Source organism: Oryctolagus cuniculus, chromosome 9 (genome assembly GCF_964237555.1).
Source record: "Oryctolagus cuniculus chromosome 9, mOryCun1.1, whole genome shotgun sequence".
Lineage (NCBI taxonomy): Eukaryota > Metazoa > Chordata > Mammalia > Lagomorpha > Leporidae > Oryctolagus > Oryctolagus cuniculus.
In genome coordinates this window covers 13,853,717-13,922,582 of record NC_091440.1, presented here as the reverse complement: position 1 = coordinate 13,922,582, position 68,866 = coordinate 13,853,717, and the positions used below count along the sequence as shown (strand labels likewise).

At 51.0% G+C, this 68,866-nt stretch overlaps 1 protein-coding gene across 4 annotated transcripts; it reads right to left on the bottom strand.

Moving 5' to 3' along the window:
- Positions 1 to 10,298: 10,298 nt before the first annotated feature.
- SLC15A1 (solute carrier family 15 member 1) lies at positions 10,299 to 51,324 on the bottom strand. 4 transcript variants are annotated; one of them, NM_001082337.1, is given in 23 exon segments: positions 10,299 to 11,070; positions 11,918 to 12,025; positions 13,015 to 13,158; positions 13,716 to 13,824; positions 13,921 to 14,028; positions 19,097 to 19,146; positions 20,848 to 20,991; positions 22,538 to 22,657; positions 24,703 to 24,784; positions 25,258 to 25,346; positions 25,428 to 25,460; positions 25,588 to 25,632; positions 27,557 to 27,646; positions 28,189 to 28,275; positions 30,418 to 30,500; positions 32,532 to 32,615; positions 35,535 to 35,625; positions 35,816 to 35,915; positions 38,510 to 38,629; positions 39,051 to 39,192; positions 39,293 to 39,374; positions 39,704 to 39,720; positions 51,301 to 51,324. In NM_001082337.1, coding segments are annotated over 23 exon segments (2,124 nt in total). In that variant the 5' UTR covers positions 51,305 to 51,324; the 3' UTR covers positions 10,299 to 10,878.
- Between the last annotated feature and the right edge of the window lie 17,542 nt (positions 51,325 to 68,866).

Sequence of the window (68,866 nt, the reverse complement as noted above, 5' to 3'; positions counted from 1 at the left end):
TTTTGGCATCAAAGTGAATTCAGGATTCAAATTCCATTTTCCATGAACTTGTTGGGGTATGTTATGTTTGAAGTATTTATACCTATAAGAATTGGCAAGAAGATCTTCTTGACAATTGTGGGAACTCAAAAGCAGGTAGCTGCGTGGCCAGTAACTGAGTGGACTTCAGAAAGTGGAAGCCAAAGCTAGCAACAGCGAAAGCTGTAAAACAGGAGCTGGCACTGTGGCGCAGCAGGTTAAAGCCCTGGCCTGCAGTGCCAGCATCCCAGATGGGCGCCAGTTTGAGTCCCGGCTGCTCCTCTTCCGATCCAGCTCTCTGCTATGGCCTGGGAAAGCAGTGGAGGATGGCCCAAGTCCTTGGGCCCGGCACCCACGTGGGAGACCTAGAAGAAGCTCCCAGCTCCCCACTTCAGATTGGGGCAGCTACAGCTGTTGTGGCCAACTGGGGAGTGAACCAGTAGATAAAAGACCTCTCTCTCTCTGTCTCTACCTCTCTCTGTAACTCTTTCAAATAAATACAATAAATTTTAAAAAGCTATAAAACAACTCAAACTGCACACTCACACATACACATGTGTGCACACACACACACATGCGTGCACACACGCCAACACACATGCACACAACTCAGGGTCAGCAGCACGGGTTCCTTAGGGGCCAGAGGTGAAGGCAGAGTGAAGAGTAGGAGCCAGAGAGGCCTTCAGGGACAGCTGGCACAATCCGGGCTGGGGCTGGACTGGGGATGGAGCTATGGCACTTCTCCCCGCTGAACACCAAGGCCCGCCCCCTCCCCAACCTGGCTCCCGGGACAGCCCACCCTCAGCTCCAGCGGGGAGCTGCCTTCTGCCATCAATGGCTCATGCAGGTTTCCCTAGGGTGAAGCCCGGGTCAAGTGCACAGAGCTCTACCACGCCCTTTGACCCCTCCCCTAAACCATGAGGGGACAGTCAAGAATCAAAGGTCTTTGGATGAAACCCACCATTTGAAAAACATGTTAAGAAGTAAGCAAATCAGAGAAAAAAAGAAAAAAAGGACCTTGGAGGGAAGAGAGACCAGACTGGGGAGGATCGGGATTGCCTCTATCAACCATCTGCCGGTTCGAAGAGAAGTCGCCGTAACCGCTCCTGCAGGCTGTGCGTGGACAATCCCGGCCACTCAGGGCGCCAAGACAAGCCCTTGGACTCAAAATCTGACAGCAGAAACGGAAGACACACGTGAGACTGGGAACGTAGAAACAGCGCCAAAAGAAAGAGGAGAAGGAAGAAGAAATCAGAGACGGGGCCAAGGAGGACTAACCTATACACAGCAGGAGTGACAGAGGGCGGAAATGGAAGGGGCAAAATCGAACGTGAAAATCCATGGAACGTTCCAGAATCAGAGGATCTGAGTTTCGCATTTGATGAGGCCTCTGAGCAGCCAGCATGATGGAAAACACACCAGGCCAGGACTAACATTCTACTATGTTTTGTTTTTTGAGATTATTTATTTGAAAGAGTTAGAAAGAGAGAGGGAGAGACAGACAGAAAGATCTTCTACCTGCTGGTGCACTCCCTAAACGGCTGGAAGAGTCAGGGCTGGGCCAGGCTGAAGCCAGGAGCCAGGAGTTCCAACCTGGTCTCCATGTGGGTGCAGGGGCCCAAGCACTTGGCCCGTCTCCTGCTGCTTTCCCAGGTGCATTAGCAGGGGGCTGAATGGGAAGTGGAGCAGCTGGGGCTCAAACCATATGGAATGCCTGTGTCACAGGTGGAGGCTTAACCCACTGTGCCACAGTACCACCCACCCCGCACCCCAAGTGATCATTCAATTTCAAAACACACTGAGTATCCCTAGAGCTGAAATCCAAAATGTTCTCAGATCTGGAACTTTGAGAGCTGACCTGACCCCGACAGGTCACGTCAAAACACAGGCACAAAACAAATACTGCATAAAATCACCTTCAGGCTATGTGTGTGCGGCATCTATGCAACCTCAGTAAGTCTCATGTTTAGGCCTGGGCCCCATCCCCACAACATCTCATTGTGTCCGTGTAAATATTTCAAAACCCCACATCCAAAACACTTCTGGTCCCGAGCATTTCAGACCAGGGACATTTAACTGCAAACCAAGGTATGATCCTACAAGCTCCTCGAGAGAAAAACGTTCTTACCCTGAAAAGCAACAATCCGAATGGCTCGAGCTTTTCAGGAGTAACGCTGGAAGCGGACAGTAGCAGAGCGAGGCTTTCAAAATCCCCAGGGAAAACGGTCCCTGGACTCCACAACTGGACATCCACATCCAGCCACCTGCCGGTCAGCTGGAACGGGAGAACGAAAACACTTCAGATGACCCTGGAAACATGTATCTCCCATGCTCCGTTTCTCAGGAAGCCGCCACGGAGAGTGCGCCACTAGGGCAGGCTTGTGCCACCATCCCATTTTGGAGCACCCACAACTCCGCTTCCTACACAGCTCCCTGCTAATGTACGTGTGAAGACAGCAGATGGCCCAAGTACTTGGGCCCCTGCTGCCCATGTGGGAGTCCAGGATGGAGTTCTGGGCTCCTGGCTTCAGCTTGGCCCAGACTCAGCTGTTGTGGGCACTTGGGGAGTGGACCAGTAGATGGAAGATTTCTCCTGATCTGTCTCTGTCTTTCAAAAAATTCAAATAAATAAGTTATTTTAAAAAAAGATGTACTACCAAAGAAGGGCAATAAGTCATAAGAAGAAGATGTGGGCTACAGGATACAGGAGGTGAAAAACAGAAGAGGGGCGTCCCAAGATCTTTGTAGGTAGGTTTCTCTGGAATCCGCTGTACAATAGGCCTCTAGGTTAGAGTTCATCAGAATATTCCGGAAGAGGGGCGGTGCTGTGGTATAGCAGGTTAAAGCGCTGGCTACGAGGCCAGCATCTGGTTGCTGTTCCACTTCCGATCCAGTTTCTTGCTAATGCACCTGAGAGGCTGCAGTTACTAACGCAAGTGCCACCCACGTGGGAGACCAGGATGGAGTTCTTGGCTCTTGAGTTGGGCCTGGCCCAGTCTGCTACAGGCATTTTGGGAGTGAATCAGAACTCCTCTGCCTTCCAAGTAAACAAATACAGGTTTTTCAAAAAAATACGGGCAAAACAATAAATCAGAAAAGACATTAATGCTGATAAGCGTTCGCCCCACTTGATGTCATGACATCCGTCACTCTGCTCTAGCCCCAGCTCTTTCCTTCTCCTTCATTGCACTTGTCAACCCCGGAGCGTACTCTTTCGTGTATCTGAGCCACGCCAGGGCCTGGCCAATGGTGACGCTCGATGCTCCTTGACTATCTGCAGGCACCTATCCATCCTGTGAGTCCTGGCCAGCTGGTAGGGCGAGTTTTCCCCCAACACAGGTCAAGCCAGCTGCTCCCATGAAGCCATCCTGAGGAACAGCGACCCCTGCTGGAGTCTCTACCCGAGTGCAGACAGACCAGAGGTCCACTACAGCCAGCCCAAGATGGAGACTTCTAGAAAAACAAATAGTATTTCATGTGCGCTCATGAAAAATTCCCAAGATGTGTCTGATGTCTGCACAAGCACGTTTCCTCACGATGCACTTGTGTGCCATCTTGTGGCCATCCCGGGGAACTTCCCCACCAACAGTTGGCCGTGACCTCCAAGTTCAGGGGCAGCTGGCTGGCTGGGTCCAGCCAGAGCTACTTGGCAAAACACCAGTGGGCATTCGGCTCCTGGGGCCTCCAATCTTCCCAGGCTCCCATTTTTTTTAAACAGGAAGCCACTGGGGTAACTGCTTGTTTGGTGGCTTCTGCAGGGGGATGACTGAGAGAAGATCCCAGGGCTGCCCCACCCCCTCCAGGGCTCCTCCCGCCCCTGACCCTTGTCCTCCCAGCTCCACGCAGTCCCCACCATTAACACAGTCCCGGCTGGACTCGGAGCCTTGGTGAGTGCCTGCGACCTCACAAGGGCCACCTGTTATCTATGTTGTACTCTAGTATCTCAAACACCATCCCGCACACAGTAGGTGCTTACTAGATGTATGTCGTTGAAGGGAGGACATGGCGAGGGCTGGGAGTTACAGGACAGCGACTGTGTGCCAAGCCCAAGCACATGCATCCTGTCGCTCGGTTAAAGCGACCGGCTCACCCCAGGACCCCAGTCCAGACAGGTGGGAAGGCCGGGCTGTTTGCATTAAATTCTTGCACCACCTCTCTGACGCTGACACGGTCACCACGCACATGTTTGAGGTGAGACGGCTGAGGCTCAGAATTTTGATAACTTGCCCCTTATCACACGGCTCCTACGAGGCACGGTAGGTACTTACGGCCAAATCTCGGATCCTACGACCTGCATTTTGGCAGCTCCTGTGTATCAGCGCCTGGAGTGCAGCACGGCTCATGGCGGGTGGGCTTTGGTGGGCCTGGCGCCTTCTGCTGCCGATGGGGACGTCTCTCTCTCCTGGTCCTCTCTGGTCCCAGTGGACGTGCGAGGGGCGCTGAGAGTCCCCACGTGTTTCCTGCTGGGACGGGTCAGGTAAGTAACAGTCGGTGAAGGTGAGCTGGGTGCAGTGGGGAGCGGGAGCAGTCTACACCTGGCCAGGCCTCCTGTGCTACATAATCCCGGCCCTGACTCCCTTCTGAGGGCTGACTGTCCCAGGGCGTCTCCCCAGGGCTGGCCTGTGGGTGTGCCCTGCAGCAGAGCGTTCTCCAGGGCGCCACCTGTGGGGCTGCATGCCCCACCGCGCCTAGAGTGGCTGCCGGGAGGTGGGGGACACCCCCCCACCTGCAGGCAATACCCACACCCCGCACCCCACGGCCTGCCTGGCACCCTCTCCTTGCTCCCGGACCTCCACTTGCCTGGGGCCCCTTCTGGACTGGGCCAGGAAGCCAGAGCCGCCAGCCTCCGCCAAGTCTACACCGCTCACCACTGAGGCGCAGGATCCTGTACCTACTCAGCCTCAGCGTGTCCATGTGCTCCTCTCTCCACCTGTCCTGCACGGGCTTTGGGGAAGACAGGAGTGTGAACACACACACACACACACACACACACACACACACACGTGTGCCTGCGCACTCCCATGCTCGTCCCGGGACGCCAGCTCACTTGTCTTTGTAGATGGCTATGGGACACAGGTGCATTGCGCCTGTGGCCATTACACATTCTTCCCAAGAAGACTAGTGATTTACTGAAGGGCCTTCCGACCAGAGAATTAACTTCAGGCTGAACAGCCAGGTGCACCTGCGGCAGCCCCACCACCCCCGCCCAACAACACCGCGTGGGGCAGGGGCAGGGGCTCTCATCGCCCCTGGTGCGCACCTGCAAAGCCGGGGCGTATGTGAGCACAAGGCTGGTCTCTTGTCTCTCCTGCAGCTGTGAGCTGATGTCAAACAGGAACAGCTGTGCAGGGGAACGCGTGAAGGGCCAGCGCTAGGGCCAGCGCTCGGGCGGCGCCCGGCACGGAGATGGCCGTCTGTTTGGACACCCCTCCCAACCAGGGAGTGGCTCTGGGCTCCAGGCCCTGGCTAGCTACCTGCTGGATCTGGCTCCAGTTTTAGGATCCTTAAACACACGGGATCAGTGGATGTGGGGGACCAGGCGAGGGGCCGCCTCCTGCCGCTGCCCAGAGGATGCGGTGCTGGGTCCCTGCTGATAAGCGAGCCCTGCAGGCCCGGGGCCTCTCCCTGGGGGCCGCCCCAGGCAGGGTTTGAGACAGTCCTAACACGCTCTCCAGAAAGCCTGTAAGCCCTCGGCCTCAGGAATGGGGGCCATTCTGGTGGTCTCCGGGGTGAGCACACAGTGGGGAGCTGGTGTTTAACGGGCACAGAGTGTCAGTTTTGCCAGACGGATGGCAGTGAGGGTGGCCCAGCACTGTGGATGCCACCAGACCCAACACTGGAAAATGGTAGCCACGGCCGTTTCTATTCTGTGTGTTTTCCCTTGGCGAAATCAATCCATCACTTAGCCTGCATGTCTGTGCTGCCCGGTGCCAGGGGCCCAGGGACGCGGCTGCCTCCACCTCCTCCCAGCAGTGCCTCCAGCCTCTGCTGCTTGTCCAGAAGCTGCCCAGAGCGAGAGACCACCCTGGGGGGTGGGGGTGGGGGGTGAGACCCTGGCCCTCTGCCCTTCACCACAGCCCCATGGAAGGTATGACCTGCATTTGCCAATCAGCCCCCCAGGGGGCGCTGCAGCAGCCTCTCTGAGCCGGTGAAGGCGTTTGGTTGGTTTCTGTTTGCTCCTCCGAGCCTGCACTTTGCAGATTCTCCTGCCTGCGGCGCCTCTTCTCCATCCAGGCAGCGCTGGGGTGGGGGTGGGGGTGGGGGTGGGGTGGGGTCCAGCCTGGGGCTCCAGTGGGCAGTTGCCTCTCTGAGGCCCTCCAACACATCTTTGAGTTTCCTTACTTCTTTTCATCCACTTGAGAGGCAGAATCCATCTGCTGGCCCACTCCATCCACCTCCCCCCACCCCCTCCAATGCCGGCAGCAGCCAGTAATGAGCCAGAACTAAAACCAGGAGCCGGAAACTCCACCCAGGTCTCCCACATGGGTGGCAGGACCGGAAGTGCTTGAGCCGGCACTGTGGCCTCCTAAGAGGGATTAGTGGGGAGCTGGATGGAAGCGGAAGAGCTGCGACTCGCAGGAACTGGCGTGTTGACATGGGGCATGGGCAGCCCTACTGCCCACGCCACGACACCCGTCACCTGCAGCACACTCTTTGCCCTATCCCTGCCCCCATTCTGTGGCCTTGGCGATCACAGGGCTGCTTTCCGGCAGTGAGAAGAGATAGGGGACAGCTGTTTCGCTTTGCTCAGACGGGCTTGGGTTCAGATCCTGGCTCAGCCAGTTGCTGGGTACAGAGCATTGGCAAGTTACTGATGTGGGCTATTCCTCTGTTTCCTTATCTCTCAAATGGGAGTAATAAAAGCTTCCTTGGTGTTGTTACAGGGTTAAGACTGAGTTACTCCAGGGCTGTGTCAGGGCGGGCAGCCCAGGCTCTGGGGCCAGGCTGGGCGTGGCCACAGGCACGTGACTCAGTATCTTTGTGCCTCTTCCCGCTTCTGTGAAATGGGGACAGTGCCTGTCATCTACCCCGCAGGGATGGTGTGCTGGCACACTTAATCCAGGGAAGTTCTTAGCCTGCTGTCTGCACAGAGGCAGTGCTCGATAAATGTCAAGCCATTATAGTCACTTAAAACAATATTCCAGAACACATGCCAAAAATCTATAGCTAAAATAGTGTGCAAAAATCAAGCTCACACACACACAATGGCCAAAGTCACTTTACAAAGTTTAAAAGACACTTCAAAATAAACACTTCTGTGCCCCCAAAAGAAATAAGGCAAATCCGCAAAGTGAGAAAAATTTATGGAGCACGCGGGAACAAAAACCAGTATGGGCCAAGATGAATGAGACTTGTGGGCACATGGCAAGCACTTATGAAAGTACTCCCGCGTCTGGGTAGAAGCTGTGCTCCTACTATGCTCCGTGCACACGCTTCCATTCCAGGGCCTCCCCAGCTCTCCCCAGCGCGTGGTGCATCTCAGTCGGCCACGGTGCAAGGCAGTGTAGTATTCTGGTTACGTTCTGATCAGTGTGCAATTTAGAGAAAGACACAGAATCAACAACACGGGCTGCTAGGAGTGAGCAGAAGAGCCAAGGTCGCCTCCTGCACGTGGCTCCGCCTCCTGCCGACGGCCGCTGTCCAAGGTCTTGCAGTGAGAACCCCGCGTGCTGGCATCTGTCTCTCTGGATTCTCCTTGGCAACAGTGGTTAAAGGCAGCCGACTGACAGCTCAGAGCTGCAGGCAAAGCCCCGGCTCCACTCTGTGCCGCCTCGTGTCCTTCCAAGAAGAAGCAAGTCTGTTGGCAGCCAAAGCAGGTGTCGCTATGAAACATCGGCGTCAGTTCTGGGGTGGCCAGTGGTTTGAAGGTGCTGTGTGCCAGGCAGCCCCAGGCAAAGGAGCTGCAAGGCCCGAGCTCGTCTGGGGCTCCCTCTATTCCGTAGGAGAGGAGGTGAAAGTTCAGAGTCTCCCACAGTTAGGCAGCGGCCATCCGGTGAGTTAGGATTAGAAGGTCTTGCGAGGATTAGGATTAGCTCTCTTCCAGTCATTGTCAGGAGCGAGGCAGTGTAAACGGGGTGCTCCTCAACGTTAACTATTTTTGAGTTTCTCTGGCAAAGGCGGCAAGCTGTAAATCAGAAGCCACTGGAGTGGGAGAATTAACTGTTGGTGAATTAGCCTTGCTCGCATCACGCTTGGATTCAATTCCAACAATTTGGCCAGTTCTCCACTTTTTCCAATTCACCCTTCATTGCTCAACATTTATTTAACACACAGAGGACTACCATGTCCTGGGGAGCCAACGGTGGACCATCACACACGGATGTGGCACACGGAGACAATTGTGGCACACGGAGGCGGAGCAGTGTGTTGTCACGGAGTCCGGGGAGCCCTTGCCTGGGGAGGGTGGCAGGGGTGGGCAGGGGAACTCCTGGGAGAAATGGCCTGCAAATGAGGACTTAGCCAGGCGGAGGGGTTGGAGGGGGCACTCAGAGACTTAGTGTCTCACAATCGGATTCGCCTTTGCCTTTGACTGGGGAATGAGAACTGATGTCTTCCAGCAGTGAGAGGCAGCTCAGCGCTGGTGGGATCAGAGTGTGCGGAGAGCGGGGAAACAGGGCAGAGGAAAGAGAGCCCCACGGGGCTGAGTCAAGGACTTAGGGCTTGATGCTGCAGCTAGACAATGTGTTCAGCAACATTTGCCACACGTGGGCATCGGTCGCCGTGGACTGCAGATCTTCCTTCAGTGCAATGGTGAGCCTAGCACGAAGCATCTAAGAGCTCCAACACGGACCGGCCCTCCTAACGCAGGGACCTCTCTCTCTCTCTCTCTCTTTTTTAAAGATTTATTTTATTTATTTGAAAGGCAGAGTTACAGAGAGAGGTAGAGACAGAGAGAGAGGTCTTCCATCCACTGGTTCACTCCCCAGATGGCTGCAATGGCCGGCCAGAAGCCGATCCAAAGCCAGGAGCCAGGAGCTTCTTCCAGGTCTCCCACGTGAGTGCAGGGGCCCAAGGACTTGGGCCATCTTCTACTGCTTTCCCCGGCCATAGCAGAGAGCTGGATCAGAAGAGGAGCAGCTGGGACTTGAACCAGCATCCATATGGGATGCCGGCGCTTCAGGCCAGGGCTTTAACCCGCTGTGCCACAGCACCGGTCCCGGGACCACTCTCAATCTTCAGAGCTGTGACAAGTCTGAATAAGAACTGTCGCCTTGCTGTATAGGAATGCCAAGGTAGACTCACGCTGCGTCTGACACCTGTGGCAGTTAAATGAGAACTATCTAGAAGTGGTCTTTTGGCATAGTGGTTAAGGCCCCATTCAGATGCCCACGTTGCACGTTAGAACGCCTGAGTTCAAGTCCCAGCTCCACTTCTGATTGCAGCTCCTCACTAACGCACACCCCGAGAGGCAGCACATGATGCCTTACGTACTTGGGTCCCTGCCACCCACATGGGAGACCTGGCTTGAGTTCTCAGCTCCTGACCTCAACCTGGTGCAGCCCCGGCCATTGTGGACATTTGCAGAGTAAGCCAGTAGATGAAGTTCTTTCTGTCTCTGTCTGTCAGATGAAATAATAAATATTTTTATTTAAAAAATTTTTATTTATTTATTTATTTTACAGGCAGAGTTAGACAGTGAGAGAGAGAGACAGAGAGAAAGGTCTTCCTTCTGTTGGTTCACCCCCTCAAATGGCTGCTATGGCAGGCGCACTGTGCCGATCTGAAGCCAGGAGCCAGGTGCTTCTCCTGGTCTCCCATGGGGTGCAGGGCCCAAGCACTTGGGCCGTCCTCCACTGCCTTCCTGGGCCACAGCAGAGAGCTGGCCTGGAAGAGGGGCAACCGGGACAGAATCCGGTGCCCCAACCGGGTCTAGAACCCGAAGTGCTGGCGCCGCAGGTGGAGGATTAGCCTAGTGAGCCACAGCACCGGCCATAATAAATATTTTTAAAAATGATAAATACCTACAGGATGGATTAGGCAGTAAGGGCTTACAAGACTCTTAAGTAGAAAAACACTCATGAGTGTAGAGGAGAAACACATAGACCTGCACATAGACCTGCACATAGAATACAGGAGAAATTTTTTTCTATTTCCCAGGGGAAAAAATAGAACCAAGGAGAACAAACTTTGATGTTTCACATCCTTGGGACGTATCCTGTGTGGGCTTTCCTTTTGTTAATGCTTCTATGAGCTTGTGATGAAAGCTTGGGGAACATCTGTTGATTTTATAAGCAGATAACAATACTTTGTACTCTATGCAAAGACATTCAAACGCTTAGTCTTAGGAACATTATTTTATTTCATCAAAACGGCAAAAAAAATCTTTACTGGCCTTTATCTGAGTGGTCCTTTTGAGTTGTACACAGGTTAAAAAGAGGTAAGGAGTGGAAAAAATAGAACAAAACCTCAAAGTTGAGGTTTTCAGTTAATACTAAGTAATATGTGGTATATACCATTCTGAAACCTACATATTCAACTTTGGCATTGCCTCCTGCCTCTCTTAACATTGCCTTTCCTAAGGATGTTAGAATACAAGCAACATAGAACAGTGTTCAAAATTAAGTTAGTCCAAAATAACAGCATTTGCATTGGTAGAGAAGGAGTTAACATGGGTAGGCTGTCAGTGTTGGAAAAGTGTGTGTGTGTGTGTGTGTGTGTGTGTGTGTTTTAAATAAGACTTTCAACAAGATTTCTTTCAGAGTTTTGGACTCATCACTGGCTGCTCAGAACATAGCTTTCGTGGTCTGGTTCACAGTTCTCAAGTCCTCCCCTTCCGGGGCTGCCCAGGGGTACGTCCTGCGCCCTCGGACAGAGGTCACAGTGCACGCCAGGCGTGGGCCTCCTACACCGCCTCCAGACTCACATCTGTGTCTGTGAGACGGGCGCCAGCGAGGGGTAGAGGTCGTTCTTTTCTGGGTTCTTTTTCTTCTCATCTTCTTCAAACTGAGCCTCGATCTCGGCCGGGTTGACATACGTATAGAATCGAGCCATGATGGCAAATATGACACAGACGACCAGGAGCAGGGCGGCAAAGAGGATGTACTCGGCCCACTTAGCAGCAGGTGGAGTTGGTGCAGGGAGAACGGAGACAAGACAGGTCACATTGGGGTAGATACTGCATGGGTGTTTGCTTGTTATGTCTAAACAGAAAGCGCTTTGAAATTAAACTGCTCTGGCAAGTTGGTGGACAGCCAACTCCGAGACTGAGTGCCCGGCATTTCATGAATGTCCAAACGGATGGATGACCATTTTCTAACAGTACTGGGGTACAGAAGCACAAGGCTTTTTGAAAAATATAATTTCTAAGAAACCCATCTTAGGACGTGTCCCTGGCCCTGGGAGGAAGGGGACCAGGAGACCTCTAAGGAGTACCCTGGAGGCAAAAAGAATGTGCTGAACTTCGCCGAGACAAGACACCCACCCCTGAGCTCATGAGCACGTGGCATTCGCACACCGCCAAGGGTACCTGTTGCAGGAAATAATGCACCCGATGGTGTAACCAGCCACTCCCTAGCACGGGCATCCTCTAGGTTATTGTGTGAAAGATAGCTCCCATTTAATTGTAGGTGGAATCATTATAACCACCTCTAGACTGACTTTAACTTCATGTCTTCTAGAAGTTTCTGGATAACGGGCTTGGTTTGGGGCTGTTCAGCTGCATTCACTGGCATAAACCACAATGGGGTGCCTGCATGTTAACCCAGTCCAGCTCCTTTGGTTGTGAGTTGCCCACTGTATAATACCAACTAGAAATAAGGTCAGTCCGCGCACCCCTCCCTGACTTGTCTGGTGATTTTATCCAGCTATTGGCCCCCGTGACCACGTCAACACAGAGAGCTGGGGTGGGCGGTGTGATGGGCCGTTGACAGCTAAGACACAGGTGCACACCAGCTCCTACCTGCTTGTTGATCTGGCCCGCGCCGGCCACGATGAGCACAATGATGTTGCCCACAGCCACCGTCAGCAGCCACCCGGCCTGCAGCACCGACTTCATGTTGGAAGGAGCCTGCGGAAGCAGAGTGGAGGAGTCCCCATCAGAACTCGCTGCCTTAACGCGCTCCACCCTACAGACACATCAGGTCAGGCCAGTTAAATAGGAAAGGGGCCCGAGACCCCGGAACACTCCCATTGTATGCATAAGACCTGCGTGTGCAGACACGAGTCTCTAGGGCTGTGCCCTCCAGTTACTCTCCTGGCTAAATGGACACATCCACAGGTGAACAGGCTCTGTGTCTGCAGGGGAGGCTCCCAACAGAGCCGCGCACACGGCCTGCCCTTCCCCCAGCTGGAGGCGCCGTCTGGTCTGCACACTGGATCCTCTGCAGCCTCTCTCTGCCTGTCCCGGTAGCCTCTCCCCAGACCCATGTCACATGAATCATGCCATCTCCCTTCCTAGACTGGGAGGCCGCCTCAGAAGGCATCATCCAGCTCCTCTGGGCTATCTTTTCTACCTAAGTGGGGAGCACTTAGCACTGTGGGGGTACAATAAATGTAACCATAGTTTGGGACAAAATCATGCAGCGATTTAACTTGCTTATCAACACAAGCTGCCTCATTGGTCTAATATACTCAAAAGCAATAACACTTCTTAGCTTCTCCTTAAGGTAGGCGTTGGCTGTGTTTTCTGGGAACTATAAGAGACCTCAGCCGAACCTTGAATGTAACAAGGGACAGAGATGTGTAAATGAGCGTGTGTGTGTGTGTGTGTGTGTGTGTGTATGTGGACAGCTGGTGCTGTCTGGTTGTTCGGGAATTAGAATCTGCTGAACACGACGCCCCGGCAGTGGTCACTGACACAGTTTTCCTGCGTAGGACTCAGAATCGCTAGTGCGTGACTGTGGGCTACGGACACAGCTGGGTAAGGCCAAGCATGGTTAACATCTGGGAAGACGGAGTTCTGTGGAAGACGCCAGGGCGCTCTCTGGAATCCTGTACAACTGTGGACATGCAGCTATCCCGTTAGGAAGGCAGGGGGTGGCGGGACGACCGAGACACCTGAGAATAGGAGAACTCCAGGCCCGTGATGGAGAAGACCACCTCGCCAGAGGTGATGAGGAAGTACTGTGGGATTTGCCAAGCCATGTTCATTGTGTTGGGCGGAATATCTTCAAACTCCGTCACTTGGGGGCAGCCAGTAGCCTACACCGACGGGGCAAAAGTGGGGAGAAGAAGTTAGAGTTGAGGCAGCTTCTAGAATAACCACTGTTCAAACAAGCAAATCAAGTTCAACCTTCTAGACGTATACGACGCAGTCTGTCGAGGGAGCCCGCACTTTAACCACACACAAGCAAAGTCAGATATTATAGTTGGGATGGGGTGGCCTTGGTGGGGTTGGACAGCACATCCACCAGTCTTTTCCTCTTACATGGGAGAGGAGATTGGAAGTGGGGTTTGTTGAAAATATCATCATCTTTTAGAAGGTCTTAAAGCCCACATTAGTAGTCTATAAAGAAGCATCAAACGCTGGTCAACACGAACATTGAATCAGACTAAGCCTGTTTAACTTGAAATTCTAACAGTGAACTTGAGTCAATGCTGTTAAAGAATGAGCAAAGAGTCAAATTAACTCCCAGTGCACTTGGAGTACAAGTCCCGACACCGCTCTCGTTAAAGCACGAGTGGGTCGCGAGTGCCGGCAGGTGCAGCGCCCGTGAAGGTGAGATTTCTATCCAGGTGTGAGGGACTGGGCCGCTGACCTGGCTCGTGATCAGGTACGTGTACGCGCTGCCAAACTCCAGGTACGGAGACTCAAAGTCCCGCCTGCACTGCTCCGAGATGCCTGCCGAGCTGACGGTGAAGCCCTTTCTGTTTAGAGAGAGCACAATACGGATGGACAGTCTCGGTATTAAAAAGCCTTGAATGTATTTCTGTAACAACAGGAACTTGAAGGCGGGTACTTACACTCCAGAAGTGAAAAACTGATACTCGCTGGCATTGTAGCTGGCGATGTGTTCGTAAACTTTCCCGCTCATCGTGACGTTGATGGGCTGGCTGTAAGTGTTCACAAACCTGCAACAGAAAACCCTCTGTCTTCGGATGGAGTAACTTGTCCCGGGTCACAGGATGCACCCTTGAGGCTGGGCTGTGCTCTCTCTTGGGGCAATTTGAGAGGCTCACCAAGGATTTTTAGAGTGGAAAGGCAAAGAGTTAGCAACCCCAGGTTTGCCCCTCACTCTCCTCAGAGTGCAGCTAAAACCAGTTTATTCAACATAGCGTGTGTACATGCCAGGTACTGTTCGACACACTTTGCAGATACTACCTAGTTCGATGGTATTTTGGGATATTAAACAGGGACGGATATCGGTGTGATTCCTTCCCCGGCCTCTGTGGTCTTTGCCTCAGAAGATCTGGAGTTAAAGCATTGCAGGAGCAAACCCCAAGTCCTCCAGGACGAAAAGGACAGCCCCAAATGGCCTTCTGGGAGGAGAGGAGGGGCCCATCAGCGCCTTCTCTCGGGGAGGCCGGGCAGGGAAGAGCGGCAAAGATTGCAGAGGAAGAAGTGGGCCAATTCAGAGAGGGGGCCGGTTTCAAGTTACTGTCCTCGAGTGGTAGAGACCTGCGGGACCCTGGAGTGCCAGCAGCACCCTGCTGGAACATAGCGAGGAGCAGAACACCTAGTAAGTCTGGGTCCTAGGTCCCAAGGCTTCCGGTCTTGGCAAAGTCTCTCAGGCCGCAGCCTCCCATGGCCCCAGCTGGCTTGTGGGCCTTCTCAGCCCAGACAGGTGGTGGACAGCATGGACAGATGATTAGAGGACCCTCCCTTTCATGTTCCAGGCCATGGAAGACCTCGAAACTCTATTTCCCTTGGGAAAAGGGGGGTGCTGCCCAAAATAAGACCAGTTGAGTCTTTCCTATCAAATGAGTGAACAAAGGCTTATAGCAGAGAATCCAGTGCAGAGAATAAGAAGTAATAATGCAGACATCTCAGTAGTGTAAAGAATAACTTAACCGTTACATTCAGTATCTGGCCAGTTCTCATCAGCTTTGTGACAACAAGTGACATGGATCAAATTCTAAGTATGGGGAGACTATTTCCATGAATTAAACTCAAGTCCTTAAGTCCTGAAGCATTCTACTTGCTGTGGTTTGATGGGTGATTAATGTAGAAAAGTAACAAAAAGTTGGATCAAGACAACCTAAGTACATACAATTAATACTCATAGTTCCCCAGACTGTAAACGCTGCCTTTATCAAAGATTCGGATCAGCCACTCAAAAGGGACTGAGCATGAGGGAAGGGGCCTGGCTTCTAACCCAGGAGCCGTAGGTTCTGAATCAATCCCACTGGACACTGGGAGACTCTTTTGTCTCAGGGCTGGTGGAGAAGAGAAGAAAGGAGCCCGAGAAACCTGCAGGGTCGCACCCATCTGCTGCGTCTTCACACGGCATAGAAGCAGCTGGAACGAAGCAGCTCCCATGCCCCAAGTCTCCGGACGGTGAGGGGAGTAGGCTCAAGTCCACCGCACTCTCACAGCGTGGACCAGGCACAGGGCCCGCCAGTCTGTCTCCTGTCCCTCCAGACTTGCCTGCTAGTTTATTTCAATGGCAGCAAAAAATACGACCCTCTGTGACTGGCTCTTCTTACTTAGCATATTCTATATAATTAATTTCAAATTGACTTTAATTTTAATTTATTCCAAAGGCAGAGAAAGAGAGAGAGAGAGAGAGCAAGCTTCCATCTGCTGGTTCACTCCCCAAAAGCTGTAACAGCCAGGATCCAGTCAGGATTCAGTCCAGGTCTCCCACAGGGGTGGCAGGAACCCAACTATTTGAGCTATTACCTGCTGCCTCCCAGGCTATACATTAGCAGGAAGCTGGAACCAAAGGTGGAGCCAAGAATTGAACCCAAGCACTCTGTTAGCAGATGTGGGCATCCCAAGCAGCGTCGTAAGTTCCCCCCAGCATAGCGTTCTCAAGGTTTATTCATAGTGTAGCATGTACCTGTTCTTCACTCCTTTTTATGACTGAATAATATTCATTGTATGGATACGCCACATTTTGTTAATTGGTTGCTCAGCATTTTCCCCCATATTTTGTCTTTGTGAATAATGTCATTAGAAACAACCACCTACAAGTTTTATGTGAACATACACTTCCATCGCTTCTGGGCATATACCTAGGAGTGAACTTGCTGAGTCATATGGGTTCACTCTATTCTTCAACATTTTGAAAACTGTCTTTCAAAGCAGCTGCACCATTTCATATGCCCTACAGCAGCGTGCGGTATAAGGGTTCTAATTTATCTGCATCCTCACAATACATGCAGCTGTCTATTTTTTTTTTAAATCAGCATCTAGTAGGTCTGAAGAGGGATTTCATTTTGCTTTTGGTTTGCTTTTCCATTTCCACCAAGACTAACAATATTGAGCGTCTTCCCCTGTGCTTGTGGCCATTTGTATATCGTCTTTGGAGGCTATCCTGGTACCAGCCTGCTTTCCCACTAGCAGTGCATGGGAGTTCCAGTCCCTTTGCAGGCTCACCAACACTTGGCACTGTCAGTTAAAAAGTTTTTACAGTCACCTAGTAGGTGTGTAACAGTAATTCATTGTGGTTTTAATTTATATTACCCTAATGGCCAATCTTTTGGACACCTTTTCATATGATTGCCCTTTTTATATGTTCTCTGGTGACATGTGTGTTTAACCTCTTGGTTTATTTTCTCATTATTGAGTTTTGAGAGTACTTTGTATATTCTTTTTTTTTAAGATTTATTTTATTTATTTGAAAGACAGAGTTACAGGGTAGGTAGAGCCAGAGAGAGAGAGAGAGAGAGAGAGAGAGAGAGAGAGAGAGGTCTTCCATCCACTGGTTCACTCCCTACATGGCTGCAACAGCCAGGGCTGGGCCAAGTCAAAGCCAGGAGCCAGGAGCTTCTTCCAGGTCTCCCACGTGGGTGCAGGGGCCCAAGGACTTGGGCCATCTTCCACTGCTTTCCCAGGCCATAGCAGAGAGCTGGATCAGAAGTGGGGCAGCCGGGTCTCAAACCAGTGCCCATATGGGATGCCGGTGTTGTAGGCCGCGGCTTTAAGCTGCTACGCCACAGCGCTGGCCTCACTTTGTATATTCTTATATGCAAATCTTTGTCAGATATGTGATTTGTAAGTATATTCTCCCAGTTTGTAGCTTATCTTTTCATTTTCTTAAGAATGAGACCAAGGGCTGGCACTGTGGCATAGCTGGTTAAAGCCCTGGCCTGAAGTACCGACATCCCATATGGTGCTGGTTCGAGTACCAGCTGCCCCTCTTCTAATCCAGCTCTCTGCTATGGCCTGGGAAAGCAGTGGAGGATGGCCCAAGTCCTTGGGCCCCTGCACCCGCGTAGGAGACCTGGATGAAGCTCCTGGCTCCTGGCTTCGGATCGTTACAGCTCCAGCCATTGCAGCCTTATGGGGAGTGAACCAATTGATGGAAGACCTCACTCTCACTTTCTCTCAGCCTCTCTCTGTAACTCTGTCTTTCAAATAACTAAAATAAATCTTTTAAAAAAAAGAATGAAACTGGCAGGACAAACGTTTTTCACTTTGATGAAGCCTCTCTGTGTAAGAATTTCATAAAAGAAGTGAAGGTTGGGTCAACCTCATTTTTTAAAATATGAATTTTCAAATGTTTCAACATCATTCCTTGAAAAGGCTTTCCACTGTGCTGTCTTTCATCTCTGACAACATATCAATTGGCTGGACGTGAGTGGCACTGTTTCTGGACTATTCCATTGATCCATGGGTCTCTTCCTTTGTCAACACCATTTGGTTTTAACTACCATAGCTTTATAGTTAAGTCTTAAAACTGGTAGCAGTATGAGTCTTTCAACTTGATTCTTTTTTAAAATTCTCTTGAGGGCCAGCGCCTTGGCTCACTAGGCTAATCCTCCACCTGTGGCACCGGCACACCGGGTTCTAGTCCCAGGTGGGGTGCCAGATTCTGTCCTGGTTGCTCCTCTTCCAGTCCAGCTCTCTGCTGTGGCCAGGGAGTGCAGTGGAGGATGGCCCAAGTGCTTGGGCCCTGCACCCCATAGGAGACCAGGATAGGCACCTGGCTCCTGCCTTTGGATCAGCGCAGTGCACTGGCCGTAGCAGCCATTTGGGGGGTGAACCAACGGCAAAAGGAAGACCTTTCTCTCTGTCTCTCTCTCACTGTCTGACTCTGCCTGTCAAAAAAAAAAAAAAAATTCTCTTGGCTATTGTAGTTCCTCTGACTTTCCAGAAAAATTTATAAAACCAGTTGGTCTATATCTATAACAATGGTGCTGTGATTCTGATAGGGATCAATCTGGGGAGAACTGGTGTCTGACTACATGATGTCACCCAACAAACACACACCGTTACTTTGTTCTTCACCGGCTTCTTGCCTAAACATTCTATAGTTTTCAGCAGCCAGATCCTGCACTTATTTTGTGAGATATATACCTACATATTTCACATTTTGGAGGGAGATGTCCAAACAACAAAATACTTTAACGATGCAGTCTCCAGCTGTCCACTAGAGACACGATGGACTGCTGTGGCCCTGGTATTCTGTGACCTCGACAAACTCACTTATCGGTTCTGTGAGCTGTTTTGGCACAGTTCTGGGGACCTTCTACATAGACAATTATCTGAGAGCAGGGGTAGTTTTAGCTCTTTCCAATCTAGGTGCTTTTATGGCTTTTCCTCGTCCCCTTGCTATGCTGCCCAGAGGGGTGCTCCGGTGAGTGGGGCGGGAGGGTGCGCACCTGACCTTGCTCCTGGTTTTCGGGGTGAGCATTCAGACTCCCACCATGAAGCGTGGGGTTAGCTTGGGGTTTCTGTATGCGTCCCTTGTTCAGCGTAAGGAACAATTTGTTCAGAATTTGAAAATCATGAATTGATGAATTTTTCTCAAATATTTCTCCTGCACCCATTTGATAAGATGATGTGGATTTTTCTCTTTAGTTTACCAAGAGGATGGATTATATTGGTTTTTCTTTTACACTGTGAGTTGGCCTCATGCTTCTGGGACAAACCCAGTTTCTCACTTCACACCCATGTTGGCGCTGGGCTTTCCCAGGACTGCTGCCTCCATCAGAAGCTGCTATGAGTTAAGTTTTCCAGAAATACACCTACCTGATTCCATTTTCTCCTTTGTCTGACTTCTGGGTCAGGCCGTCATTGACCTGAGAGAGAAAACAGTTTCATAAAACCTTTCCAACACTGATCTCTTAGGACGAGTTCCAACATTGCTGCCTTCGAGGGGAGCGACGCTGAAGCCACGTCTTCAACCCCAGTGCTCCTTAAGGGCAACAGGAGCCTGTGTGATTGCTGCCCTTCACTTGCCCGTGGGGCCGCCAAACAGCGCTCTCCAAGAATCGAGAAAGCACGCGACCAGCAGCAGTTCTGCAGCCCTTCGCTTCAACTCACTTTACTGAATGCCTGCAACGCGTCTTCTGGTTCAACTACGCCCTCAGAGCTTCTTTATATACAAACTTAATTACTTGAAAGTCAGAGTTACAGAGAGAGAGGGAGACAGAGAGAGGGGGAGAGAGAAAGAGAGAGAGAGAGGGAGGGAGATCATCCATCCTCTGGTTCACTCCCTAAATGGCTGCAACAGCCAGGGCTGGGCCAGGCCGAAGCCAGGAGCCAGCAGCTTCATTCTGGTCTCCCATGTGGGTGCAGGGAGCCAAGCACTTGGGTCATCTGCTACTGTTTTCCCAGGCCATTAGGAGGGAGTTGGATCAGAAGTGGAGCAGCCAGGACTCGAGCTGGTGCCCATATGGGATGCCGGCACTGCAGGCGGCAGCTTTACCCGCTACAGCACAGTGCCAGCCGCATCAGAGATTCTTTACACGCCAAGTGGAATATCTAGATGTCTATGCTTCCTTATCAGATATTTTACATGCATTTTATGGCTTTTTCCTGATATATAACCTATATATTTTTTAAAGGTTTATTTGAAAGTCAGAGTTACACGCAGAGAGAAGGAGAGGCAGAGAGAGAGAGAGGTCTTCCATCTGTTGGTTCATTCCTCAAGGCTGGTGCTTCACTGATCTGAAGCCAGGAGCCAGGAGCTTCCTCCAGGTCTCCCACATGGGTGCAGGGGCCCAAGCACTTGGGCCATCTTCCGCTGCTTTCCCAGGACATAGCAGGGAGCTGGATCGGAAGTGGTGCAGCCAAGTCTCGAACCAGCACCCATATGGGATGCCAGCACTGCAGGCGGCTTAACCTGCTACACCACAGCACTGGTAATCCCAAATATATTTTTTTAATCCCCTATATTTTTAAAGAGACTACTCTAATGTTGCAATTACTCAGTGCAAATGTTTTAAATTAATGTAATTAAAGATATAGTTAAAGCCAGTCTCAAAAAGTCTCTGAGAATGCACGTATGTGCGCTGTATGATTTGTGTGCACACAGATGCATGCTTGTGTGTATGCCTGTGAGAGTGCAGCCATGTGGGAGTGCCACGAAGCTCCTAGCTCCTGGCTTCAGCCTGGCCCAGCCCTGGCCCAGCCCTGGCCGCTGCGGCTATTTAGGGATTGAACCAATGGATGGGAGATCTCTCTCTCTCTCTCTCTCTCTCTCTCTCTCTCTCTCTTTCTCCCTCCCTCTCTCCCTCCCTCCCTCCCTCCTTCCCTCCCTCTCTCTGTAACTGTGCCTTTCAAGTGAATAAATAAATATTCTTTAAAAAAAAAACTTTAATGAATAGTAACCATTCCCATCCACCATTGGTAACTGGATATTAAATGACTTATGTTCTTGAAGAAGGAAGAAACTGAGGGTTACCTCATATCACGCGACATAGTGGTAAAACCGAGTCATCCTAAGACAAAGGCATCCCAAACAGCGAAGAGTCAAGTGCAGGCGTTCAGCCACTCACCACTCGGTAGTTATTGGGGGCCCACACCAGCAGGGTGTGGCGCTGGCCTGCCTCAAGGCTGGGTGTGATCATGGTGACTTGTGATCCGGAAGTGATGTTTATGCTTGTCAGTGTGTCTTCATTGAAAGTCATGAATTCATTCGTCTGGAGGTGGGCGAAAGGAGACTCGGTTAACCTCACAGAGTCTTGCTCTGCGCTGAACACAGCAAGGACACCTTAGGTGGCATCCCAAGTTCCAAGTCCCCATTCAGACACAGCAGACAATACCCTGGGGGCATTTGTCTGCCTGAGCCCAACACCCACCCTGAGGGACTCTGTCACTGAGTTTTCAGTTTGACCACAGGAAGCAGACTTTTCATCGAGTGCTCTATTTGGCTTGCTGAGAGCAAAGCCACGGGAATGATTTTGATCACTGGGCCAGGCGCAGCATCCGAGAAGAACAGCAGCCCTGGTGAGGATCCGCACTGGGCTCCGCCAGCATCTGAGGCCACCGCTGATTTCTTCAAGGTTATTAGTGTGGTGGGATGCAAGGCAGCGCAAGAACAGGAACGGGACCGGTTAAATCCAATATCTGGACCTGCCCCGCAGGTGACATGCCCACGGCACACTCCCACTTACAACGACACAACTGCTCTAGACCACGCCAGATGTCCCTGTGGGGACAAAGTGATTGCCCCCTGATTAGAACCAGTGACCCGGCTCCCTGCCAGGAGAGGTGTGCTCCTACCCGCCAGCACAGCAACCTCACCCGAGGGCATTTCCCATGTACTGAGAACCAGTCTGCATTTTAAAAATGTATCTATTTGAAAGCAGAGATGCAGATAGAAGGAGCGAGAGATACAGAGAGAAGGGGAGAGAGGACTTCCATCTGCCAATTCACTCCCCAGATGGCTGCAAAGACTAGGGATGGGCCAGGCTGAAGCCAGGAGCCAGCAGCTTCTTCCAGGTCTCCTATGTGGGTGCAGGGGCCCAAGCACTCAGGCCATCTGCCACTGCTTTCCCATGTGCATAAGCAGAGAGCTGGATTGGAAGTGGTGCGGCCAGGACTTGAACCCATGTCCACAGGGGATGCAGGTACTGCAGGCCATGGTTTAACCCACTATGCCACAGCACCAGTCCCCCAAGTCTGCATTTAACAAGCTCTTCAAGTGACCTGCAGATCTGGTGAAGCTGGAGGCCACAGTGGCAACCAGACTGAGGCCTGGGGCTGGTGTTGTGGCATAGTGGGTAAAGCTGTCCCTGTGACGCCGGCATTCCATATGGGCACCGGTTAGTGTCCCAGCGGCTCCACACCCAATCCAGTTCCCTGCCAATGGGCCTGGGAAAAGCAGTGGAAGATGGCCCAAGTGTTTGGGCCCCTGCCATCCATGTGGGAGATCCGGATGAAGCTCCTGGCTCCTGTCTGTGGATCAGCCCAGCCCTGGTTGTTACAGCCACCTGGGGAATGAACCAATGAATGGAGGATCTCTCTCTCTCTCTCTCTCCTCTCTCTCTCTGTTTCTACCCTGCAACTCTGCCTTTCAAACAAACAGACAAACAAATATTTTAAAAGAGAGAGAAGGAGAGATTGAAGCCTTTCACTGCTCAGTTGGTCTTGGATATACCCAAGGACCAACTGAAGTCACTTCTTGCAATCCAATCGTGAATTCAGGTCAGAAGAGGGAAGAGGAGGCCGTTTCCTGCTACTTACTTGAGACATCTGGTTGAGCGTCACCGTCTGCCCAGGAAGAGAGATGATCATGTTCTCACTTCCTACATTCAGAACTTTAATTTGGACTTCATTGGCTTTGGGGAAGACAGGAAGAGTTTTCTGAGCAAAAGAACGGAGAAGTGGCAGTGAGCGCTTCAGCATTGCGCTGCAGGTGGGCGAGCCCAGACCCCGGCGTCTCTTTCCCTGTGGCCATCAAAAGCTGTGAGGGTGCAGAAATGACCCCTGGCCCCCAGCCCCCACTCCCACCCCACGCCTGACTGTCACTTAACTTCTCGGAACCCACAGGAAAAGACATTGGTGCAGAAACGGAAGTCGTTGGGAAGCATCTGCCCTTGGTCTTGCGGGGCTGCCTCCAGGTCAGAGGCAGCCAGGATCTGAAGCCCAGTGTCTGACGGGGTCAGGCTAAGCACAGCCCAAATGAGCGACCCTCACCAGGGTCCTCCCCTCTGGAGACCTGCGCCCTGGACTTGGGAGCCCTCCTCTCACAGGCGCTCTGTGCCCTTGTGCCTCCCACACCTCTGCTCAGTTTCTTTTTTCTACAATGCACTCCCTCCCCCTCCCCCTCCCCCTCCCCCTCCCCCTCCCCCTCTCCCTCTCCCTCTGTCTCTCTCTCTCTCTCTCTCAGCCTTTCAGGCAACGCATGGCTACTTTAGCCCATAATTCCTTTTCCCCAAAGCTGGCCTGTGCAACACAGAGCAAGCACACCCATGATCTTAGCAGCTTGGCTCACAATAGCCAAGTATTGGCCGGCGCCGCGGCTCACTAGGCTAATCCTCCACCTAGCGGCGCCGGCACACTGGGTTCTAGTCCCGGTCGGGGCGCCGGATTCTGTCCCGGTTGCCCCTCTTCCAGGCCAGCCCTCTGCTGTGGCCAGGGAGTGCAGTGGAGGATGGCCCAGGTGCTTGGGCCCTGCACCCCATGGGAGACCAGGAAAAGCACCTGGCTCCTGGCTCCTGCCATCGGATCAGCGCGGTACGCCGGCCGCAGCGCGCCGGCCGCGGCGGCCATTGGAGGGTGAACCAACGGCAAAGGAAGACCTTTCTCTCTGTCTCTCTCTCTCACTATCCACTCTGCCTGTCAAAAAATAAAAAAAATAAAAAAAAAATAAAAAACAATAGCCAAGTATTTGTGGCCAGATGCTTGGATAAACAACCAGTGGTTTGTCCATACAAGGGGATCTCATTCAGCCTTAAAAAGGCAGGGAATTCTGCATGTGCTACAACTTAGGAACTTTGAGGATATTATGCTGAGCGAAATTAGCCAGACACAGAAAGACTAACTTCCATGATTCTCCTTATACTGTCTGCCTAGAGTAGTCAAATTCTCAGAAGCAGAAGTAGAAAGGGGGTTGCCAGGGCTGGGGTCGGGGGAAGAATGGGGAGCTGCTGTTGAATGAGTACCGAGGCTCCGTTTTGCATGCTAAGTCTGGGGACGTTTGTGTTACGACGTTTATGCACTGAACGGCACACTTAGAAATGGTTATGATGGAAAAGTCTGAGTTACACCTATTTTGCCACAGTTAAACATTTGGAAAATTTAAAGTTAAAAGCAGAGATGGGCAGAAAGAGAGACAGAGATAAAGAAAGACAAGGCGAGAGGAAGGGAGGGTAAGAGGTAGAGGAGCGGGCGTGGACAGGGCGCCAGCCTCGGACGCCAGCTTCCTGCACGCTCAGTGCTCTGCTTCCGGGAGCTGGTCTCACTAGCAGCATTAGGAGTCCGGTGTATGCCACGGTGGGTCCCACGGATGTGTGGGCTGGCGTGGAAGTAAACCATGGAATCCAACGTGCGTTTTCCCACCAAAAGACAGCTTATATTGCAAGGGATGCTCACTTGGGAACGACCCATTTCTTGTAAGCACACCTCCTAGGAGCACGCACTGCCAAGGCATGAGGTCTATAGACTTTCCCTCCAAAGCAAGACCTCTGCTGTGATTGGAAGCTGTCGAAGCCACCTTTCTCTCCTAAGGAGGGCCACGCATTTGACCCCGTGCCCCCTGGCACCCTTGAGTGATGAGGATCACGGTGGTCACTGATGGCAAGTGACTGTTTTGCCCCTGGCCTCCCTAGTCCTGCCGAGAGACTGAGGCTCTCTGCACCTGCACCTGCACCTGCACCTGCACCTGCACCTGCCAGGGGAGAACTCACATCGATTTCCACCTGCAGGATTGCAGCTGCCACGAAGGCCATGGAAGCCAGGAACATCCCAATCGTCATCTTCTTCAGAGAGCTGGGAGGGACCAGAAGAGAGCCTCAGTTAGCCCCCCCCCCCAAGAGGAGCTAATGGTAGGTCCCCAATGGAAGCACGCCTCCTCCACCATCGCCCCCACCCCAGCTAACTTCCCTACACAAACACACAGGCTTGAAAGCGCCGCAGCCAGGACTCAGGAGGGGGAATGGAATCTAGCTCCTCATTTGCATCTTTGCGTTCAATTTCTGGAAGCCACAATTCGGGTGCTACCCTGGGTTACAGCTGACGTCTCTATCATGTACGTATCCAAGACAGCCTCAACCCGAGGCTGTTCCAGGCTGCCACGAATGGTGCTCTGGGTTTCAAGGATTTCCAGGAATCCTGGCACAGAAACACTTCTCCAAAACCCCAACCTACAGGCGCTGTTGCCCTGCAGTGGAGGGAGTGAAGCCCATTGGCAAGGCTCGGGGACCACAGGAGCCCCCACCACCCCGAACCCACCGGTCACCTACGTGAAGTTGAGGCCACACTTTGCAATCAGAGGATACACCACGGCGTCCATGATGGGGACCAGGATAATAATCAAGATGGTGTTCACAGTCTGCGGATGAAGCAGAGGCCAAGTGACAAAGTCTCAAAGATGACCTTGACCTCCGGAAGCAACTCATAGATGTTCCCTTACCTGCATCTGATCCGGCTGAATTTCAAGGATTCCCTAAAAATAGAGAGGGAAAAGACCTCCTAGAAACACGTCATGAAAGGCAGGGAGGAAGGGGACGAGGAGACTGAAACAAAGGAGTCGCCAGTGGCCAGGGAAAGGGACGCCCCACCCCCGCACTTACAATTCTCCCGGACATGGTCGTCGCTTGCAGCGTCCATCTGGAACCCTTAAAAACAAGAACGTTTCCTGATCATTTGGGAATGTGCCTTTCTTTTCTTTTCTTTTTTTAAAGATTTTTTAAAAATTTATTTGAAAGGCAGAGTTACAGATAGGCAGAAAGAGAGAGAGAGAGAGAGAGAGAGAGAGAGAGGTCTTCCATCCACTGGTTCACTCCCCAGATGGCCTCAACGGCCGAAGCTGCGCCAATCCAAAGCCAGGAGCCAGGAGCTTCTTCTGGGTCTCCCATGCGGGTGCAGGGCCCCAGGGACTCGGACCATCCTCCACTGCCTTCCCAGGCCATAGCAGAGAGCTGGATTGGAAGTGGAGCAGCCGGAACTTGAACCAGCACCCATATGGGATGCCGGCACTGCAGGCGGTGTCTTTACCTGCCATGCCACAGTGCTGGCCCCATGGCATGTGCCTTTCTCGAATTTGACTACTCAGTGGTGAATCTCTCCCAAATCAGGAAATGGAGTCTGAACTGTCACAGATTCAAATATCACTGTAACCACCAGGTCAGTCGCCCAGCTCCATCATAATACTGGGTACACGTCAGGTAACGTACCAGGTAAAGAGAAACAATACTTGGGAAGTGCTAGGTTAAAAAGAAACACGCTGCATTTCTGGGGCTCAAGCAAGCACGCTGCAGGACCCGGCCCCTCCCGAGAGGAAGGCCCTTCCTGAGAGGAAGCTGCCTGCAGGAAATGCAAAACCCAGTTCTGAGTTCATTGGAAAGCCCAGCCTTGCCTGCAAGGGGACAGGTGGAGGATTTTCACAGCTTCAGCAACATTATTATTGTTAAGGGCCATTTCTGACACTCTAGTTGGGCCTACAGTGGAACTCTATGGAGAGAGCACTGAGGAGTCTAGCTACAGTCGCCCTATTTCCTGGTGAGAGATGACCCAGGCACGTGTCTAGGATTATTTCCATGGAAGACTAAATGTTTCAATAGGGATTGATCAACCCCACTAGGTGGACGCCACTGTTTGGGGTCCTAATAGCCAACAGTCACTGTGTACTGAGCCTATGTTCTCAACACGAGCCTCACAGCCTTGAGGTGGGTTACAAGGACCCTCCCAGAAAGGTTAGGAGTTATGACCCCAAGTCACCCAGCTACTACGTGGCGAGTGAATTCCTAGTGAAAACCTGGTTCCAACAGCCAGACCTCCTGGCTGGTCCTTAAGGCGCTGCTCCAAGTCTCACGCTTGCAAACTAGGAGAGATGACTGTGCGCGTGCCAGTGTCTTCCCAGGGATGTGCACCCTCATGCAATTTCCTCTGAACAACCAAACCACTTGTGTTCAGATTCTTTTTTTTTAAAGTCCAGTTTGGGGGCTGGCATTGAAGGGTAGCAGGTAACACCGTCACCTGCAATGCCAGTATTCCATATGTGTGCTGGTTCAAGTCACGGCTGCTCCACTTCCGATGCAGCTTCCTGCTAAATGTGCCTGGGAAAGAGTGGAAGTTGGCGGAGTGCTTGGGCCCCTGCCACCCATGGGAGAGACCTGATGCTTTGATGCAATCTTTCTCAAGTCCACTTTACTTGACAACGTCTAATTTTCTTCACCATTTTGCAACAGAAATGTGAACAGAAACATGTAGATTTTTTTTCTTTTTAACAAATATGAGAGTCCTTTCAAAATTCATGGAAAGTAGAGTCAAAACATGTTCATTTTGGTGCAAAAAAATTGAAGTGCACACATACTTTTTTCATAATACACATTTCCATGAATGTTTTGAAGATGACCTGCATGCGTAGATTTCAGCCTTTTTTTTTGCACCCACATAAACATCTTTTAATTTTCCATGAAATTTTTGATGTAGCCTTATAAACTCAGTATGACCCGGCAGGAGCTGAATACCAAGTCTACGTGGTCCTGCCCCACGTACGCTTGTTAAACGAAGAAGTACAGAAACAGCACGTCACGTTACCTGCTGATCAAACAAGGCCCAGAACATGGGGAGTGGGATGTACAGGAACAGCACCCTCGTAACCATCTTGATCTGCGCGATAAGCCGCTCCTGCAATTGCAGGGAGAGAGGCGCACGTCAGCGCGGCTCCTGTCACCCACAGCTTCAGTGGGGAGGGCCTTACGTCTAGGGACAAGCTAGAGGTGACTGCCTTCTCCAAAGAACATCATAACAGGCTTCTTCAGAAAATCAAACATTTCTAAGCTGCTTGAAATATGAGTGGAAACATAGGTTTAGGAGGTAAATGACTTGAATTTACTAATGTAAGTTCCATTAAGTGTAAATCCCACTATTGCCACCACTACCACCTAACCTGTCTGTGTTCAAAGTTATGTGATCATAATTACATGTAATTAATGGCAGGTAATATGGAAACGAGAAAAAGCTATGAACAAGGTACACCGTTTCCCAAACAAATTATATGCTTTGTTTATCAAATTCTTCTCAATTTGGAAAATAAAGCATTATTTAACATGCTAATCCAGGCCAGGAGGTAAGTGATGGTTTTGTCCAGGTGGCCTTAGCACTCTGAACTGAAACTGCGGAGGTCCAGTTTGTAGAGGAATCGGCAGCTGTAGCAAGAACAGACTTACGTCGTATTTCTCCTTAGCCCAGTCCAGCCAGTGCGCCCTCTTGGGAAACTGCTTACTGCGGTGCCTAAACCTATTTTTGATGGCAAACTGAAGGAAGGAAGAAAAATGAAATTCAAAATAGAACCAACTACTGTATCTCAGAAATACATTTCCATTAAATCCCTTTTAGTGGGAAAATATATTTGTGAGCAAAACAAAGCAGAAAGTGGTAAACACTAGCACAATGAGTATGTTGGGAGGCACGGTGGATGCCTTTACGTCTGGTCTCTAAGAGCGGCTGAGCTGGGGTAAACTTTGCTCTCCAGACCCTGGACAGAAGCAGGTTTGACAGAAACAGAACACAAGACACACTCGCCATTTCAGTCTTCCACGGCCATTTCAACACACAAAAGAAAAACAAGTGAAATTAATTTGAAACGTGTTTTATTCAACCAAATAAACCCCAAGTGTGATTTTAATATGTCATCAATATTAAAAAGTTAATGAAAATTTTTGCATTCTTTTCTTATACCAAGTCTTTTACACGTAATCCAAAAAGTAACTTTACACTTATGCCATAACTCAATTAAAAATGATTCGTGAGGCACAGAGAGAGGATATTATCTCGTCTGTTGATTCTCTCCCCAAATATCTGCAATAATTGGACTAGACCAGGCCAAAGCTTGGAGCCAGGTACTGGGTCCAAGTTACCTGCCTGGGTGGCAGGGATCCAGTTACTGGAGACATTCCCTGCAGCCTCCCAGAGCGTGCGTTAGCAGGGAGCTGGGAATGGGGGCCAGAGCTGGGAATTGAGCCAAGGCACTCCCGTAAGGAACGCAGTGTCTTAACTGGCCTTCAAACCACTAAGCCAAACACTTGCCCCAAATATCTCAGCTTGATAGTAAATTTTTATCAGAAATATTTGTATTTCGATTTCACAAAGTCTATGCTTGAAAACTAGAGTCACATACTAAGTCGTTCCAAACAAAAGCTTTCCAATAACCAAAATGAGTATTAGTTTTTAAATTTAAGGGTGAGAACCCACTACATAGAAAAACATTTATGAGAAAATAAAGGTGACATTTAAATATATTTTAAACTATGCTAACACCAATCAGAAAAATAAGCTGGCCCATCCATCATAAAGGAAGGGCTGGGAAGATTCTTAGTTAACTGCCTTCTGGGAGACACCTTCCAGACAAGCAAAGTGCACTCGCAACAAGGTAGCAGCAGGAGGGTTGCTGATCATGGCTGGGACAGCTTATGACCAAAAGGTAAGGACGCCCAGCTGATGTAATCAAACTGGGTGATACACTTCTCATGGCTGAGTAACACAGTCGTTCTTTTGAACTAAGTTGTCAATTACTTGCTAAGGAGGGTCTTGGACAGAGCGTAGGTGAGGGGAAGCTCTCTCTTTGCTTGGAAGTATCTTTTTGGTGGGAACAGATTTACAATGAGAGGGAAGGGGGAAGAGTTGCACGTGAAGGGAGAGGCCACAGTTACCTCATAAGGTGAGATACACAACATAAGCCATTGCAATAAGGTCAGGTCGAGAGAAAGAAAGAGACCTAAAATTACACTCAGGTGTCTTCTCATCCAAAACCTACCCACACACTTTTTTAAAAAATCAATAAGAGACACATTCTCCTGGTTATTCTTGCACAGCATGTATGTTCACTAAAAATGGGGAAGATATAAGGGAAAATTTCGCGTGATCCCATTATCTAAAGGTTCCTACTCTCAACATTTATTTCCTGCCTATATATAAACCTGTCATGTAGTTGCAGAGAGAAGAAAGCAAATCGGGCACATTCTCATCCCCAAACACCCTCTGACACCAGACTTCTCACAGGACAGATCGTACTGCAAGTCAAGCATGGCTTTCCTGTTTCAGCTAGCTGGTACGTTTGCATTTTTGCTGTTACGAAGACTACAGTGGTCTTCTTTGCGAATGTGTGCTCATTTTTAAAGATTATTATTCTCAGCCTTACTTTCTGAAGGCAAGAGCCACTTCGATTTGCTTTGCTTTGACTACAGATCTTCAGGAGCTCGGAGCCTTTCCCATTTTCCCTTCTTTGAGTCCTGTCTACATCTTGTCCCATTCAGTGAGTTTTATGGGAACCTCCCATTGATGAAAATAAATGAGGACACTAGAATTCCAAGACAAGACAAAGCTTAATCTGCATTTCAGTTTAAAGGCAGTGGGAGGTTCTGGGGTGATCACACCAAGCGCGCGGCTGCAGTACTTACGCCGATGCACTTCACCACTTTGCTCAGGATGTTCCCCTGCGGCTTGAACTTCTTGTACATCCCACTGCCGATGATGAACACGACTGGGGGGCAAAGAAGACGTGTCAACGCATGCGTGTGGGGCTGCCTGTGGCCTAGAGACGAGCTCTCGCCTGCGTTATAACCTTGCTTCAGAAATAACCGGATTGCTCATAGAATGAGTTTACCTACCCACCTCACAATTCGGAAACTTGTTTTGTTAACAACCACCACGTCTCTGAGTCATATTGTACTGTGTTCTAGGAATCAAATATTTAACCGCTTCTCGGCCTTTTGGCTAAGATCAAGTGAAGAATCAAATATCTAAGTTTAATTCTATCAACTCCCAGAACCTGGGGCAGCTCATGCCCACTGGGCACTGCTGTTTAAGCACAGTTCCATCTCTATGTAAAGGGAGGCAAAAGGAGTTAAATGCTTTCGTGCACAGACTACTTAAGGAGTTATTCTACAAGCACAATAAACATAGGTCTCATTTTCTGGCCACAATAGCAAAAGAAGTCTTCCTCTTCCTCTTCGTCTTCTTAATATCCAAAAATTAAAAAAGGAATGGGTCTGTGGAAACTTCCACTTCGTCCTATGTGGCAGCCATCTTTTCCGGTAGTCCCTGTGCTAGAGAGAAGTGATCATCAATTGTGCCGCCCTTAGAGCTTTACAAATGGCAGCAGCAGCTTCTCAGCGAGGCCAGCCTTCCAGGGAACTTCTTAGCAAAATGCATGTTGTGAAAATTATATGCAAAGAAGCATTTCTGCAAGAGGCTCTGGGAACATGGTCCCTATGGCAGGAGTTCTGATTATTCCATCACAATCTAATAATTGCAAAATGCTGATGGTAGTTTGAATTCTACTTGCTTCCTCCCCATGTATGTGTCTACCATGGGTGCCCTTCATAGCCCACGGAAGCAACATCTGCTCCTGTGCTGGCTTGATGCTGGCACAGATGGTGAAGTAGAAAGAGTCTCCAGTTTCCTTGCCAACTCATATTTGAATCTTCAAGCCTCTGGTTACCTGAAGCGTAATTTAAGCACAGGAAGCTCTAGAAGCGGTATCAAGGTATAGTGTTTGTACCATTCTCAATTCCTCCACAGGAGAAAGTCCAATTTTTCATGAATGAATGACTTGTATAGACCAAAAGAGAATCTGTCAAGCATACTTAATACAGTGCCTGGTACAGAGCAAGACTTTTTGAAATGCTCTCTGTCTCCAAACCCAGAATCAGAGACAGGGCATAACGGAGCCTTCTAAGGGAAAGAAGGTAGCAATATCTGAAGAGTTATGGAGAAAAGAGAAGTATTAAAAAGGGGAGAATACGAATCCTTTGCAGAGTGAAAGGATTGAGCTAAGTTGCTAAAACGTGGGTGAAAGAGGGTCTGTCTGATACTAGGAAGATTTGAGAGGAAAAAACTCCTGGAGACAGTGATGTCACGGACGTGTGCGAAGCTGCCAGCTCTCTCACTCGAGTTGGGGACAGGCTCTGGGGAGCAGAGGTGGCCGCTGTGCTGTTTCCTTCTTGCACTACCGTCTTTCCAGCCAGACTATCCCATGGAGAAAACCGCACACTTCCTAAAAGCCAATGCCAAGACTAACATGCAACTTACTGCATCTAATAGACTCATACACGAATGTACCCTCTAGAGAGAGAGAATTCTAAGCCAAAACATTTTGGGATGATTATGGAAATTTAGGTGTTCATGGGAAGTATTCCCATGGCCACTGAACAGGGCTGTCATGTCTTCAAGTGAATGGTAGGTAAGCACATGTTGCCAAGGACGAGAGTTTTCAACTGTGGGGTCAGCTAGTCTAGCATCTGCTTTCAACTTTACTTTAATCTTTCTAAACAGCATCAAATGCTTCAATGTCCAGCTCGATTGATTCTTTGTCCTGTAAACCTTTGTGTATCCTGTGCCTTATGGAATCAGCTGCCAAACCTACTTTCTTTGAGTACCCAGAGCAAGGGTAACGGGTGTTGGCAATTCTTCACACACCTTGCCATGGGGATCTTTAGAAATTAGCCACAATAATTAAGATGGGGCCTGACCTGCTCATAAGCTTGAATTAGGTTGACTGATTTCTACTTACTCAGGGATACAGCCATGAGGATAGCAGGAATCCCAAAGGCCAGTGGGTAGCAAGCTTGTTTAACGTGAATTCCACATTGTTGAACTGGGGAGAATCACAAGACAAAATTAATTACGGTTTTGGTCATGTGCATGGAGTTCCCATTTTCGAAAACCCTTCAGTGGTTATTTCACATTGTTTTCACCTAACATTCTAGACCCAGCCATTTGGCTTGCTGCGTCATTGCCAGCCGAGCAAGGCCACTCTGCAGGAGACAGAGCAGGAGACAGAGACAGGTTCTAATCTTAGCCCCTAAACACATGTGTAATCCTGGCCAGGCCAAAAATCACTGGGACTGTGTTTGTTCAGTGAATTTTCTTAGTAGGTGAGACAGACATGGCCTGGATACAAAAACTCAAATGTACGAGGTAGAGTAAATAAAAGTGCGCTGGAGAAAAAAAAAAATCAATGCTGTATGTTTTTGTGTTCACACCGGTTAGGTAAGAATGAGATGACCCAGGTCAGGGGTTGGCGAACTTGTCATGGGAGGGCTGGACAGCAAGTGCGTGGCCGTTGTGAGCTGTCTGGTCTCTCACAACCGCTGAACTCTGCCTTTGTGGGGAAAGCGCCAGCCGACACGTACGTGAGTGGTGTCATCCAGGTTTCTGGTTTTTTGCCAACCTTCAACTGAAGGATAGTTAGCTCTGAGATTCCAAGATTAGTAAGGGGAAAAAAAATGAAGACTTTGTAAGGGGCAGCGGAAATGACCGGCAATCCTTTTCTCAGTGGAAGGCTGGAGCCTCCAGGAACGATCCGATCCTACCGGGGCTTTGAATTTGACTTTGCCTACTTAGTGGAACAGTGTGGGGCCGGCTGTGGCATGGCAGGCTAAGCCTCTGCCTGAAGCACCACCATCCCATATGGGCTCTGCTTCAAGTCCTGGTTGCTCTGCTTCTGATCCAGCTCCTTGCTGATGTGCCTGGGAAAGCAGCAGAGACGGCCCAGGTGCTTGTGCCCCTGCACCTGCATGGGAAACCCAGAGGCTCCTGGCTCCTGGCTTTGGATTAGCCAGCTCAGGCCATTGCAACCATTTAGAGAGTGAACCAGCAAATGGAAAACCTTTCTCTCTGTCTCTCTGTAACTCTGCCTCTCAAATAAATAAAATCTTTGAAAGAAAGGAGGGAGGAAGGAAGAAAGACAGACAGAAAAAAAGAAAGAGTAAGAAAAGAGAAGAGAAGAGAAGAGAAGAGAAGAGAAGAGAAGAGAGAAGAGAAGAGAAGAGAAGAGAAGAGAAGAGAAGAGAAGAGAAGAGAAGAGAAGAGAAGAAAAGGTAAGGAAAGAAAAGAAAAGGTAAGGAAAGAAAAGTGCAAGTCATGCACATGCTTCCTATTCGCGGCAATGCACTTGAACTGATTACAACAGCTTTCAGGTTCTTTCATTAATTAGTAGCTCGGTAAAAACCTTTGTCATACGCTTGTTCTATATTTGTATGAGAGGCATGATTTTATTTTTTTTTTATTTGACAGGTAGAGTTATAGACAGAGAGAGAGACAGAGAGAAAGGTCTTCCTTCCATTGGTTCACTCCCCAAATGACCGCTATGGCCAGCGCTGCACTGATCCAAAGCCAGGAGCCAGATGCCCCTTCCTGGTCTCCCATGCCGGTGCAGGAGCCCAAGCACTTCGGCCATCCTCCACTGCCCTCCCAGGCCACAGCAGAGAGCTGGACTGGAAGAGGGGCAACTGGGACTAGATCCCAGCACCCATATAGGATGCTGGCGCCGCAGGTGGAGGATTAACCAAGTGAGTCACGGAGCCAGCCCATGATTTTACTTTTTAAAAGACTATCTGGGCCGGTGCTGTGGCACAGTGGATTAATCTGCAGCCTGCAGTGCCAGCATTCCATATGGGCAACAGTTCGAGTCTTGGCTGCTCCACTTCCCATCCAGCTCCCTGCAATGTGTCTGGGAAAGCAGCAGAAGATGGCCCAAGTTCTTGGGCCCCTGCCACTCCTGTGGGAAACCTGGAAGAAGCTCTTGGTTCCTGACTTTGCCTGGCCCAGCCCTGGCCATTGAAACTATTTGGGAAGTGAACCAGCAGATGGAAGATTTCTTTCTTTCTTTCTTTCTTTCTTTCTTTCTTTCTTTCTTTCTTTCTCTCTCTCTCTCTCTCTCTCTCTCTCTGTAACTCTGCCTCCCTTCCAAATAAATAAATAACTCTTTAAAAAAAAACTTTATCCTTTGATAGAGTCTATGTTTGCATGATACATATGATGGTTGAAGCCAGAGGTGAGAGAAGTAAGAGAAAATAAAAGAAGAAAACTGATTACATGTTGACACAAAACACATTGCAACAGGGTTTAACTGGCTGTCATCAAAATAGTACTCTATGCAGAAACACAGACAACCCCAGGAAATGCTTTATTTCATCGGATTCAGGAGTAGACACCATGGTCTTGTTTGCTTGTCTAATAACTCCAGACACTCTATTCCATGTAGAAATTCACAAACTCTCAAGCGGGCCCTGGCAGCTACAAACATCTCAGCATTATCGCCGCTTACTGTCTCATTTTCCTTCTCTGGGCAGTTTTTTCAGAAATACTTGAGATGAAAGCAAGGCAAAGACAATGCTTCCCCGCTAAGTTCTTCCTAGCTCCCCCGAGACACCAGTGGGGAGCCACGCTCGATGGCTAAAAAGTCAACTGCAGGACCCAGCACCTGCCTTAGCTCGTATCTCTCATCGTGGACCGGGACTTCGCAATCCTAATGATTTAGGAAGACTGATGCCTGCGCTAAATGCCAAGGATGGTTTGACTCTTCAGCTGTCACTGGGACAAGGGATGCAGTGAGATTGGAAAAGCAGGTAAAACCAGAAAGAGAAGAAGTTCAGCTCCTCGATTTCAATGTCCGTCTCGACAAGGGTCTGAGGGCTGAAGTAGAGGGACGAGGGGAGGGAGATGAAACGAAGCAGGAACACAGTGCTTTTGCTGGCCGCCTTCCTCACAACCCAACAGAGACATTTCTCACCTCTGAGCATGGGGGTGATGATTGTGGACAGCAGACTCCCAGCGTTAATGGCCAAGTAAAAGATGGAAAAAAAACGGTTTCTTTGCTTTTCCTGTTGCAGAAAGGATAAAGGTAGTTATGCACGGGGCAGTGGAGCTGATGCTCTGACCCCACTCCCAACTCCACGCAGTCAGACGTACTTGACAAGACTCAAATGGCGGACAGACTTTGTGTTTGTGGAGCTTAGTTTCTCTACATGCACACCTCATTTCTGTGGGCCCTGGGCAGGCGCCTGCTCTTACCTGGCCCTCCTCAAACTGATCGCCGCCAAAGGCAGACACACAGGGCTTGATTCCTCCTGTCCCGAGGGCTATCAGGAGCAGGCCGATCATGCACACCGCCCTAGAGAGAGACAGGAGGTTAGGGCCCAAATGGCAGAGCCCTAGCAGGAGCCCTCTCTGCCCGATTTCCTCAGAGGACCAAGAGCAGTGGTCCACGTAGAGCGGAGACTCAACCTTCCAATAAGACAGTTCCCAGGATGCATTCTGAGAGCCCAGTGCCAACTGGAACTCAAGGGCCTTCAACTTCCTACTTCTCTCTAATAATTTTCCATTGAGAAAACTAAAGCAATGGCTAGAAATCTGAACAAAGATTCATGGGTAGATTTCTTTGGTAGCCTTATCATTTCCAGTAAAAGCATGGGTGACCAAAGTGTCAATGGGACAAATGTATGCATTGTGTCTGAGACAATCACAGTAGACCCAGTAGTCATTAAATGATGTTGGCAAGCGTGTTTTCATTGAAAGCAGACTATCAGGTTAATGGCATGATCTTAATTTGGTTACAAAATACAGAACACTGGAAAGAGATAGAGCAAAAGACATATTGTTACACCCAGGAGGTAGGACTAGCATTTATCTTTGCATTAAATCTTAGCATTTATCAACCGCATTTTGTAGTTTGATTAAATTCACGGTTAGGTACTATACTCTAACGTGTGTATAATCTTAGTTGCTAATATTACTTAACAATACTAAAAAAATGTTATACAACTGAAATACACAAAGTCAGGGCCAATACTGCAGAGAAAGAACCTTTAAAATTCATGCTTCTGAATTAACTAACTGACCAAAGCACTGCTTTTGTCTTGTTCGCTTCCTAATGGAACTTGTATTTAATATGCTCACCCTAAGCATTTCAGAGAGAACCCAAACCTGGTCAGTTGAACATTACAGACCACTTCCTCTGGTGAGGGTCTTTGATGTGTTCCAAGACCAAACCCATGAAATAAAATAAACGGCTAGGACTTCTGGAGCACTCGTTTGCCAGGCAGTGCCCTGGGTGCTTCACTGGGCTAGCCCAGAGCAGTCCTGTTACTGTTGCTCTTGTCGGTGTGTTACACACAGGCACAGAGGCTAAGGAACTTTCTGGAACTTTCTTGAGTTGACATAAGCAGCAATGGCCACAGGCAGGACTTCAGGCCAGCCTGGCTCTGAAGTTCATGCACTTAACTTGTTGCAGGTTAGGAAACTAGGCACAGAGAAGACAACTTGGTCTCCATCACACTGCTCTTCTGCGGCAGAGCTGGGGAGTGGTGTTGGTGGGGGGTAGTAGTAGCAGCCAGGGGTCCAGGCCGGCAGCTGTCTCAGCCGCAGATAAACCGCCGACACAGGCCCTGCAGACACTAACTTGAGCCTCAGTTCTATTCCGCAGCCCATGAGGTGCTTTATGCACTGGCCAAGGTTCCTGAAGCACAGAACCGGGACGCAAAACCGACATCTCCGGTCATTTGCTTGGCAGGACGGCAGACAAGGGAAGCAGCCCCGCAGAGGGCCTGGATGCAGGTCACGCTTGCCATCAAGGACCCAGCATGAGTTACTGGGGAAGGAGGGACCAAGGAAACAGAATGATTGCAGGAGCAGTGCAGAGGGCAGGCGCCGGAGCTGTGGCCTCACAGGTAAAGCCGCCACCTGCAGCGCCAGCAGCCTGTACAGGCACTGGTTCAAGTCATGGCTGCTCCATTCCCATCCAGCTCTCTGCTGATGGCCTGGGAAATTAGTGGAAGATGGCTAAAGTGCTCGGGTCCCCGTACCCATGAGGAAGACCCGGATGAAGCTCCTGGCTCCTGGCCTTGGGCTGGCCCAGCCCTGGCTGTTGCGGCCACTTGGGGAGTGAACCAGTAGGTGGAAGATTCTCTCTCTCTCTCTCCCTCCGTCCCTCCCTCTCTCCCCTCTCTGTGTCCCTCTCCCTCTCTCTGTAACTTCCTTTCAAATAAGTAAAATAAATCCTTAAGAAAAATGAAGAAGGGCCGGCACTGTGGCTCACTAGGCTAATCCTCCACTTTGCGGCGCCGGCACACCGGGTTCTAGTCCCAGTCGGGGCACCGGATTCTGTCCCGGTTGCCCCTCTTCCAGGCCAGCTCTCTGCTGTGGCCAGGGAGTGCAGCGGAGGATGGCCCAAGTGCTTGGGCCCTGCACCCACATGGGAGACCAGGAGAAGTACCTGGCTCCTGTCATCGGATTAGCATGGTGTGCCGGCCGCAGTGCGCCGGCCGCGGCGGCCATTGGAGGGTGAACCAATGGCAAAAGGAAGACCTTTCTCACTCTCTCTCTCTCTCTCTCTCTCACTGTCCACTCTGCCTGTCAAAAAAAAAAAAAAAAAAAAAAAAAAGGAAGAAGAGCAAAGGTGCCGAGCCCAGAGGACACCTGATGGTGTTAAGGATCAAGTTTGGTTCAAGAATCAACATGGACACGAATACCCTGCCCACCGATCACACACCGTGTGGATGTGCTGACCCCAGCTGTCCCAAGGTGCCATGCCTCCTGTCACAACCAGCAGGAGGGTGACAGGCCCCAGACTCCACCTCTAGACCACTCGCTGCCTTCTGTGTCCTGCTGACAAAGTGGAAAAGCCTCCCTCCACTCAGGGTGAAGTGCAAGGGCAAAGAGGGAGCATCAGAGCACTGGCAGGCGCGGCTGCGACGCCCACCCACTCACACGTGCACAGGGAGGCTGTCGGGGGTCCCGTCATGGTTGTTGTCTGTGAGCTCATTGACGGAGCTGAGGGAGGTGACTGCTTGTCCGATGGTGTAGACGATGGACAGCCACACGATGGTCCTGTGTTGGGAATGGGTAAGAGAATCCGCGTGAGCTCCACGCTCACTGTCTGCTTCCCACTCCCCCAGAAGAGCCAGCCCGGCCTTGAGCCCACTGGGTTCTCCAGTGTGAGAATGGCTGGGACCTCTCAGGAAGACACTGAGCTTACAGGTGCAGGGCAAACCTGGCCCAGCCGGGAAGAGGGTCACACGCTCGGTGTCTACCGCACTGCAGAAATCAGCACTGTGTATCTCCCACTAGGAGGAGTTACTCCTCTTGCGACTGCTAACGGTATTTGGCCAGGGGCAGCCCCTCGGTGATTTCTGTAGCGACCTTTGGGCACAGGGCATACGCTTGCTTCCAGCACGCATTCAGCCGAACAGCAGGCTCTGCGCCAGGCTCCGGGGACGCGCGGGTGAGCAGAAACGGGGCGGTCACTCACTTGAACTTCCCCAGCCACGCGTCGGCGATGAGAGCTCCGAGAATGGGCGTGAGGTAGCACAGCGCGACGAACGTGTGGTAGATGACCGTGGACAGGTTGTCGTCCCAGCCGATGAAGTTTCTGAAGTACAGAATCAGGAGTGCTTTGCGCAGACGGCAGGCGGAGGAGGAGGGGCACAGCGTTAGGACTGGCCGCGGCAGCCCACCGCCTGCCCCCGGGGCCGCCAGGGGGCGCGAAGTTACCTCGCATCCCATAGTAGGAGAACCTTTCGCAGAACTCATTGACCACGATGAAGAAGATGCTCAGGGGATAGCCGAAGCAGCTCTGGCCAAAGGAGAAGCAGTGGAGGCTCAGCACCCGCCCCTCGCGCGTCCCTGTTCAGCGACTCACCGGGGATCGTCAGCTTTGCTGTCAATCATTCCGCGTGGAGACAGCGAGGAAGCGAAGCCACAAGTTCTGTTGCAGGTCTGAGAAGGACTCTGCACAGCACTTGCCAAAGAGAGGACCCACCACACAGCACCAACCCCTCCCAGGTGCTAGATGCACAGTACCCATTTGCTAAGTGAATGAGCACCGGTGTGAACATTTAGGAGTCAGGCCGATTGCAAACTTGACAGAATGAAGATGGGTAGGGAAGGGACAAGGATACGTACCAGTGACTTAGACATTCCTGAAAGAAAAACAAAGCATCATTGTTAAAGCGAAGCCGTTCCGATATTTCTCGCTGCGTTCACACCCTCTGACCTATCTCGGCGGTGTGTGCAGCGTGTCCACCAAAACCCCTCCGGCCTGGCCTCTGAATCCCCATTTCAGAAGCTCTTCGGGCAATTCCCACGCACAGAGGGACCACCAGTGGCTCAGAGAGTCAGGCCAAAGCCACTTCTCCATCAAGCACTCCCAGGGCGGCCCGTCAGGACGACACGGAGACGTTTCCGTCTGTTCTTCATCACCTCACAAGGCCGCTGGGCTTTTGTGAGGTTCAAGTGCCTGGAACGTAAGATGCTGACGGGGGCCTGGCACACAGTGAGGAGCCGCCCACCCCCGCCTTCCCCTGCCAGCACTTTGCCCACACGCGGGATGCCAAGGACGCCCAGCGACACGCTCGAGCCTGTGACACGTGTAACAGCAGCTACTTTGCCCAGGGCTGCCCCCCGCCTGGTGAACACGCCCCTCCACACCCGTGCTCCCGGGTTTGCCACCCACGGGACCTGCACAAAGCCTCCTCCGGCACTGCTGTGCAGTCAGCAAGGTGCAGTCGTGGCTGCTTTTGCTTTTTGTTTCCGTTCTAGAGCAGGTGCCTTCCAGGGCAGGACCACGTGCTACCCATCATAGCTGCATCTCCACAGCCCCGCATCGTGTCCTGCTTGTACCACTAACAGGGGCCAATTAGGAGAGCAGACAGAGAAAGCGAGAAACGCCAGGGAGTCCGTGCGAACTGAGCCCAGTGGCCTCTGCCATCCGAATCTGGACAGTGCCCAGCACCGCCTCGGCCTCAGCCTCTGCTCCCCTCTGCCCTGGCCCTCATCTCTCGTCTTCATACCTGCCCCACGCACGAACACGCTGCCCTGTGTGTTTCAGCATCACGTGTTCTGCCCGTTCCCACGGGGAATCTGTCCCCTCCCTCACCCAGCCCCCAGTGGTCTCATCTTGGATTCTTTCTTGTTGGGGGTCGTGGGCATGTCCCGCCTCTCTTTGGGGTCAGTGATCCGACAGCAGTGGACCTCAAACTTGAGCAAGCTTCGGGATCACTGCAGAGCTCGTGAGCACACGTTGCTGGGCCCCAGCCCCAGAGCTGCTGAAGCCAGGGGTTCGGGGCTGGACCTTTGAATCCGCGATTCCAACAAGCTCCTGGTTGTTGCTGCTGCTGCTAGTCTAGGCAGCAGGCTTTGAGAACCGCTGCGCCGCAAAATTCGAAGTAATCCTTAAATCCCTGCAGCCAGCCACGTGTTGCACGCAGCAGTGGTGATGGCTATTTGAAAAGCAGCTCAGCTGGAAACCAACACTGGCCGCTAGGGCCAGTGCTGGAGAAGGTTGGCTTCCCCGCACCCAGGGATCTGTCATTCTAACAAGTTCCAAGGTGGCGTCCACGCTGCTGGTCCAGGGGCCAGACTTTGCAAGGTGCACGTGGGAATTGCAAGGTGCACGCGGGAATGTGAATTGTCTGAATGGTCTCCACAAGGAAGCTGTGCATGCTGTCCTGGGCGGACGTGAACCCAGAAACTAGGCAGCATGCCAAAGCCTCCGCCACGGTTCCCCGCTGCTGGGCGGGGCTCTCCTATTTGCCACCTTGGGTTTTCATGATGTGCACAACCAGACCCTCCCATCACAATAAACAGAACCACAACCCCGTCTCAGGAACTCCCTTGCTGAGCCCTGGCCTGGTCCTCCCGCTGCACCCCCGCGCTGCCTCAGCTGGTGCCTTCCTGCCTGGTTCCCATCACGGGACTGGGGAATACTTCTGCCTCCCATGAGATGATCTTGCATTTTTGCCCACTTAAGAGAGTGTTTCAGATGCTGTTTTAGTCCTCGCCCTAAGGAGCAAAACACTCTGTCCTGGTCTCACTGGACTCCTGTTCCCAATACTCGCTGCCTTTCAGGTTCTGGGTGGAGATCACGAATAAGGGACTTTTCTCCCCAGGTAGACTTCCTCGTGGGAAGGGGTTGCCTCAAGGGCAACACGTGGAGCATGAGGGCCCTGGGCGAAGACCCGGGACTGTCTCTCGGCTCTGCCATCTGCCAGTGGGGACCTTGGACAAACCTACCTTTGTCCCAGAGAGCCCCAGAATCCACAGATGGCCCCCACTCCTCACAGGATGGCTGCAAGGGGTCATGGGAACCCTGCACAGAGCCCGGCGTGTGCCTGAGTGGAAGACTGTGCCGTCTCAGCAGCCTCGGCACCTCGCGTGGTGCTCCCCACAGAGGGCAAACTCAATGTTTGTTGAGTGAGTTCTAGTCCAAAGAATCAGTTGCATCAGGGACCGGGTACAAGGTTCAGATTCCGAGGCTGCTAGTTCCACTCGCCCCTCCGAGCTTGAGTAGCCTCCTTCAGCCCTGAGTGCCATGGACTTTAGCCATGTCCCCTAGGGCCTGCTGTCCTGGCCCCTACTGGGTTTGGCCAATGGGGAGCCCTGGGGAGATCAGGGAGAGGGAGGCAGAATCAGGGTATTTGTTTCTTGGGTGCTGTTCCCCACAAAGACACCTTGGACCAGCTGTGTCCTCAAGTAGCCGGCATGGTGCCCTGTAGCTGGCCCTGAATACCTGTCTCTCTCTCTCCCCTCACCCTGCCCCCTCCTGTCCCTGCAGACCTGTGTGTAGCCATTGAGAAGCTGCTGTCTATGGGCCCCAACACCACCCTCGCCTGAATGGGCTCGCTGTTTACAAATTCTCCTCTGCCAAGGGTGCCGTGTTTCCTGACAGGCGTGCAGGGACGCTGTGCACAGGGCGTGGGCTCCACGTGCTGCTGTCTCTCCTCATCACCAGACCAGAAGGAGTCCCAGTAGCCAGTGGAATGGCAAAGACGGACCGGGCATGCTGCTCTTTGAAAGCTGGGTGCAAACCAGGCTGTGGGTACAGCTTGAGTATCCCTGACCCGAAATGCCTGGGACTGGAAACGCTTCTGATTTCAGAGCTGTTGGATTTGGGAAATTTGCGAAGACTTTACCAGTTGAGCATCCCTAATCTGAATCCCTACATGCTTTCAAGCCCCTGTTTGCACCAGGCCATTCCAAAGACCACATGGAAATGCTTATTAGGAAAAATGCATGGGTTACGAATATTTCCCCCAAAAATACTCTTATCTTTTAATTATCATTTAGCACTGCTGCTAACAATCTTTGAAAGCTGTACTTCCCCAGGAAGTTCGTGGAGCCCCCCTTGTATTATTCGAAGCCCGCATCTGCGGCAGCGGTGCTTCTTGCAGAACTACGTGCTGCTCTGCCCGAGACTTGAGGTTTTGTGGCCAAAGCCAGGGCTGAGGCCCACACGGAGGCGTGCGTGGATCTCGCCCTGCACCATCTCCGGAAAGGCAGGGAGGGCAGAAGACCCGGACCGCGCAGGGAGGCCGCCCCATCACCACGCCTTTCCCGCACTCCTCAGAACCGTGGTTCCCTGGGAGCGGCTGCAGCTGTCTGGGCTACTACACACACTTCTTTGCTGTAAGTAGCACCTAAGTGATAAAGGCAAGGTCTTGTTGGCTTCAGACAGACATGCTTAACAGAAAAGAGACCCAGTGTTTGGTGGCCTTCGGTCTTTAGTGATCATCACGCCCAGCACTGAGTGATGGAGACGGAAGTTCTCACCGTCGCCCTGCATCCAGTGCGTGGGAAGACAAGGGCCTCTGGAATCAAGAGGCTGAACCTGAGCTTGGCTTTGCGCATGAAACTTAACATCTGGGCTGCCATTCCTTCACCCAGGGCTGCTGCCAGCTTCTTGCAATTTGGTCAATAAGACTGAGCGTACGTGAACAAAATGCGGCTAATCGCTTACAGCAGCCCCTAAAGACAACTAGGTAGGTCTTTCATCAGGCACTGATGGGTGTTCAGAGCAGACTGACTTACAATACAGGTAAGGATTCAGCATGGGAGACCTGGCACAGGGGGAGGTGGCCTCCCAGAAGAGACAGCCCCCTCCAGGGTCACTTACAGGGACCCAAAGCAGAAGGGCCCAATGGTGTCACCGTGGGAAGTCAGACTGTGGCAAGCCCCGGTGGTTTCACTGGAACTGCTTTGGAGAGAGCAACACGCGAGAACCATGGGGAGAAGCACCTGCTGCTCCCAAGAAAATAGCAAGCTGGGGCTGGGGGCGGGCTGGGGGCGGGGCATGGGCCCATGGTGGCGCCTGCCCAGGGACCACCTCTTCTGCTCTGTGTCCCTGTTCCCTTGGCCCTGCCTCATCAGCCGCCAGGACAACGGTGGCCGGCAGTTGCCTGGCTCACCCTCTCCATCTCCCTCCTCCCGGATTGGGGATGCTCGCTCCCAAGCCTTGCTGGTTGTCCTCTCCTGGTTAGGAAAACCCCTACTCCCCTGCTGCCGTCCAGGCCCCCCAGCATCAGGCCTGAGCCTCACCCTCCTGCACCCAGCAGTCCGGCTGCCTGGCTGGTGCCAGTTCTCTCTCCATGCCAGGCCCTTTCCTAACTCCATGCACAGGTGGCCCAGCCGCCCTTGGCCTCCCAAGCACTCACTCCCTGCTTGGATCTCTGCAGACTCCATCACAGTCACCCCCGGCACAGTGAGTTGTTCTGGCTTCTGGGAAAAAAAATCACGGAGCCCCACGTATCACGCGATGCCTTTTTTTTTCCCCCTCTCCGTCTCCCTCTCCGTCTCCCTCTCCGTCTCCCTCTCCGTCTCCCTCTCCCTCTCCCTCACAGGATCCACACCAGGCCTAATGGGGCTCATCTGCAGAGGGGAATGGGAAAGAGGGAGGCGTGGGGTGGGGGCCACTTCCATCCCACGCTTGGGCTGGCTTTTGTCCACAAAAGTAAACTTGGATGGAGAAGTGAAAAGCGCATTTCTTTCCTGAAACGGGGTCTTGCACCCTGACAGCCGCGTCCGTAGCAGAACTCGCTGGGGGCCTGTAACCCAGGCCCCCGTGTCGGAGCGGCTCTGGGGGACACTGTTTCTGGCCTGACCCCGACTTCTCTTTCTTTCGTGGATTCGGATGTTTTGCTACATTTCCCTCCCTCAAGTTCACCGCTAGGCCACATGCCACTTTTTGTGCACACTACACAAATGTGGTCTTTAGGGTGGGGCTCTGTTCCGGACAAAGCGAGCCCCTGGGGGCTGCCCGCTGGCACCTGGGCCTTCCGTGGGGCTCACCTGCACACCTGTGCGTCACAGAAGCAGCTCCGACTTCCCCATGGAGACAGGATCTGGGAATCCTGACACCTCGACATACTGCCCAGAGGGCTCTTCAAAAATGTGCGGCAAATGAAATTGAACGGTAAGCTTATGTGGGTACCGCGACATCTTGAAACTGTGCATAGGAGGAGTCTCCCAAAAGTTCACAGAGGGGTGCCCGTTGTGAAACAAGTTAAGCAGTCGCCTGGGAAAGCCCGCATTCCATATTGGAGTGTCTGCTGCGAGCTACTCCACTTCTTCTTCTTCTTCTTTGTTGTTGTTTTTTTTTGTGGTTTTTTTTTTTTTTTTGACAGGCAGAGTGGACAGTGAGAGAGAGAGACAGAGAGAAAGGTCTTCCTTTTGCCATTGGTTCACCCCACAATGGCCGCTGCGGCCGGCGCACTGCGCTGATCCGAAGCCAGGAGCCAGGTGCTTCTCCTGGTCTCCCATGTGGTGCAGGGTCCAAGCACTTGGGCCATCCTCCACTGCACTCCTGAGCTACAGCAGAGAGCTGGACTGCAAGAGGAGCAACCGGGACAGAATTCGGCGCCACGACCAGGACTAGAACCCAGTGTGCCGGCGACACAGGCGGAGGATTAGCCTATTGAGCCACGGTGCCGGCTGCTACTCCACTTCTGATCTGGCTTCCTGCAGGCAGCAGGTGGTGACTCAAGCATCTGAGACCCTGCCACCCCCACGGCAGCCCAGGATGGAGCTCCCAGCTCCTGGCTTCATCCTGGCCCAGCCCTGGCTGTGGCAGGCATTTGGAGAGTGAACAGCAGGTGGAAGCGGTCTCTGTCTCTGTCTCCTCCCTCTCTCTGTCCCTCTGCCTTTCAAGTAAATAAATAAATTTCTGCTACTGCCAAGGGAGTTACCAGCACTTACAGCAGGAAAAGCCTAGAGGTATTGAGAAATGCAGGGGGAAAAAAAAGGCACTAAAAAAAAGGCAAGGGTGTGGGCTTTCTTCCGTGACTCTGGGCTCACACCATTATGCTGGGGACCTCACCCGTGTCCACACAGGCCACCAGGTGAAGGCTTGCCCGTGTCCTGTGGCCCCAGAATACCAGAGGATGGGACCCCTGAGAGGAGCTTCATCTCCCCCACCTGGGGCTTCCAGCCATCAGAGCAAACAGAGACACAGAGCGCCTACCCCAGCTGATGACGGCCACACGCCTTGCGATGGGTCCCTCTCAATTCCTGTTGCCAGCATCTGCCCTGTGGTTTTGGAGTTGTTCTCTCTGCTATATGAGGCACGGACTCCAGGCTTCTCCCTGGGTCTTCTAGGTCCAATCAGTCTACGCCTCCCCCTTTCTTTAAAACATCTTCCCCAGAGCCGGCGCTGTGGCGCGGTGAGCTAGGCTGCCATCTGCGGCACCAGCATCCCGTATCAGAGCATGGGTTTGAGTCCTGGCTGCTCCACTTCTGATCCAGCTCTCAGCTAATGTACCTGGGAAAGCAGTGGATAATGACTCAAGTGCTTGGGAGCTCCAGGCTCCAGTCTTGAGCCTGACCCAACCCCAGCCATTGTGGCCATCTGGGGAATGAACCAGCAGATGGAAAGCAATGCCAAAGGCACACAAATGCCGCTAAATTAAAAGGAACCCATATCCGGGCATCTGGGGGAGTTAATTTTGGAGGTAGCTAAGACAGAGACTCTGCCTTTTACACACAAAGATCTTTTGCTCTTACGTGGTAGATCATTAGTAGAAAACACGCTTTGAGAGCACACTGAGTGTGCAGCTGGTCTACAGAACTATGTATAGAATGATCCAACCATGCTGTGTAAATGCTACATCCCTCAATCCTGCAAGGAGCACATCTATAAAGAAAGATCTAGAAGCAGAAAGCTGGTAAAATGTTATGTGTATTTTAGATTTCATTAGACATTATCTGACAACTCTCCACACAAGTGTTAAGTAACTGATTGTGTTTCAGTTGCCACTGGCAATTTTGGAACATATAGACAGAATAGCTGGACTTAAATAAAAGTAGGAAAAGTTACACACTATATGGAGAACGATCTCCGGAAACTTGATCCACAGCTCCACAGTATAATAGCAACAGGAAGAACATATTGCTTTTTTCCAAATTAGTTTGAGGTAAATCATCTGTGCCTAGCTCCTCATGCTGGATGGCTCTAAACCTGCGCTCCAAAGTCAGACTCCATGACAGCCTGGCGGGAGAGGGGGCTCTGGAGAGTTTCCGGTGCAGACCCCCTGGAGGGTCTAGCCCTTCCTCCTTCCTTGCTCCTCTCTGTGGGAGACCCCGCCCCTCTTGCCCTCGGCTGCGGCACTTTCCAATGCACAGACTCTCCCTTAACACTGCGCTGCTGCCGGTAGTAGCTGTAAACCAGGGGACAGAGTTACAAAACAGTGACCCCCGGTTCTGTGTGTTGCAATCCCAGTTTTATGAGGCAATACTGCTAACTCATCTCCTAATAACACTGCTCTCACTCCTTCACTGTCATCGCAGAAGAATGTGCAGATGTTCTTCGGACTCACCCTTGTTTCGATTTCCTTATCAGCTCACCTGGGACACCCACCCGCCGTCCCTCCCGCAAAGGGGCGGCATCAAGATGCAGCCGCGGCCAGCCGAGAGCCTCTTCCACCCCGAGACACGGGACACAGCTGGCTGGGGAGTCCCAGCCTCCGGGGCACCCTCGTGGCTGTCCCTCTCGCTGGAGCACTTTCCCAGGATCCCGCCCCGGGTAGCAATTGAACAAAGCCCTCTATGTGTTCTCTGTACTTCATGATTCAGGAACTCAAAGAGCCGTAGGAAAATTCTTAATCAAATAATCCAAGTGAATAGAAAACTGAATAATTCCACCCAGGACATTCAGAGAGGTGGGAAGGGGCCATGCAAAAATTTAGCATGAAGATAGTGAAGAAGACGACAATACCAGTCACTGCTCCCGCTATACTCAAAGTGCTGATGGGCTTATGCACCTGGCCCCCGAGGACCCACATTTCTTGCAAGCAGGGATTATTTCATACCTTCACACGGTAAATAAACACCTACATAAATAAATGGCGTAGGTCCACCCCTCCTGGTCTTAGCTGGACCACTTTGATCCATCACTCCCTTTCATTTCCCTCTTCCCTACCTTTTCAAGACAGTATCTACAGTCGACTTTCAAAATCTATCAATGAATGTACCCATCATGGACTTGGACTCCTGTGGACCGGCCAGAGGCCAGACTGTACTAGATCTTCCTATGATCTAACTTCCAGGCACAATAATAACATTCGGACATGGGAAAAAGTCAAGAACAAGAGTCCCGTCATTTACATCCACAGAGCTGTGGTTCTCAGAGTGTGGTTCCGAGACCAGCAACATTAGGATCACTGGGCACCTTGTCCACACGTGCATCCTTGACCCTATCCCAGACGTGCTGAGTCAGAGAGAGGCTCCAGCAGTCTGCGGGAATAAGCCCCATTCAGCACGCTGAGGTTGGAAAGCGGCCAACTTAGAGCGACACCAGCTGATGGAAGCCCATGGTATAAGTTTTCTCTCTTCTCTCTGCTGGCTAGGAGATGAGAGCGGTCCCAAAGTCACACTTCTAGGTCAAAGCCCCCACCCCACCCCCACTGCATGCAGTGAGCTCAGCTTCCGGCTATACCTCAAGCTAGCAGCAGGAACACCAGCCTTCCCGACACAACAGCACTGTGCTTTGGTTGACCCAAGAGCTTCCAGGAAGAGGACAGAATGTGGAGGGATTCTGAGTGCTCACATGCGAGGCTCCTTCGCAGCAGCCCACTCTTTTATACTCGGGCAAGCACCTGACGGGGCAGAATCCATCAGAATCACACACAAGTCCAGCCAGGAGGCCGAGAGCTCGGGGGACAGGGACCTCATTAAGAGTCCTGCATTACGCAAACTAATTTCTCAGACCAACCCAGAGGCCTTGGCGGAGGGAGGCAGGAGCCTGCTTCCTAGAGCTGTGGCTTCCTACCTGATGCTCAGATAGGTGGCACACGACAGAACAGGATCTGTGGTCGTCCAAGGCCGAAGCAAGAGACACAAATTGTGAGTGTGGCAAATCCAGGGCGTCTCTTGCTAAGCTTTCAGATGAGGGAGTGGGTGAGGTTAGAGGAAAGAGAACAGGTGTAAAATGCATTAGTGGCTGTTTTGTTCCTCCCCTCTCTGAGGCTCGTCCCCAGCCTACTGAGAAGTTGTCAGCCACCCAGAGACCTAAGTGAAGCGCACGATTCTTGGGGAAACAGCCTCTCTCCACCCAGGCCCTGAGGACAGAGGAGCAGGGAGACACCCGGCGGCGATGCTCAGCACACCGGCTTGTGCGCCAGCTCCGGCCCGCCACTTGCTTAGGTCCCAAGCTAAGAATGGTTTTTACAAGTTTAAATGACTGAAAAAAAAACATGCTTAAGACCGTTTTGCGAGAACTATATAGTGCTGAAATGTCAGTGCCCATAAATAAGGTTTTACTGGAACAGCGCTGCCCACTTGTTTACCTGCCATCCGTGGCTGCCTTCCCTCTCCAGGCTCAGGGCTGAGAAGGTGCCACAGCGACCACAGGTGTCCCCTAGCTGGCCTTTTCCAGGCAAGGCTGCTGGCCCGTGCTCTCACACAGAGGCTCTGTGGTCCAGGATCCCAACCAAGGCACTGCAGCCAGGCTGACCAGGCTCTGCCGCGCCCAGAGCCTCTACCTGTCCTGTTTGTTATTTGGGGGTTCTCGCTGCTTATGTTGCGAAGTCTAATAAACACCACAAACGCCAGAGTTCAAAGTCTCATCACGTCCCACGCTTTCCTGGTCAGTTGAGGCTGCTGCCCTGGGTTCCCAGAAAGAGGGAATGTTCATCATAGTCACACAGCAGCTCACGGCCCAGGCCACTCCTGCCTTCCTGTCTCATGTCCCAAGTGTCGCCTGTAGCCCTCAGGGGATCTGAAACAAGGCTGGCATCATCCAAAGGCTAAAAGACCTGTTCTCCAGAGGGGAGGTCACTGCTACTTTTTTTTTCTTTCAAATAAAATTAAAATCATCATTTTTTCACTTTCTAACTCTCCTTGAAATCAAAGCAGTGTCTGAATGTTTCCTTGCTGTTCACATGCTATGACAAACTCAGTTGCCAACAACAAATAAATTAAGACCGCGTAAGGACCGACTCGCGGAGTGGTGCACCCCCATTCATCCAGAGCTACACTGGGGAAGCTCTGTCCTCACTCACCGGTGACCAGGCTGCCACTCTGGACAAGCACCCCAACTTGAGTCATCTATTAGAAACGCTAAGTGCAGGACACAGAATTCCAGCTCCACACAGCTGCTGCCCAGGTATTTGGTACCTAAAGACCAACACAGATCCTTCCGAAAAGCTCCCAGAAAAGCTATGCAGCCAATGGGGTGTGCAGGGCGGGGCCCAGAGCTCCAGGCTGACCTCTGTTGGGCCCCGAGCCTGGAGGAAGGTTTACAGGGTCTTTGTGCAACGGGCACACTTAGCTGCAATTCAAAGTCCAATGCGCGAACCACTCACTGCTCCTACAGGAGCTGTCTCCTGGTGGAATAGGAGGGACCTTGAGAGCCCCTGGGACCGCGGCACCTGGCCACCAGGACAGGTAGGCAGCAGGTCCACCTCTAGGGTGCTCTCTGTCATTTCTGTCTGTTGGCTGAGGAAGCGGAGGGCCCCCGAGAGCTTGGTTTATTGATGCAAGATCAGGGACCTGGGGTACAACTGCAGGCAGCCCAGGCTCCGAATCCGTTCTGTCGGCCACAGCTGCCACTCCGCCCCAGGGCTGGGCTCCTCCTTGGCTTGAATGGGGGGGGGGGGGCTGCCCCTCCTGTAAGGGGGAGGAGCCTGGGCTGATCCCTCGCAGGAGTCCGCACTAATTCAGGAGCAGCGGCTTGAGGTCCAGCCGCCCCTAGCTGTTTCCCTGACTGTACCCGTCGAGAAACCTTTACCCAACTTGCTGCCTCCTCCTAAAGCCCCCGATCAGGGTAGGGGGCAGAAGCTCCCGGGCGGAAGGACACAGGCTTTGGCCCAATTCCTCCTGCACCAGGTTTCATTCTGGGGCGCCCACGGAAGGGCGGAGGTGCTGTGACTCTGCCTCCCCTGCAGCCCGACCCAGGCCAGCAGGGTGGGAACCCAGCAGGAGGGCAAGTCCAGGGTTTTGCCTCGCTCTCTCAGTCTCCGCCCCCCCGCATCCCATCGAAGCGCGCGCACAGCAGACAGGAGCCCCCTCTGACTCGCCCGGGGCCGGCGCATGAACCTGCAACCTCTGGGTGGCAGCTTCCTCTCGCGTGCCCCGCCCGCGGTGCCATCCCTCCCGCTCCCAGCGAGCGCAGGTGGCCATGCGGATCAGCCTCCTGAGCCCGGCGCCCCGCAGCACCCAGATGACGCCCCTACGGCCCCACCGCTGTGTTGCCGATTCCCGGTGACCCGCCCGGCATGGCCCGGCGCACGTACCCATGGTGGCTGCTCCTAGGGCTCCCCGCGACTGGCAAGCAGGAGCCTGGCTCCTCTGACTTTGTTTCCAAGCCCTGCCCAGCCAGCTACCTGTGCAGCTGGAGGTGTGCAAGGCGGGGCTGACCGGGGCTCCACCCTCGGAGGAGGTGGCAGGACAGCAGGGAGCAGTTAGCGTCCCTTGAGTCCCGGCAGGTGCGCACCAGGCCATGCTGGGGTTCCAGGACCCCGCGGTGTGGCCCAGGGCCTTCGTGTGTGTGTGGGGAGACCCCGGACCAGGTATCCCCCCAGCCCACCCCCATCCCTGCTGAGCACATCAGTCACCCAGAGGGGCTTGTAAAAATGCAAATGCAAATTCCCAGGCCTGGCCCCAAGATGGGCTGACTCAGTAGGTGGGGATGAGGTCTGAGAATTTGATTTCTAACAATCTCTGGAGATACTGATCCCTGCTGGCTTCCACTGCCTGTCTGTGTAGAGGGCAAACGGTCCGGAACCCCAGGCACTTGCCAGTGTATCTGTGTAGATGACATGGCAGGGGTGGGGTGCGCTTTTTTCTGCCAAGGGCCATTTGGATATCTATCATGTTATTTATGAGCCATACAAAATTATCAAGTTAAAAATTAGCCTGCTAGAGATTGATTGGATTTCAAGCCCGCCTGCAGTTGCCTTGGCACGGCCAGACCAAACGAACTGGGTCCACAGCAGGCAGGGCTGTGGTTCCCCTTCACTGCTCGAGTTTGAACTGCTGCAAACACTCCTGGGGGGGGGGGGGCTGTGCATTTCCTTTCTTTAAGTATAGAGAACCAGGGGCAGGGGCAGACGTGTGCTGCAGTGTGAGACCCCACTCCGATGCCCACGTCCCACATGGAGCATCTGTCTCTGCTTCCATTCCAGTCCCCTGCTAATGTGCCTGGGAAGGAGCAGAGATGGCCCAGGTGCTTGGGCCCCTGCACCCACCTGGGAGACCCAGACGGAGTTCCCAGCTCCCGGCTTTTTCCTGGCCCACCTCTGTATGCTGCAGGCATTTGGGGAATGAACCAACAGATGGAAGACCCCTGACGCTCTGCCTTTTAAATAAAAAATGAAACTAACTAAATAAAAATTAAAAGAAACAAGAACAACAAAACCAAAGCTAACATACCATAGTGATGCTGTCCAGCTCATTTTCCTGGTTTCTAGTCTGACTTGAGGAAGACTGCTCTGTGCATACGGACAGGAACATTACAAAGAGAAATACGGTGAGTTTCCACGACCTGTTTCAAAAAATGGTGGTTTGTAAAATGGGGATCATAATCCAAAAATAGATTGGGGGTGTACATGTTGAAATTATTATCTGTAAGGGGGTTAGTACAGTTGATACTCAATATATTTTGTTCTCTTCCTATGTTTCTCCTTCATTCATGTGACCACCATAGGCCAGGAAAGGAGAAGCAATGTGCTACACGCTGAGTCTACAGTAAAGGACAAAGCAAAAATCTCCGTCCATATGTGGCAATGATACAAATAACCAGGACTTCAATGACAGAAGTTACAGGGTGCTGACTTTCCTCAGGAGACAGGTGAACGACACCTTTAAAAGCTTAAAATCAGTATAGAATGTGGACTACAAAACTAATTTATCTCTCTCTTTTGTTAAAGATTTATTTATTTGAAAGGCAGAGCTACAGAGAGAGGGAGAGACAGACAGCGAGATCTTCCGTCTTCTGGTTCACTTCCCGAATGGCTGCCATGGCTGGGTCTGGGTCAGGCTGAAACCAGGAGCCATGAGCTTCTCCTGGGTCTCCCACGTGGGTGCAGGGGCCCAAATATCTGAGCCATCTTCCACTGCTTTTCCCAGGCCATTAGCAGGGTGTTGGATCAGAAGTGGAGCAGCCAGGACATGAACCAGCATTCAAATGGGATGCCGGCATCGCAGGAGGCACCTTTACCTGCTATGCCACAATGCCGACCCCAAATTCACCTTCTGTTAGTAAGAAATAAGACCAGATTGTAAGCTGGAGGAACTAAGAAGCATTATCCGCCTTATTCACAGCTATGGCCTCAGTACTTTACACAGAGCCTAAGCACAGGTAGAAACTGAATAAGTTTAATGAATAAGTGAATTAGGGAGCAAAGAATGGATGCACCAACTCAGAGAACAGAAAGAAATTATCGATTACAAAACACATGATGGTGAATTTTACATCCCAAAATTGAACTGTCAAGTTACGCTAAGTGCATTAAGGGCAGTCACGTGGCTGTGCGGCCAGCACACTTCCAGAACTTTCCACCTCTGCTTCTCAAGCTAAAACTCTGCCCCATCACACACGCACCCCATCCCCTCCCTGGCCCTCACCTTTGACTTCCTCTCCAAAAATCTGACAGTTCCAGGGCAGCTGGTGAGGCCCTCCTTCCTCTCACATGCTTCAGGTTCACAGACTCACACAGTGCCTGTCCCCGCAGCTGCCTTCTTTCACTTAGCACGGCGTCCTCGGGGTCCATCCGCGAGGTAGCGAGGTCAGAACGGAGACACGCAGAGGAAGAGACCACGTGAGGGCGGACCAGCTCTGTGGACCACGAGCAGCCGGGCTGGCCCTTAGACTGGCAGAACGCTCCGGAGGGCTGGACGGGGCGTCCCCCACTGTGCCATTTCTTGGCAGGAGGCGAGTGGGGAGGGCAGGTCTGGGAGCTTCTGGGGCTTCCACCCCACCTGAGAACACTGCCAGCTTTGTCTTCAGGAAGTCTTGTGTTAGTGGAAACCATTGTGGGAGAAGCAAACACGGTGACAAGAGGAGCTCAGTGTTAGCAGTGAGAGTCATTCAACCCAGGCCCTTCATTATTTTCTGCTTACCGAAGCACTTGGATGGCACTAAGGACTCAACAGTAGTCTGTTTTAGGAAGAGCACCGTCTGGAAAAGTGGCTTGTTTATCACCTGGGGCGGCGGTAGCGGCCATCAAATGACCTTCACCTCCATGTATGGAGAGACCAAATAGAACACAATTGTTATTCTCCACTAAGGTTAGAATAGCACCGGCAGGGTGGCATAGCGGGTTAAACCACTGCCTGTGACACTGGCATCCCACTCATGTGGACACCAGTTCAAATCCCAGCTGTTCACTTCTGATCCAGCTCCCTGCTAAAGCGCCCGGGGAAAGCAATGGAAGACAGTCCAGGTGCTTGTGCCCCCACGCCCATGTGGGAGATGGGAGGCACGGAGGATGCTCCTGGCTTCAGCCTGGGCCAGCCCTGGCTGCTGTGGCCATCTGGGAAGTGAACCAATGGATGGAAGATCACTCTCTCTCTGCCTCTCCCTCTTCCTCTGTGATTCTGCATTTCAAATCAATAGCACTTGAGAGGGAGCTAAAAAGAGTGACATGATGTGTCAGTAGCACCCACTGTCCCCTTAATGGGCAACAGGTGCTCAAACTTTGAAGATCAGAAATGTCACTGCTTCAGAAAGAGTTAGAAAAATATATTTGGAAAAATGTCTTCCGCTTAATTCATATAAAGGGCCTGAGACATCAAAGTGAAAAAAAGCAAACAGGGACCCTTGTGATTTCCAGGGTGCTTGTTTCACTTCATCTCTGTAAAAAAACTGAATAAACTCATTAACGAGTGCTCCGAGAAATCATCTCAGATTGCCAGGCCTTAGAATGATGATGCCTCTTGCGTGACTGGCGGAGGTGCCAATAGTATTACAATTTTTCATCTGCTGTAAGAAATACCGACATAGAGTCTTGTCTCATTATTGACTTCAAGTTTAACTACAACACCAGCATTTGTCAAAGTATGTGCATCTGACAACCTGCAGCTCTAGACATTTAACATAAATTAAGTGATGGAGACGGGGGAGGCTACTGCAAATAAATATACGTTTTTCACATCTTATTTACTCATGTGCTTCCACTTTCGTCTTCTAGCATTAAAAAAGATGTGTCATCTCTGGCCAAGATTTAGAAAACTCAGTATTTTTATAATCTATCACTCACTTGTCTTTCAGATTTCATACAGTGCCGCTCAAATCTACGCTCACTAACTGACTCAGCTGTTATCAATAAATAAAACAGGAAGCATATTTTTTGAGGAGAAGTATTAGCTCCCATTGGTGTTACTGGATAACAAGTTAGCACACACTTAATGGATTTAAACAACATCCAGTTCTGGAGGTCAGAAGCCCGGCAAGGATTTTAAGGGCCACATCCAAGGTGCTGGCCAAGCGGGTTCCTTCTGCAGGCCCTGGGCTGAGTCCCTGCCCTGGCCTTGTTCGGCTTCCAGAGGCGCCTGTCCCGTCTCCCACCCTCTCCTCATCTTCAAAGCCAGCAGTGTGGGCAGGAGTTTGGCTCAGTGGTTAAGAGGCCTCTTAAGATACCCAGAGCCCACGAGCAAGGAAGTGCCTGCGTTCCAGTTCTGCTTCTGCCTCCAATTCCAGCTCCTTGCTAGTCAAAGCCAGTAGCTGGGTCCCTGCCACCCACGTGAGAGACCTGGGCTGAGTTCCTAGCACACGTTTCCTCTCTCCTCTCCTCTCCTCTCCTCTCCTCTCCTCTCCTCTCCTCTCCTCTCCTCTCCTCCCTCCTCCCTCCTCTCCTCTCTCCTCTCTCCTCCCTCCTCCCTCCTCCTCTCCTCTCCTCTCCTCTCCTCTCCTCTCCTCTCCTCTCCTCTCCTCTCCTCTCTCCTCTCCCCTCTCCCCTCTCCTCTCTCCTCTCCTCTCCTCTCCTCTCCTCTCCTCTCCTCTCCTCTCCTCTCCTCTCCTCTCCTCTCCTCTCCTCTCTCCCCTCTCCCCTCTCCCCTCTCCCCTCTCCTCTCTCCTCTCTCCTCTCTCTCCTTCTCAAAACCAGAAACCAGCTGTATAATGTCATCCAATCTCTCCCAACCTCTGCTAACTTCTGCCTTTGTTTTATCTTCCCCGGCTCTGACTTCCTGCCTCTTCCTCTTCTTAGAGGCCCTGTGATCACATTAAACCAACTGGGGTCCAGGACAATCTTCCCATCTCACGATTTGAAACTCCACCACACCTGCAAAGCTCTGCTTGCAATGGAAGGCAACCCAGCCCCAGGTTCTGGGGCACCTTTGCCAGGGGACCTTGTGCTGTCCGCCCCGGGCCCAAGTCCTCTAAGTGAGACTCCACAGAGAGCACTCAGCAAAAGCCCACATCCAGCTTCTTGTGATAATGTTATCATTAGTTTCAATTCAAAGTTAAAATTTAAAAATAAATAAATAAATAAATAAGACCCAACCGCCACCACACAGTGCAGAGCAGCCGAGAGTGAAAGGGCGCGGTAGCAGTGCAGTCCCCGGGCCTTCTCATCGTGGTAAAAGCCGTGTAACTTCGACTGTATCATCTTAACCGTTTCCGAATGTCCAGTGCAGTAGTGCTAATATCTGCACACTGTGGTGCGACCAAGTGGGAGAATGTCTCCATCCTGCAAAATCGAAACTCTTGTACCCACTAAACAATTCCCATCCCTCCTTCCAGCCCCAGGCAGCCACCCTTCTACTTTGCATTCTTAGGAGCCCAGCAATTTTGTACACCTTAGATGAGTGGAATCAAGTGTTTGTCTTTTTTTCTGATCGCTTTATTTCCTGCTGTATGATGTCCTCAAGGTCAACAGCCCTGTAGCATGTGACAGGATTTCTTCCCACTTAAAGCTGTTTTGATTCATTCATTTTTTTTTTTTTTGACTTACTGAAAAGAAGGGAGAGCAAGAGAGCGAGCAAGAGAGAGAGAGAGAGAGAAGAGAGGAGAGAGGAGAGAGGACAGAGGGGAGAGGGGAGAGAGGAGACAGAAATCTCTCATTCACTGGCTCACCTCAAGTGTCCACAACAGCTGGAAGTCCATCTGGGTCTCCCGTATGGGTGCAGAGGCCAAGAACTTGGGTCACCACCTGCCGCCTCCTGGGGTATACATAAGCAGGAAACTCGAATCAGGAGCTGGGGCTCAAATCCAGGCAATCCAACATGAGGTACGTTCCATGAGATGTCTTAGCCACTGCATCAAATGCTGACTCCCTTCCTTTTTAAAGACTGAATAATACTGCATTGTACGTATGCATCATATTTTTTGACAAAGCCTGATTGGCAGCAAAGCCCAGGAGGCTGGGTTGAAGCAGAGGCAGGACTTGACCCAGGCACTCTGATACGGAACGTGGGTAACCGCAGCAGGTGGATTCACTTGCTGCACCACCCATCTGCTCCTGAATGCATTTCTTCCTGATGGCTCCAGCGTTACACTCCGGTGCGCACCAAGGAGAACTCGGAATCGGGGAGGGTATGGAATCGGGTCTCCTCCTCCAGCTGGGGCAGAGATAGGGGTGTGGAGGTTGTGATGTGTCGACAGTCATGGCCACGTGGATCCCCTTTTTAACACTCGACCGGTTATTCCATTTGGGGCACATAAAACTGATATATTGTGTTTTATCTTTTTAAATAATATTTTCCATTCTGATAAATATACGCCTTCACAGTACGCTGACGATCATTCAACCCCTCCGTCACGTCATCTGTCACACGGACCTCTTTCTTCCAGGGGGCTCTCCTTTTTGTCCCTGTCAGGGTTAATAGCTCCGTGGGTCTGGGGCGCAGCTGTTGTCCCGAGCTCTCTGCTGGATCTCCAGCTAGCATTACAGGTACAGCAGTGGCCTGCGCTCACCTAAAGGAGGCACTTGGTGTTTGGATCTCGGTTAACCACAATTCACTGAACGCATGCAAAGTGAACCTGGGGAACAGGGGACTGGAGTGCCTTCATTTTGCTCTCGCCTGTGGGTAGAATTCCCCACTGACGTTCAGTATCCTTCAGAACTGTGAAGACTTGGCCTTCTGTCTTCCCGCGCCAGCGTGGTGGTGAGTTTCATCCCCGTCTGTTAATTCTCCCGCTGGGAACGGTCTGCTCTTACACTGCTCGTCCTCACATGGATGAGTCTCCATGGAGGTCTCCCACCTCTCGTTTTCTTGACAACTTTTCACTGGGAGGCATTTTTAATCTGGGGGGGTTTTCTTCTGTTATTTATTTTCTCTCCTCTCCTCTCCTCTCCTCTCCTCTCCTCTCCTCTCCTCTCCTCTCCTCTCCTCTCCTCTCCTCTCCTCTTCTTTTCTTTTGACAGGCAGAGTGGACAGTGAGAGACAGAGACAGAGAGAAAGGTCTTCCTTTGCTGCTGGTTCACCCTCCAATGGCCGCCGCGGCCGGCACGCTGTGGCTGGCGCACCGCGCTGATCTGATGGCAGGAGCCAGGTGCTTTTCCTGGTCTCCCATGGGGTGCAGGGCCCAAGCACCTGGGCCATCCTCCACTGCACTCCCTGGCCACAGCAGAGAGCTGGCCTAGAAGAGGGGCAACCGGGACAGAATCCGGCGCCCCGACCCGGACTAGAACCCGGTGTGCCGGCGCCGCAAGGCAGAGGATTAGCCTAGTGAGCCGCGGCGCCGGTCTTCTGTTATGTCTTATCTCACCTCCTCCCTCCATTTTTTGGCTCCTTTTCTCAAAAACCTGTAGTCAGATGTTGGCCTCCTGGATTGTTCCTCTCTTTCCTCTCACATCACACTTTGTCTCTTGGCATTAGGGGAGACTTCCTTATCTTTATTTTTCATCCCTTGAGTTTCTTTTTTGCAAAGAATATTTTAAATTTCTTTTAAAAATTAATTAATTTGGCCGGTGCCGCGGCTCACTAGGCTAATCCTCCGCCTAGCGGCGCCGGCACACCGGGTTCTAGTCCTGGTCGGGGTGCCAGATTCTGTCCCGGTTACCCCTCTTCCAGGCCAGCCCTCTGCTGTGGCCAGGGAGTGCAGTGGAGGATGGCCCAAGTGCTTGGGCCCTGCACCCCATGGAGACCAGGAAAAGCACCTGGCTCCTGGCTCCTGCCATCGGATCAGCGCGGTGCGCCGGCCGCAGCGTGCCAGCCGCGGCGGCCATTGGAGGGTGAACCAACGGCAAAGGAAGAGCTTTCTCTCTGTCTCTCTCTCTCTCACTGTCCACTCTGCCTGTCAAAAAAAAAAAAAATTTGAAGGGCAGAGTCACAGAGAGAGAGGGAGAGACAGGGAGAGAGAGATCCTTCATTCTCTGGTTCATTCCCCAAATAGACACAACGGCCAGGGTTGGGTCAGGCTAAAGCCAGGAGCCTGGAGCTCCATCCGGGTCTCCTACATAGGTGGCAGGGGCCCAGACACTTGGGCCATCTTCTACTGCTTTCCCAGGTGCGTTAGCAGGGAGATGGATCATAAGTGGAACAGCCGGGACTCGAACTGGCACCCATATGGGATGCTGGTATCACAGGCGGCAGCTTAACCCACTGAGCCACATCACTGGGTCCCATAGATTTAGTTTCTAAGAGCTCTTTCTTGGTTTCTTTAAAGAGAAAATGTTTCCTCAGAGTTATCTGAGGATACGAGTGTTTTCCTCCAGGGCCGTCTTTGTCCTCCCGAGGTCGTCTCTGTTAGTGTTGGATTTTTCTCCTAAGTTGGGTGAGATCTTTAACATTTCTCCCTTTAAGAAAGAAAGGAAGACGGAGATTTTTCTAGGTGGCTGGCAGGGCCTCCCCTGCACCCAGCAGGCAGATCTGCTCCCTGAGTGGTCACTGAATGAGCAGGGCCAGTGTCACGGGGGCTCAGGCGGACCGCAGAGCCGAGTGCGCACATCTCCACCCATTCAGGGCTGCAGGTTGGTGGCTTCCCATCAGCCCTGGTGGGAGTTTCTAGAGCACAGAAATGGACAAACGCTACTCATCAGGCCTTCCCCCTTCTTCAGAGGGCTCGTTGTCAAATGCTTGCCAGCACATCACTGGTAAGGAGGGTTCACAGACAGATGCCACTTTAGGAATACGTGGGTGGCATTACAACTCCCACTTTCCTAATGACCAATAATCAAGAATGGTTTTCACATGCCTGACAGTCATTGGTGAATCTTCTCTGAGGACTGTCTATTCAAATCTTCTTTCCTTTGCCAATGCGGTGTTGCTCTGCCTACTGAGTTGTGACAGTTCTGTACATGTTCTGAATACAAGTGCTTTATTAGACTATGATTTGGAAGTATGTTCCCTGATTCTGTTGCTTGTCCTTTAATTCTTCACAGGCACTTCTAAAACAAGTGTTAAATTTTGATGAAGCCCAATTCATCAGTTCTCTTAATAGATCACACTTTTTTTGTCATGGCAAAGGAAACTTTTCTTCGCTAAGATCATGAACACCTGGTCCTTGGTGTTCGTTCAGAAGCCTTGTGTAGTTCTTGCATTTGGGTCTGTGCTCAATTTTGAGTTACCTTTAGGGTTTGGTGTGAGGTAAAGGTAAAGTTTACTGTCTGCATATAATGCGTATCCCCAACAGCATTTGTTGAAAAGAGTTCTTTCGCCGGCGCCGCGGCTCACTAGGCTAATCCTCCGCCTTGAGGTGCCAGCACACCGGGTTCTAGTCCCGGTTGGGGCGCCGGATTCTGTCCCGGTTGCCCCTCTTCCAGGCCAGCTCTCTGCTGTGGCCCGGGAGTGCAGTGGAGGATGGCCCAAGTGCTTGGGCCCTGCACCCCATGGGAGACCAGGAGAAGCACCTGGCTCCTGGCTCCTGCCATGGGATCAGCACGGTGCGCCAGCCGCAGTGTGATGGCCGTGGCGGCCATTGGAGGGTGAACCAATGGCAAAGGAAGACCTTTCTCTCTGTCTCTCTCTCTCACTGTCCACTCTGCCTGTCAAAAAAAAAAAAAAGTTCTTTCTCTCAATGGATTGTTTAGAAATTTTGTTTTTTAAAAAAATCAAACGTCTGGACTTTTTCCCTGTCCCGTTGCCCTGTCTGTCTGTGTGCTAACACCACACTCTCCCAGTTACTGTAGCTTTGCAGTTCATTTTGCAGACCAGCTGTGTGGCTCCCCCAGTGTGGTTCTCCATTTTCAGGTTGCTTTGGCTCGCTCGGCCCTTTGTTTTCCCTACAAAGTTTAGGGTCAGCAGAGTGAGGGTGGGCAAGCACTTCGTTATGGACGTCAGGAATAGCTTCTACACATCAGATACCTCAAGACCACAGGCTTTCTGCTTCCTTCAACTGGAAGCAGCATCTATTACTCCTGCTAAATTCTCCAAGTGCCCCTACAGCCTTTATTTGGCATCATTCTGTAATACCTGCTCACATTATAACCACGTCCATTTATTTCTTTGAAAAAGAAAACCTAGGGTAAACAATACGAGCCTCAGAGGGTACACAGCACTCAGAACTGCAGGATGAATCGGCTTCTCGCAGGTGTGATCTATGAACCAGGCAGGGACAAAACCGCGTGCAGTAGGAAAAATGAAATTAGCAGAAACAAGGTTGTAAATGAGTAATGGTGATAGGCGGCATTGTTTTGTTACAAGGTTCACTACACACGTGCCTGCCTCATGACTACATAAGCCCCGAATCACAAAATTATTTATAAAATACATTTTTAAACATATGTTCTTTAAAAAAAACCCGTCCTTCCAAAACACCAATGTGCTTGATTTAACACGTGTGTGATAACAAGCTGCATCACACTGACCACTCAGCCTTTGGCTGACTAATCTGTGGTTTGAAAGGAACAGGGAGTAGGTTGTCCTTTCTTCTCCTACCACATCATCACTTTCAGGATCAGCCACTGGCTGACACAGGGAACTGTCACGAGGAAGAAGGGATCAGATCCTTGGTTGGCTACGTTTCTTAGAACAGCATCAGGCCTCTTGCTGTTCTCAGCAGGTTCTCATTGGGAGGGAAGCACGGCCTTTCTTTGTGACTCACCCAGCCCCAGACGTGGACTTGCTTGCCGTGTCCTCACAGCCTCACCAATCCCACCCGCCAGGAGTCCACGCGGATTCTGTGCTCGTGGGGTGTCATGAATGCTGCACGCCAGTGAGACAGCAAGGGACAGCAGAGCACACGAGTGTTGGCGTTACAGCGTCTCATCAGACTTCACCTAAAAACACACGTTCAAAGATGAATTATTAAGAATTTCACAATGGTGACAACAGAGCATTAAGTAACACACAAGGTCCTTCCTGGCGGACTACACAGGTTTGATGTCCAGAGGGCCAGCTCTGGTTTCATTTCCTTACACCAAGTATAAAAAGTGCCTGATGGTTGACGGTTTGGATTAAATTCTTTTACCCCCGGTCAGCCCTAACCTTTGCTGACATTACATCGCTGTGGTAACACGCTGGACATCGCGCGTTTGGGAGGCAGACAGAACTGCCTGGGATCTCAGCTTTGTCGCTGATTTTGTGTGGAATTGGACAACTGACTTAGCCTTTCTTACCTCAATTTCCTCAAATGTAAAAACACAGGGGATGATACCAGTATGTGCTCAGATATAATCCGGGAACAGCTGTAGGGATTAGTGGTTTAATACATGATATGTCTGGTTCTAGGACTGGCACAGCACGCAGAATTGCTTAGAAAAGAAGAGGGAGAACAACTTGCATCAGCCTATGACCTGCTCTCTCAGAGTCATTCCAGAGGAGCCGGCATGAGAGACATGGCGTGGGATGGGGAGACTGGAAAACCTGGGGCTGATTCCACCCTAATCAAGCAACAACTTGGGGCACCCCTTCACTCTTCATGGATGGGTCCCTAGCCAGGAAAGAGTAAGAAACTATGCGGAGGTTTTCATGAAACCTCATCATACATACATACATATATATATACACACACACACACATAATATATATACACATATATACACACATATACATAGACACATATTTACATATGTGTATATATGAAAAATAAAATGCAGATATAACAAAATGTTAGTCACAAACTATTTATTTATTATTTATTTGTTTATTTGAAAGGCAAGGTGACAGAGAGGGAGAGATCTTCCATCTGCTGGTTCACTTCCCAGGTGTTTGCAACAGCCAGGGCTGGGTAAGGCTGAATCCAGGAGCCAGAAACTCCATCCTGGTTTCCCACATGGATGGCAAGGGAAGAAGTACTTGGGCCATCTTCCACCACCTCCCCAGGCTCATCAGCAGGGAGCTGGATTAGAAGCAGAGAGGCCAGGACTTGAACCAGTGTTATGCTATGCAATGCTGGTGTCACAAGCAGCAGCCTGACTCACGGGGCCACACACTGGTCCCCAGATATCAGTCACTTTTTAAGAGACACAAATTTGTTGAGTTGCAACAGGAGATTATTTAAAAGAAGCTGGAATTAATAGAGAAACTGTCCAATCTGTGTTTTCAATCTTAATCACTTTGTTTTAGGGTGGGTCTCTTGTAAAAAGCATAGCAGTTGAGGGGCTGACACTGTGGCATAGTAGGCTAAGCAGTGCCAGCATCCCATATGGGTGCCAGTTCGCATCCCAGCTGCTCCTCTTCTGATCCAGCTCCTTGCTATGGCCTGGGACAGGGAAGATGGCCCAAGTGCTGTGGCCCCTGCATCCATGTGGGAGACCCAGAAGATTTGCAGCCATTTGGGAGTGAACGAATGGATGGAAGCTCTTTCTCTCTGTCTCTCCCTCACTTTGTCTGTAGCTCTACCTCTCAAATAAATAAATAAAATCTTAAAAAAAAAAAGCATAGCATTTGAAATTTGCATTGTGGGCTAACCTGAAACTTTTTAAAAAATATGTGAGTTGAGTTCATTTACAGATATTTGATTTTAGTTTTATCATATTATATTATTGTATATCTTATGGTTTCATAGTTTTAAGACAGTTTTTAATTAATTGGTCATTTTCTTATTTTTAAAAAAGATTTATTTATTTATTTTTAAAGAAGATATTTATTTATTTATTTATTTTTAAAAGGATTTATATGAGAGGCAGAGTTACAGAGAGAGAGGGAGAGACAGAAAGAAAGAAGACTTCCATCCCGCTGGTTCACTCCTCAAATGGCCACAATGGCTGGAGCTGGGCTGATCTGAGGCCAGGAGCCAGCAGCTTCCTCCAGGACTCCCACATAGGTGCAGGGCCCAAGCACTTGGGCCATCTTCCACTGCTTTCCCAGGAGCACTAGCAGGGAGCTGGGTTGTAAGACTGGCGCTTCAGGCAAAGGGTTAACCTATTATGCCATAGCACCAGCCCCAATTTTCTTGTATTTTAACAATTTTTTTAATAAAAGATTTATCTATTTATTTGAAAGGCAGAGTTATAGTGAGGCAGAGGCAGAGGCAGAGGCAGAGAGAGAGAGAGAGAGAGAGAGAGAGAGAATCTTCCATCTGCCAGTTCTCTCCCCAGATGGCTACAACGGCCATAGCTGGGCCAGTCTGAAGCCAGGAGCCAGCAGCCCCTTCCAGGTCTCCCATGTGGGTGCAGGGCCCAAGCACTTGGGCCATCTTCCACTGCTTTTCCAGGCCATAAGCAGAGAGCTCGATCAGAAGTGGAGCAGCTGGGTTCCAAACTGGTGCCTATATGGGATACTGACACTGCAGGTGGAGGCTTTACCTGCTATGCCACAGCGCCGGCCCCCTTACCAGCTTTTTTGAGATATAATTTATGTGTCATAAATTTGCCCACAGTAAGCACGCAGTTTGATGAGTGTTCTTTGTATTTTAGGGAGCTCAGTTTTTCTTGACAGTTAGGGAGCAAGATCTATACTTTTGAACCAGTGGTTACTTTATATTAAAATCTGATATAATATCCTTAGTCATCTACTTTAGATATTATCTCCCACTCTGGGAAATGATAGCATTAAAATGTCTCTCTTCCTCTTGTATTCCTTTCCTCGCGCTTATCGCCCCGTGTGCTGGAGTTCTCTCTCCTTAGTGTCTGTCCTGTGTGGACTCGTGAGCTGATCGTTCTGTTACTCCATCTGTCAGCTGTTAAGTGGCGTCGACTCCCAGCTGCCAGAGAGGAGGCGGTCGGCAAAGGTGCTCCACTCTCCACTGAGGGGCTTCTTCACTCGTGTCGTTTCTAACTTCTCAATGCACAGAACATTCCCCTGTGGCTGCCACTTTTTCTTTCTTGCCTTTGTTTTAGTCTCCGTTTCACTCTTGAATACAATCAGCTCTCACCGTCGGTCCTTTTGCCACCACTTCCCAGCTGTGTGTTGGCAAGTGCATTTCGTTCATTTATGGATACTAAGAAAAGGGCTCCTGGGAACAACAATCCCTAAAAAAATATGCCACTAGCCAGATAAACTGTGTCACTTTGCTAGGGACAAAATGAAACGATAAAGCGCATTTTCCCTTTAAATTTCAGCCTGTGACTAGGGGAGAAATATGCCTCCCATCGTCTGAAGGCGTTACTGATCTCTGAGAAGGTCTTCTGGAACAAGTGTTAGAGTGTTGCATCACTTGGGATTCTACTCTGACTATCCTACAGACAAGCAACAGGACTGACACGATACGCCAGTGAGTTTTACTCTTGATTTCACGGAGCTGATAAGTCCGGAGAAAATGGAGTTATCTGTAAGGAAGTCCTATCTCTACAAGAGACCAAATAATAGGCATTTCCGTTGTGCAGAAGATTCTGTCCTGAGATCCTAACCAGTGACCGCCAGTGAGAACAGAGTGGATCCACAGAGATTGGATAAGATGAACTCTCCGTACCTCCAGCTAGCTGGCCACTGATGTTTGCTGCCTGCAGCCAGTGCAGTGGGAAATTCCCTTTTCCGTCATACAAACGCTATCTCTAAACTCAGTAGCTAGAAAAGCTACCATCCCTCCTGAAGGGTCAGCCCTATGCGATCAGCAAAAGCAAGTGCACACTTTTTTTTTTTTTTTTTTTAAAGATATCTTTTCCCTGCTCTGAATGTAAAAGTAACATGTTTTCACTACAAAGGTTCTGGGAAAATTCTGAAAAAAAAAATCAAGAAAGAAACCACAGATATCTAACATGAATATTCTTTTGTACCTTCTTGCAGACTCTTCTTCACACATAAATTCACACACTTAGCCACATTAGATCACATCATGTATGCTGCTTTATAACCTATTGTTACTCTACCTTGTTTAACATTTTCTTCCGTGTCAGCAAGTAGTTTCAAAACCCTTCTTTAAAATGTGACTGCAAGAGCTTCACTGGGAAGAGGTACCCCACTTAATCTGTTTCCTTGCAGTCAGACCTTGAGGTTGGCCTCTAGTCTGGGGCTACTTCAACAGCACTGCAATAAACATCCTGGAACAGAGATAGCCGTGTGCCTCTCCTCTGATCTCTGCAGTGTCAATTCCTAGAAACTGGAATTTCCTGGTCAAAGTCTATAAAAACAACCTGAAACTCTCTTAGTGCCCATTGCCATACGACTTCCATAACTCTTTGCTCTCATCCACAGCACGTGAAGGCACGAGACAAAAGCACTTGACAGCAGAAACCATCACGTCCCCACACGGAGACTGCCCGGTGTCACGCCTGCTGCCCAGGCTCTGCTTCCGGGACCGCTGGGAGCTCCTGCTGACGGGGACCGCCTGCACGGCACTTTCTGGGCCATTGGCCGGTGGTCCACCACGCACAGGTGGGAGCACCAGGCGCCGAGTAAGGACCCCTCTGAGCAAGTGCTGCTCTGGCCCATTGGCCGGCTTTGTCCTTTATCCTCCTGGCCCTGCCATCTGATCTTGTCTCTCTAACCCTCTCTGTCTTGTCTCTGTAAACAGGGCAAACTGTCTTTCCGACTTCTTGTAAGAGAAGGAGAGAGGCTGGCCAGTTGCGCACTGGGTTAATCCTCCACCTGCGGTGCCAGCATCCCATATGGGCACTGGGTTCTAGTCCTGGCTGCTCCACTTCTGATCTAGCTCTCTGCTATTTTCTGGGAAAGCAGTAGAAGATGGCCCAAGCCTTTGGGTCCTTGCACCTATGTGGGAGACCCAGAAGAAGCTCCTGGCTCCTGGCTTTAGATAGGCCTATCTCTTGCTGTTGCAGCCATTTGGGGAGTGAACCAGCGGAGGGAGGACCTTTCTCTCTGTCTCTCACACCGTCTGTTAACTCTGCCTGTCAAATAAATAAGTAAAATCTTTAAAAATAAAAAAGAGAAGGAGAGACAATATCTGCTCCATGAGAGGCATATAACAAGGGCTATGTAGCTACTCCTTTTTAAAAAGTCAGTGTTAATAGTTGAATGACTCTGGCCTATTTGGAAACACAAGTGTCGAATCTAAATTAAGGTGAGCCACAGTTCTCAGAGGACTTGAACTTCCTCTGCTCTCCTTCTTCCAGCTGCATCTCACCAGATCTAAGATGCCGGCTGTTGCAAGCTCCGTGATCGCTAAGGAAAAACAAAAAGAAGCAAGTGCACTGACAAAGGCGTCCTGCCCACGCTGACACGACGTGTCCCGGCTGAGCTGACAGAGGTCTGACGGAAGCCGTGCGTCTCACACCGGGTGAAGGAGGGCTCACTGGGTTTCAGCAGATAATCTCTGGGACTTCTGGACCCTAACCAGGCAGGGACCAGGCGAGGGAGACTGGGCACAGACAGGCAGGGATGCCGCTGACTGCACAGCACAGACAAGGGCATGGGTGTGGGGGCCTGCGTGCTTAATGCTTCATGAGCGCACAAATATGCTGACTATGGACTGTACAAAGGACTCAGAGAAGTGCACGGGAAAATGGAGATAAACAGTGAGTTTGGGGGCAGACGTCTGGCACAGCGGTGAGGATGCTGCTTAGACCCCTGCTTCCTATACCAGGGCACCTGGGTTCAGATCCGACTCCACTTCTGATGCACACTGCTGATGCACACCTGGGATGCGGCAGGAGACGGCTCGGTGGCTGGGTTCCTGCCACTCATGTGAGAGACCTAGGTTGAGTTCCCAGCTGCCTTTCTAAAAATAAACTTTATAGGGGCCGGCGCTGTGGCACAGTGGTTTAACGCCCTGGCCTGAAGCGCTGGCATCCCATATGGGCACCGGTTCTAGTCCTGACTGCTCCACTTCTGATCCAGCTCTCTGCTATGGCCTGGGAAAGCAGTACAAGATGGCCCAAGCCCTTGGGCCCCTGCACCCATGTGGGAGACCCGGAAGAGGCTCCTGGCTTCGGATCGGCACAGCTCCGGCCATTGTGGCCAACTGTGGAGTGAACCATCAGATGGAAGACCTCTCTCATACTCTCTTTCTCTGCCTCTCCTCTCTCTGAGTAACTCTTTCAAATAAATAAATAAATCTTTTTTTAAAAAATAAACTTTATAAAATCATTAAATTTTTCCATGTTTGTTTTTCTTTTAAAGACAATCATTCATTTTCTAACGTCTACTATCTTATTTTCTTTGAGTTGACTCAGAGGTAAAAACTAAACTTTTTGGTTTGCAACTTGCAAAGGTTTAAGACATAAACTAGCCTCTAAATGGTGCTTTAGCTATATCCTACAATTTTTTTAAACAACTAACAATTTTATTTATTTATTTATTTGTTTATTTATTTAAAAGGGAGGTGGAGTGAGCACTCCATCTTCTGGTTCACTCCCCCAAGTGCCCACAATGGCTGGTGCTGGGCCACGCTGAAGCCAGGAGCTCGAAACTCCACCTAGGTCTCCGAGGTGGGTGGCGGGTGTCTACTACCTGAGCCATGACCTGCTGCCTCCTAGGGTGTGCACCGGCAGGAACTGCAATCAGAAGCATAGTTGGACGCAAATTTAGGCATCCCAACCTAAGCCACTAGACCGAATGTCTGAGGCCTGACCCCCAAGCTTTAATATGAATTACTTTTCTTGTTATTGGTTCTAAATATTTTCAGATTCTCATGAT

What these genes read in the sequence shown, in the direction of transcription:
- SLC15A1 (XM_051849877.2), bottom strand. Translation starts at nt 50,113, where the DNA reads ATGACTCAAGTTGGGGTGCTTGTCCAGAGTGGCAGCCTGGTCACCG. An exon ending in GCGTGGCTGGGGAAGTTCAA is followed by an intron (nt 38,630 to 39,050) that starts GTGAGTGACCGC and finishes TTCCCAACACAG; the next exon opens with GACCATCGTGTGGCTGTCCA. An exon ending in AAGTGTGGCCTCAACTTCAC is followed by an intron (nt 24,785 to 25,257) that starts GTAGGTGACCGG and finishes GGTCCCTCCCAG; the next exon opens with CTCTCTGAAGAAGATGACGA.